The sequence below is a fragment of the Coffea eugenioides genome, chromosome 5 (assembly GCF_003713205.1).
Source record: "Coffea eugenioides isolate CCC68of chromosome 5, Ceug_1.0, whole genome shotgun sequence".
NCBI classification, from domain to species: domain Eukaryota; kingdom Viridiplantae; phylum Streptophyta; class Magnoliopsida; order Gentianales; family Rubiaceae; genus Coffea; species Coffea eugenioides.
The window spans coordinates 10,697,419-10,769,507 of record NC_040039.1 but is presented as its reverse complement, the minus strand read 5'-3'; the positions used below and the strand labels follow the sequence as shown (position 1 = coordinate 10,769,507).

General features: G+C 36.5%; 2 protein-coding genes across 2 annotated transcripts; both read left to right on the top strand.

Moving 5' to 3' along the window:
- Nucleotides 1-34,785: 34,785 nt before the first annotated feature.
- On the top strand, nt 34,786-36,410 carry LOC113770850 (1-aminocyclopropane-1-carboxylate oxidase homolog 1-like). The gene is made up of 3 exons (XM_027315456.1): nt 34,786-35,426; nt 35,543-35,864; nt 35,968-36,410. Exons 1-3 carry the CDS (start codon nt 34,885-34,887, stop codon nt 36,211-36,213), a joined length of 1,110 nt encoding a protein of 369 aa, XP_027171257.1. The 5' UTR covers nt 34,786-34,884; the 3' UTR covers nt 36,214-36,410.
- Nucleotides 36,411-57,214: 20,804 nt separating this feature from the next.
- LOC113771158 (probable glycosyltransferase At5g03795) lies at nt 57,215-59,196 on the top strand. Its single transcript, XM_027315773.1, has 4 exons — nt 57,215-57,538; nt 57,633-57,856; nt 57,957-58,305; nt 58,399-59,196. Exons 1-4 carry the CDS (start codon nt 57,215-57,217, stop codon nt 59,059-59,061), a joined length of 1,560 nt encoding a protein of 519 aa, XP_027171574.1. The 3' UTR covers nt 59,062-59,196.
- Nucleotides 59,197-72,089: the final 12,893 nt, after the last annotated feature.

The following is a 72,089-nucleotide window of genomic DNA, read 5'->3' as shown; positions in this document are numbered from 1 at the left end:
TTTCATTCTTTATTCTTACTCATTGGAGATTTCATGATGAATTTTGAGAAATAAGACCCAATTTGAGATTTTTCAACCTCCAGCCTGAAAATTCACAAGTATATGCTTTTTAAAATCCTTACACTCGATTGGTGTTCCAACCTGTACAATAAGAGTGCTCAGAATTAAAAGAGGTCACTCAAAAGGCCCTATGAGATTCCTTTTCTCCTTCAATTAATCCCAAAATAAAGTCAGTCACATTGATTGATAAATTGGAGCAACTTTTGCTTGAAAATGTTCAAGGTGTCTAATCTGGTTCAATCACATCTAAGTGAAAGCAAAAGTGTGCATTATTCTTGTTTGTTTTGGAAATTTGGAATGACACTTCGAGCATTCGTTTCACTACCTATACAGATTTTTATCATTTGCTCTCCCATTTGAGCCTATAAAAGAATAATTTCGTTTCAAATAAGTGCCTTGATGATCACTACCCTACATTGAAAATTTTCAAATATCAAAAAGGGGAATGGATTTTCAATAACCATTTCGTTACTTTGGTTGTCATGAGGTGTAAGAATGATGCTTTGGCCGTCGTTTCTACAACCTAAACACTGATCATCCCTTGCATCCTCATTTGAGCTAAAATTGGTGGTTCTTTTCGAGTGCACATATGATCGCACCCCACATTGGGGGGGAGATTGGGAGATTGGGAAAAAAAAGAAAAAGAAAAGGGGAAAAGCAAAAATGCTAGAATAAGGAGGGAACTGCAATTGGGGAAATTTGATTCCACCTGGGTTCCAATTTTGAAAAAAAGAAAAGGAAGGGTTTTGTCCGCGTGAATCGCCTATGTTTCACAAATATGGATGAACAAGGGTCTTTCCTCAGTCAATTAATTCAGATACACGCAAAAATTTCGCATTAACGAAAGTTTCCTTTCAGAGTTATTGTAAGGAACGGAATACAAGTCAGGCCATCTTCTTTTCCAATCGAACATTCTATCCCTAGTTATCCCTTTTGAGCCTTCAGAATAAAATACTTCGTTTGACAACCCCTGAGGATCGCAAACCCCACACTGGGACAAGTTTGAGTTGAAAAAGGGAAATTTCAAGAAGTGAAAGAGTGAAAAGCCACAAAATCAAAAAATAAAAGAAGAAAAGAGAACCTCAGTTCAAAAATAAACTGGGGCAAATTTCAAAGAAGGGTAAAAGGCCGAAAAGTCAAATGAAAAAAAATGAAAGAGAAAAGCCTCAAGTGAGCATAAACTGGGGCAAATTCTGATTTAACCCTAAAATAGGGTTGGCGTAACAATGCGATCTCAGATTCTTCAAAACTTTTTGAAATCCGTTTTCAAGCCTTAACTTTTCTAAGCACCCAACCTGACCCCATTACAAAGCCAAAAGTCCTGACTTCTGTTTTTTGCACTGGCCTTGTCAAGGAAATCTCTTATGCCGAAATTTTTAGCTGTATTTCTGAATTGATCAGATGTGAGGTTGACACTGCTCTTCATGTGAAAACCCGCGAGGGCACTTTTGAAAAGGGGAAAAGGAAAAAAGGAAAAAGAGAGCGAATGCAAAAGAAAAATGCAAAAGATTTGATGAGAAAAATGCAAACAAAGTCTGAGATCTTTGAGTTCAGAATAGGGGTAATTTTGGGAAAATGCGATTTTCGGTGCAATGTCCTTGAAAGACTTATCTTTTAACTATCGTTTTCAAGCCACATTACAAGCTCACAAAGTCCATCGTTGACTTATTCCTTCATGACAATCCAAAGTGAGGATTATGCTCATAAGAAATCCATCGATCACTCATGATCATAAGGGTACAACCAGTTTTTGCATGCTTAGCTATCGTTTCCATCCATATTATTGCAAGCCTATAAAGCTCATATGTGGACTATGTTTTCCTAAGAAATAAGGATGATAAACTCTTTGCTTTCACTAAGATGTGGTATTGAAAGGATTACATACATTTTTGGGCACAAAAAATAAGGCAAATTCTGACCTCCCATTTCCTTAGCCATTTCAAAAATAAAGTCACTTGGTTGGTCCTGAAAGATGAGCCAACTAGAAGTGGTGACCCGTTACCCTAAGCACCAATGCTAAAAGTGAGGAAGAAATCTTCTTGAATTTGGTGTTACTTCGAGGAATTCATCATGAAATTTCTGCATGAACTCAACATTCAAATTTCTTCACGTCATATATATGATTACTTTCTAAATTTTGGAAAGTGCGATTTCTCTTGGTTCAAATAAATGGAAAGGCATCCAAATCAATTTTTGCAATCAAATGGGCCCACACTGGGGCAAAATTTTTATTTGCAAGATTTCACAAAATAAACCCGCACTGGGGCAAATTTTTATAGTCCATTTGAGGATTTCGTCAAAGACTCAAGCAAGACTTTCAAATCAATCACGCTGCCTTTTTCTTGAAAATTTGAGTGCATGTAAGCCCCCTGTGCAGGTATTCACAGTTGAAATCGACGAAAAGCATCTGGCGATGTGGAAGGCCGATGCCGAAGAAAGAGAAGAAAGAAGGGAAAAGGGCCCTACACTGGGGCAAATTATTTTTGAAAAAAAGATTCTCTCGAAAAATCAGAAAAATTCAAAAAATCAAAAAAAAATCAAGTTCAAAATTTTGTTTCTTGGAAAATCATATTTAATTTCTTGTATCTTGACAAATCAAATCCAATTTCTTGACCAATTGGATGGCAGAGTTGGTTTCTATCCCACTGACCATTCACTTCATCATGTTGGGTCTGGATTTCGTGCCGCCAACTTCACAAGGATCACGTTGGGCCTGGACTTGGTGCCGCCAACATCACAAAGTGCACGTTGGGACCGGGTTTTATCCCGCCAATCTCGGCAGGACCGGGTATGATCCCGCTGACCGCTTTTATCAAATTGGGACCGGGTTTCATCCCGCCAATCTCGGCAGGACCGGGTATGATCCCGCTGACCGCTTTTATCAAATTGGGACCGGGTTTCATCCCGCCAATCTCGGCAGGACCGGGTATGATCCCGCTGACCGCTTTTATCAAATTGGGACCGGGTTTCATCCCGCCAATCTCGGCAGGACCGGGTAATCCCGCTGACCGCTTTTATCAAATTGGGACTGGGTTTTATCCCGCCAATCTCGGCAGGACCGGGTTTAATCCCGCTGACCGCTTTTTCATTGGGACCGGGTTTTATCCCGCCAATCTCGGCAGGACCGGGTTTTATCCCGCTGACCGCTTACTTCATTGGGACCGGGTTTTATCCCGCCAATCGGCAGGACCGGATTTTATCCCGCTGACCGCTTACCTCGGCAGGACCGGGTTTTATCCCGCTGACCGCGTACTTCGTTGGGACCGGGTTTCATCCCGCCAACCTCGGCAGGACCGGGTTTTATCCCGCTGACCGTCCACACTCCGTCAGGCTCAGATGTTGTCTCACTGACCAATTCATCATACTGGGGCCAAAAAAATCCAAAAAAAATCCAAAAATCAGGAAAAATCAATCAAAAAGTCAAATCAAGTTCATCACGGCAGGCTCGGGTTTGATCCCACTGTCCGATTGTCAAGACATTTTCACAGCCACTGGAGCAGAGGTTAGTCCCGCCAGTGTGCATTTCATTCACAGCCATTGGAGCAGAGGTTAGTCCCGCCAGTGTGTGTTTCATTTTCACAGCCACTGGAGCGTGAGGTGAGTCCCGCCAGTGAGCATTTCATTTTGTACTGCCGCTCGCCGTGGGTTAGTCCTACTAGCGGGCATCCCATGATTAAAAGTTTATTCGGGTCTATCCCATTTTAAATTTTCTGTTCGGGTCTATCCCATTTAAATTTCTGTCCGGGTCTATCCCGTTTACAATTCTGTTCGGGCCAGTCCCATGTTTGAAATTCCTTGTTAGGTCAGTCCTCCGAATAGGGGCAACCGAATGGTACAGGTAAGCATTTGGTGTCTACTTCTTTGTCTCAAGTTTTTCCAAAACTCAGACAAAGAGGGGCAAACTGTAGACACCAAAATTTTAGTGTCATTTGCATTTACTATTTTTGTTTTAATTTTTATTTCCCGTGTTAGTTTTATTCACCTTTTAGTTTTTAGTTTTTTAGTTTTTATTTTATTATTTTTATTTTTAAGTTTTTAACATAGAAATTCTTGAAAAGAAAAGAAAAGCATTCAAAAAATATGTTTAGTTATTTTTGATCTAAAGAAGGAAAAAAAATGATGAAAAACGAAAAATGAAGAAAAGAAAAATTAATTAGCATTTCATTTTTTTTATCTCTTATTCCTAGTTTTTTATATGGTTGTCGTTACTTAATATTAATTTTGTTATTTTATTTTATTATTGTATTGCTCTTAAAAAAAAAAAAAAAAAAAGGGAAAAATTTCATGCAAGCTGCGTTCGTCCGCAGCTTGCAAGTAAGGGCTCAGGAGCCCTTTGGCTGCAAATACAGAAGAGGGCTGGGAGTGTTTAGGGTTGTGAGGTTTCCATATAAATAGAAGGAGAGCCAGCAGCCGCAGGAGGGAGGGGTTCTCGGATGAGGTGAAAGAAAAACAGCGTAGGAAAGAGGGAGATTCTGGGACGGCAAAAACCAGCAAAGGGAAGAGAAAAATCTGGAAAGCAAGAGAGGGTGGCGGCTGGGAAACTAAGTGAGGGAGAGATTGGAGAGAGAAGGGGACGGCAAAAAAAAAAGAAGAAAGAAACGAAGGGAGGACTTGAAGGCTGATTGAGAGAGGAGAGAGCTGGAGTAACGGCGGCAAAGCTAAAAGGAAAAAGAAAAGAAAGACCAGAGAGTGTGAGTTAAGAACCAGAGATTTTAGACGGCTGAACAGAAAGAGGCAAGAGTTTTGGAGGGGAAAACAGTGAGAGTAGCAAAGCCTTGTGGCGGAGCAAAAGAAAACTGCAAAGAGGAGCGAAAAGAACCAGGGTTGCCGGATCTCTGGGATTTCACTTGCGATCTCCTACAAAGAGGTTGCAGTCGTTTTCGTTGGTCTACTCAGAAGCTCAATCATTTCTCAAGGTAGCCTCTTCTTTTATCCTTTTCCGCAACCAAGAGTTCTGCTACTTGTGTTTGTTCCCATAGCCTATGTTTCTATTTTCGGTCCTAGATAAAAACCAGCAATAAAAATGCAAGCTTTGACCCGGCTGTTTTGTTTCTGTTATTAAATGATTATGGCCATGATTTGCTAAGTTCAATCTGCACTTTGTTGCAAATGAGAAGACCAGATATGAAGTGCGATTAGATTCAGGCTCTTTAGTTATGCTTGTTTGTCATCCTTGTTGTTTTCACTTCTGTTTTGTCATGATCATTGGTTTGTCCGAGAATCTGTTGTCTTCAAATTGAGGTCATGGGTTGTCATTGATATTTTGGATGATTTTGCTATGAGCCTTGATTGAATCTTGACTTGTTTGCTTTGGTTTTTCTCACGGTGATAAATTTTCAATTGGTTGGCTGGTTGAATGAAATGTTTTAGGGAACCAGAAAAAGTTTTTCAAAGCACAACGAATTTGCAGAAATGAAACCAGTTATGAGGAAAGGTAGATGAGGGCATTTTGGTGAGGATAATGACATTGGTTTGTTAATTAGTGAAGTTGGTTTGAGTTCTCATGCCCAAACATATCTAGGCCCAAGTAGAAAAAGGCTGCTGCATTCGGTCTTACTCTTTGCTGTTTTCTTTCCTGCAAATTGTTCACCAATTTTTCGGCCATCCAACTTGATGTCTGATCTTATGTGGAGAGAAGAATTGGCTGAGTGAAGATTGGTTTGAGTTGACATATTTGAGTTTCTTAAAACCTTTGAATCATGTTCCAATGCTTTGCTACAAAATGAACGACCAAATTGCTGAACCGCTCTTGTATATTTTCCAGCCTTTGCATGATTTTCCTTCTATGTTTTTGTTTTGTTTGAATATTGAAATGGTTGTTATGATGTTTAGATTGGTTTTGGGTGCTTGGGTCTAAACATACTTGAGTTGGAATTGAATGTTTGCTGGCCACATAGACAATAGGTAGCTGGATCATTTTGCATGAAAGTTTCCAAGAAAACTTGCATCAGTTTTTGTTATGTTTTTGCTTGTTTGCTGTCAAAGTTTCGGTCCTTGTGTTTTAGTTCCACGCTATGATTTTGGTTAACATTTTTGTTTTGAACTAAGCTATCCTTTGGGTCTGAAATCTGTATTTGGAAATGAAAGTCACAACTAGTTTTTGTTGTCCAAAGACTCCACCCTTTGCCAAAGCTGCCAAATTGCAGCAATCTTCTTTCATCTTGCATCAATGTTTCATAAGCTTTTGTATAATTTCTTTCCATGTTTTGATTGTTAGATGTGGAATTTGTTTGTTTTGTTGCTTAATCCAAAGTTTGGATAGGTGAAAGGGTTAGTCAAAGCTGCTTAGAATTTGTGCATAAGATGGAAATGCAGCCAGCGTTTGTTCATTGCAGAAGATGTTCATTGCAGAAATTTTGTTTCCTACGTATGCATGCATGCAAATACTTCTGAATTTTGCTCTTTAACCCCCCAAGTCCCCTCTTGACTCACTATGGCCCAAGTAATTGGAACACTTAATCAATTCGATCCCTCAAGTTTCTCCATGTTCCACTAGGACCCAAGTAATTGAATAATGTCCTCAATTTGGTCCTTGGCGGCTTCAATTTTTGCAATTTTGTCGCTTGCTTTGCTTCAATTAACTACCATGCTTTATCAATTGCACTTAAGTCATAACTTTAGGGGCTTTATGATCAAGTGAGCTTTGTTTTGCACATTTCTTTTAATTTTGCCAAATAAATTGGTGCCTTGACCTTTTCTTTGTATTTTGGAGGGTAATTGAATAATTTCACTTCATTGGGGCCCAATTGCAAGGGAGGTAACCTCTATCTCCTTGATTTTCATTTCTCCTATGTGATCCAACGTGCTAAGTGTGAATTGCATGTCTACTTCGCTCTCCTTGCCATCCTTTAATTCCTTTCATTTATTTCATTTACTTTTGCTTTTGTTTAAATTATTCATTAATGGGGTATGTGTACACCTCTTGGCTTGTAATAGATAGGGCTTGGAGGAGCATTCGATGAAGACCTGTTGAAGACATGTGCCTAGCTAGCAAATGTAATAGTTAGGGCTTTAATTGCTTTATGTGTCTTGCATGCTTAGTTACTATGTGTTAATTTGCTTTATTAGGCTCTTGCATCTAGTCGAGCATGCTAAGTGTTATGTGCTACGTGTTTATAAGTGTTGGACATGTCTACTCGCTTTCCATAGCTATGAATGAATGTGATGGATGAATGTACGTTTCCACTAGTCCAACGCTAGTAGGAATTTATAGAATGGGCTAGTCCAACGCTAGACCCTTAGGGATTTCTCCCGTGAGTCCATACTTGCATGTGTTCACTACATATCATGCATTTTCCCTTAGTTTTATCATCTGGCATGCTCCTCGATTCCCCTTTCCCCTCACTTTAGGCCTTGCATCTCATGCTAGTTAGGGTACATTTGCCTGAGGAGTCCCCTTCTGATAAGGGAAACGAGCGAGTGTGGCTACTCGATAGCCTTAGCACGCTAGTTTTGCTTTCTAGTCAAAGGGAAAATCGAAGTCGAAAAAGTTAGGAGTCATTCCCATACCCGACCTGATGCATTCCTTTAGGTTCATTCATTCTCATTTATCACTTACTCATTTTTTTTCAATTCACATTTCCTCATCACTTTTCCTTTCCTTATTGTTCATTTTGATTTCTACTTCACAAAATTGCACTTAATTACACCTACATGCACTTATCACTATATTTCACACACTTGCACACAAACACTTGGATTTTTCATACAATTTCACACATGCACCTTTTCATACACTTGCACACAAGCACTTGGATTTTTCATACAATTTCACACGTGCACCTTTTTATACACTTGCACACTTGCACTTTAGCCATCATTTGCATTAATCGACATCTATAAGATTTTCCTTTATTGGCCGCCACAACTCATGTGGTTGGGACCAAAAACCTTACAAGAGACATTTTAGAATTTAGGTTTGCATTTTTGCATTCATCTAGTCAAATCCAATATGCGATACATACCTTGGGTAGAAAAATTAGGAAAAATTGGTTTAATTCACGCAACTAGCCTTGGCTAGGTCGAAGAGGTGCCTTGGATTTCTATCCTTGCCTTCCCCTTCGTCAAATGTGACCCCCGATCCCTCTTTTGGTTACGTAGACCCAAAAGTTCTCTAAAAGGGTTTATTTACTTTTTCATTCAAAAACAAAAATCATTTTTGGGTGACTTGGTACACCCTAACTCTATACCAAGTGGCGACTCCATTTTTGATACAAAAACCCTTTTGAACTTTATATGGCCAAACCGTCGCATTATCAAGTCCCATGGCCTTTTACTTTTTCATTTTACACACGTTCACATTTCACTACTCACACACTCTCACACATCACTACACACACCATCACATCACACATCGAAAAGTGGGGCGCAACAACAACATTATAACAAAATAGACGCGTAATCATCAAATTTCATACTCATAATATAAGTCACATTGCACACCAACTTCATACAACTTCAAGAGCCAAACAATTCACGAATACATTCAATATTTTCATACATAACTCAAACTTCAATCTTTATAAGCATGAAAGAAAACAATACCACAATGAACAAATTATTATAACCACATAGCTAGTAGCTCAACCCTTAGTTTAGATTCAACTTAACCTTCATTAGTTTAGTCCTGGACAATCCCACTAGTCCCCCTTAGTAACACTAATCAAATTTCCTTAGTAAATTGTAGATCTACTACGTCTAATATCAAATCAAATAATATGATCATTATTTAAGTACATCAATGGCTCTTAAGTATTCTAAATGATTTCAAACATTTCATACATTGGCTTTTCTAATAACCTAACAACTAGTTATTTTTATCCTTTTGGACATTAGCCCCAAATAATCCTCCAATAAAACTTAAGGAGCCACAATGTCATCGAGAACTCACCTCACATGGCAAATTCATCTCAAAACAGTATTGGCACTAATCTTCAAGGTCTCACTATTGGCTCTTCACCTTTAACTTTCAAAAGCTAGACTTGGTCCTTTCAATTCATTTTTCCAAAATTAATCATGCTTTCTAGTCACATCATAATGCAATATACTAAATTCTTCCCGATTTGCAAATATACCATTGAATGAAATATCTGGTACTCGAGTACAGGAATCTATCAATAGGATATTTCACAGCTCAGGCTGGTCAGTCCCAAGAGTAACTCACCTATGTTTGAAATTTCTACCCGACGTACATATCTAATTCCCTTAACAATAGTAATTACTTCAACTCTAAATAGGCCATTTCCCACAGTCTGAGAACCCTCTCCCGGCACGAGCTCGATAGGAGCTCTGATACTACCTGTGGCGACCCCACTTCCCCCTAAGGCGAACCAGAGGGTTGGCGGGCCGTCTGCCTAACTCTCGCCAAGACTCAAGCAAGCAATCTAACCTAAAACCTTTCCAAGAATAACCTAAACTATTACAATAACGAATCTCCCAAAATAAACCAATTGCTAACACAACATTAACTTCAGAAATAACAGCATTTGAAGATAGCCAAATATCAGAATTAGGGTTTACACTTTTCCAACTTCAAGTGGCAACCCCAAAACAAAACTATATCGTTTAATTCAAATACATTACAAACCGCAAAACGAAGTAATAAAGTTCAAATACATTCTTAAGAAAATATAAGTAGCTCAGATTTCTCAAACTTCAAGACCTGTCAAGGAAAACAAATAAACGTGGGGTGAGCTAAAACTCAGTGGTGCCCCAAAACATGCAATCAAATAAACAAATAGCAAGTATTGATTTCGGCTAAAGTAAACAAATAGGAAAGCGAATAACAGCACAAGGTAGGATACATGGGCTCTCAGGAGCCATTCTCCTCGCTTGATCAAAAGTCATCGTAGTTGACCCTCCGTCAACTCTCACTACTTACGGTCCATGTAGATTTTTTTCTTTTTATTAACCCGTCACCAATCATACCCCTGTCCCGGGCCCGCACACCAAATATGAAAGCGGTAATACTCGAGTATACCCTTTGGATAAACTAGTCGAGGGATTAAATAAGAAAGCAGTAATACTCGAGTATACCCTTTGGATAACTAGTCGAGGGATTCACCCAACGACGTCACAGACTAGTCGAGGGATTTACCAACGACGTCACAAACTAGTCGAGGGATTTACCCAACGACGTCACAACACTTGAGATATTCACGAAAACATTTCACACAAGTCACCACTCGAACGGCTAGTGTGATAAAGTACACACTGCTCACTTCGATGGATCAAACACCACTTTGCAATTATCATATATCGAGTCAAGAAAGCACTTTAACCAAATAGCCATAAAGCAAGCATGGACACTCACCAAGAGTGAAGTTCAAATGACAAGTTGGGAGTCGAAATCCGCGTCCTCGCTAAATCCTAGAAAACCAAGTTTTTAAAACTATAAGTTTTCTATTCAAGTTCTAAATATAAAAGGTTATCTAGTATATTACTAGTTTATTTTCTCAAAATAATTCGACCATCCACTTAGGATTAAAATTTAGTAAAAGTAGGAAATGTTTTATATGGCTTTCCTTAAAATACTTTTCTTTATAAGAGTGCGGCTAGTAATATTTTATTTAAAGTAAATTTTCTGGCCGAGTAAGTTTTCTGCTATTTTTAGTTAAAGTCACTAAAATCTTGTATTTTGGAAATTTTCATCTAGACAACTAGCCAAGGACAATTTTAAGGAAAGAAAAGGAAATAGATCAAGAATTAGGGTTTTAGAAACTAGTGAAATCATTTTCTAAAAGTAATAAGGCTAGTTTAAGTTTAAAGGAAGAAATATCGAGTCGGCAAGGTTTAGAAAATTCCTACACAAAATTTCTAACTTTAACATACCGTACTAAGTTTTATCGTACCATGCTAGAGTGAAGATATATTTAAATAGCTTGCTTAAAACTTTCTCAGGTTCATAGGACCAAAACGGATTCCTTACGATTCCGTTTCACAAGCACGTAATATTTCAGATTCGTCAATATAGCCAACTCACATTTCAAATAGAAATCTCACTAGAGTTTCGTCAATCATTAGCCCTAGGTTTTAACAGATTCATTGCTGATCAAGAATTAAACAAAAGACCAAGGATTCGTCAATCATTAGCTCTTGGTATCCAACATACTCATATCAGATCACAATTGAACAAAATAAATGCAAGGCCTCCAAACAATTCCATCAACTAAATCACAAGGGTTTTATCAAACAAGTAGAAATAATAACAAGTAACTCCAGCAGTTAAATTCCATCAAAACTGAAATGCTTGTAAAAGTTATTCAAATAGCCAAAGCTTCATCAATCATTAGCCCTTAGCATCCAACAAACATTTCTGACAACGAATAAACAATAAGTTGGTGTTTTACAGCCCCAAAATTCATGAAAGTTTAATAAATAGTTTCTTTATCCAAACTCGGCTAGGAATGGAAAATTTTCCAGCAACTACATTTCAACATTTCTGGTTTAAATCCTCCAGCACATCAGATGTTTCACTACTAAGTATCTTACAAAACTTATGACAACATTTTTCAAGCATATCCAATCATTATCCTCCAAGAAAACAAATTCAAAAACCACTACAAGGTTCAGTTTCATTCCCGCGGCAATTTGCAAGTTTTTCCAGCACTTTGCTTCACCATTTTCAACCAAATTATCAATCGTATCAAAAGTTTCACATCTATGCAGCTTACTAGGCTTAAAACACGCCTTTCTCATGCATTTCTAAACCATTTGATTCCAAGGAAAAAATTCCAGAAACAAGTTAAATTTCCGGTTCAACCTCTCAGTTTCCAAAATTTTCCAGCTACTCAATAGTCGTATGTCCAAATTTTCCATCGGCTAAAACAAGGTATTAGGTACTCAAATTCGACGTGTAAACTCTTAACTAGCCAATTAACATTTCCAGTTCAAAATCATATGCAAACAACAACTATAATCGTCTAAATTTTCCAGCTCCAGTCTCTCAGATTACCAAAGAAAATTTCCAGCAGCTCGTTAGTCTTAAATCAAATTTTTCCTCGGCTCATTCAGTGATTTAAGTACTCAAATTCAACATGCAATTACTTAACTAACTGATTAACATTTCTAGTTCAAAACTCAGATTCGATCAACAACGAAAATCATCCAAATCTCCAGAAATTGGTTCAGCTAGCCTCGGATGAAGTTGCGTGCGACAGTTTGCATTTTATTCTTATTTTTTTCTTGCTTTACCGAGCTAATGAGTTGCATGCAGAGCTTAATCATCTTATTATTAACCAGCTAATCACAGTTACAAGCTCCGATTGTCAAGAAATAAACCAAGTAAAACTGCATTATTCCTAATCAAGCTCAACCGAGCTCGGATAAAATTGCATGCAACAAATTCTTTTGTTTCATCTTAATTTCTTGCTTAGCCGATTGATTATCCTCATGCAATACTTAATCATCTGATTCTTAGTGATATAATCACGTTTGTCAGCTCAAATTACTCCAAATAAGCAAGATTAATGCTGCATTTTCATTTCAGCTCTCGGCCGAACCATCTCTGTCAAAACCATCTCTGTCAAAAATCAAATTTCTTATCCTTTGATTTCATCATCCAAGTGCTTAACTATTACATGCAAGCTTATAACCAGCATCATCTACCTATAGTTAGTTAGTCTAGGACCGGATTTTACCTCGGCTTGGGAGTTCAAGTTGTGCGACTAGCAACTACCAAATTTAATTTTTTCTCGGCTCACTGGTGAGCTTGGTATGGTTGGTTCGGGTTCAGCTATTGCAGACCGTGGCGTTGATTGTTGGATTGATCCCAGCTGGGTGTAGATGAGGAGGGAAAATGGATAGCTCGGCAGTGATGAAGGGGATGGTGGTGGGTAACTCGCACAACTCACCTTTCTCTCTCTCTTTCCCTCGGACAGAACAGAAGTGAAATTCACAGTCTCACTCTTTTCTTGCTCAGGCTTGCGGATGTAAGAAGTGATGGCTTTCGGTCCTCTTCTCCAGCTCACAGATGAGGTGAAGAAGGACTGCAGGTCTCTCTCCTTTTTCCTTCTAGCTTGCGGACAGAACGAGGTAAGCTCGCGGTTCTTTCTTTCTTTTCGCTCTCGGTTCGTGGCAAAGGAGAAAAATGGTGATTACAAGTGCTGGGATGATTTAAAATTGGGGTAGTGTAGTATTTGTAGTGATTTGAGGTTGATAAAATGGAATGGCCGACCGTGGATACAGCTGGATTGTTTGGAGTGGAGAGTGAAGCCGGTGGAAAGGATTAGAAATGCTGAAATTTTGAGCTTGTCCGTGGAGTGGCTGCATGGTTAATAGTGGAGGGGTGTTTCGGTCTTTTCACATCTCTTCCTAATATCCACTTACGTCCTTAGTTCTATTCTAATTTGTAAAATTTTACCCCAAATGTAATTTAAACACTTAATGCTATACTAAGTTTGCACAAAAAAAAACTTAATTGTCGAAGTTTTTATGTCCCAAGCTTCCCACTTAATCTATAGCCTATTGGTCGTATAATGGATTGGTTAATATGATGGATTAGTTTAGCCTTTCGACATTAATACATCCGAGTTACCAATCTGAAATTTTCTCCTTAACCTCACAAATTCTTACACCTTCGAATTTTTAGGAAATTGATTGAACGATTAACGTAGCACTAAAATATGTTTAGTTAATCTATGAATTGGTATGTAATAATTTCCAATGGCGGGAATGGAGATAATACGGGCATGGTAAATTTTGAAATGGAGGAGGGCTGATTTAGTCTTTTAGCATCTTATTCGACCTTCCACTTAAGTCCTCATTCGTAAGCTAATTCCAAAATTTTTACTTCAAATGAAATTTGTTAGCCTACTAGTATTTTATTCTTGCAAAAGTTCAATTATCGAGATTTTAATGTTCTAAATGTAACTGTAAAGGATTTCCGCTGACACTTAATATTATTAACGCTTAGACTTGGCTATCGGAACTCAAAGAATTATCCTCAAGGCATTAAAATAATTTACGCCAAGAAGTATTAATTTATATTGGCAAGAATCAAATAATTTTAATATTTTGCACAATTAAGTTGTTTGTAACATAAAAACTACTTTTACGTACTTATTTAAAAACAAGTAGGAATAGAGATAGGATTTATTTAAGAATCAATATGCAATTGGAATATACCTAGATGAATATATATATATGTATGTAAGCACTTTTTTTCGAGGTTCTCACAAGACCACTCTAAAATTACACTTCTAATATGTTCTATTATGCCAAAAATAGGAATGAATACTCAATTTCAACCCACAGGTACAAAATGGACTAAGTTATACCATATTGCCCGATAGTAACACTATTCTCTCGTCATCTTATTTCAAAGAATAAAAAAAATCCTTGTAAGTCTCAACACACAAGCAAAAATGGTCAAAGTCATACATTTGCCTACTTTTACGCCTGTCTAATGTCTGGTTATATGAAACTAAAAGTAAGATGCTAAGTCTCTCCAAACGAGCCACTTAAGCATAATAGTACATGAGATTGCACATACCATTATTGGAAAAAGCATAGGCTCATATCACTATTGCAAACAATATAGTTTCATCATAATTTAATGTGATACTATTTAAAAAATATAGACATACTTAATGGAAATCTCAGTCAATCAATAGAAACAATGCAAGTCCAAGTACGAATATATGTACATCACTATGTACTTACATCTGCAAAATTCAAAATAAGTTTTGGTAAGATTACTTTGCCGATTTGATAAAAACATACTCAATCTCCCCTATTAGGCATGACTCGGTTCGATTTACATTGCATAGGCATAAAATAACCTTAGTTACACCAAATCACTAGAAAGTAACACTGCCCTTTCATTATCTTACACAAAAGAAAAAAAATCTGTACAGGTATCAATCCATGGGCACGAAATTATTGATGATCCACTATATTATGCCAATTTCACATCTAAATAATGTCTGGTTATGCCAAAATGAAAGTAAGACACTCAGTCTCTCCAAATGAGCCATTTAGATGTAAAAAAAAAAAAAAGTAGAAATTGGCTGCTACCATAATAGAGAACAACATAAGTTCATCATACTATCAGTATTATAAACAACATAGATCTATTGTACTATTATGTGACATTATTGGAAAAACCATAGGCTCATTGTTCTACTGCAAACAATATAGATCCAATGTATTATCATGTGACCCTATTGGATAAAACATAAACTCAAATTACTTCCTAACAATCTCAATTAGTTGAGAGGAACGCTGCCACCCCAAGCACATACATATATACATCACTGTGTATTTGTATCTACAAAATACAAGAGATTATGGTAAAGTTCCTTTGTAAACTTAACAAAAATATAATAAGTCCCTACTATTAGACATAACTCGATCAAAATTACATTGGACCACTCCAAAGTCACATATCTAATTGTTTTATTATGCCAAAAATTAAAAGAATACCAAATGTCTATCCACAGACAAAAAATAGTATGACTTAAATCAAATTACTCTACAGTAACATCACCTTCTCGTCATCTTACACTAAAGAATTAAAAATCCTTGCACATTATAATTCATGAGAAGAAAATGGTCTGAATTACACTAAACTAATCCAATGGTACACGTAATCAATTTTCGATTATGCAAACTAAAAGCAAGATATCCATTCCAAAGGTGCCATTTTAACATAATCAAGTGCATAGAATAGTTGCTACTAGTATTAGAAATAGCATAAATTCACCTACTATGACAAACAACATAAGTCTATCATGCTATCATGTGACACTATCAATATATATGTGTGTGTGTACGTATGTATGTATATAAATAACATACATCCATTGTACTACATGATATTACTTAGGGGTGGAGCCAAATGGAGTTGAGAATGGGCATTTGCCTGTCCCCTCAATTTTGAAAAAAATTTTATTTTAGCTATAGAACTTTTGAAAAATCTTAATTTATTCCTTTAGTTGCACCCATGAAATATTTGAAATTTTTATTTTTATCAAATTTCCCCCCCCCCCAATATTTTTGAAATTCTCTTTCTTATCCATGTTATCCCCTCTAAAATTTTTTAAAGTCTCTTTCTTATTTACGTTGACTTCCCTTAATAAATTTAAAATTTTTAATTCTTATGCTCCACAAGAGTGTTGGATCTAATCAAGGTTAATTATTAATGTAAATCAAAGAACAAACTCTTTTGATGTTTCCAAACTACCATTACATAATAGCACAACTTAGATTTCAAAGTATAATTTACCTAATGGAAAAAAGTATGTTTTAACATAAGCATCTTTTGGTTATAAATTTATTATGATTATATTTGATGTGGTGTTAAAAATTGAACCCTTGATCCTAAGATTCGGGCTCCGCCACTGACACTACTAGAAAACCATAAGTTTATTGTACTTTTTGACAATTTTAGCCAATTGATAGAAATGATGCCTCCTCGAACACAAACATATGTCCATTATTATGAATCAATGTTTGCAATACACAAGAGGTTTTGGTAGGGTTTTTATGTCAATTTGATAAATACATACTTAGTCTCTTTTAATTAATATAATTTTGTTAGAGTTATACTGAACTATCCTAAAATCACACCTCTAATGTATTTAGCTACACCAAAAGAGAAATTATACTCAACCTCAATGTATATGCATAAAATGGTTTGGTTTGTACCAAATCGCCTAACAATAATACTGCCATCTTGTCTTCTTATGTCGAGTAATAAAAAATCTCCGTAGGTCTCAATTTATAAGCATAAATTCATTAGTGATGTACCAAATTGCTCCACTTTTATACCTAATCAATGTTTAGTTATATCAAATTAAAAGCAAAAAAATTTGTCTCTCTAAAAGAGATACTTACATGTAATTTAATGCACAAAGAGCCTGCCAGTATTATTAAAAAATATAGTTTTGTCGTATTACTACTATTACAAACAACACATGTCCATCTTATTATAATGTGACACCATTGAAAAAATCATAAACTCGTCATACTATCAGTATTGCGATTAACAAAAGTCAGGCTATCTCAACATCACACCTACAATGTATGGGTTTTATGCTAAAAAAAACTGGAAAAAAATCTCAACTTACAAGTACAAAATGGTCTAAATTACACCAAACTAGTCAATAGTAACATCGCATTCTTGTCATCTTATGCCAAAGAATATAAAATTCTTGCAACTCGCAACCCATTGGATTAAATAATGCACTAAACTTCTCCATAATAATATTGACTTTTTGTCGTCTTATACCAAAGAATAAATAATCCCATAGTTCTCGACTCAGATATAAATTGGTCCACTTTCATACCTAAATAATGTTCAATTATATCAATCTAAAAACAAGATATAGTCTCTCTAAATAAGTCATTTAGATGTAATTAATTATACAGGATGGCTGACACTAGAATTGAAATTGAAATAGGTTTATCATACTATCACTATTGCAAGCAACATAGATCTATTGTACTATCATGTGACTCTATTGAAAAAATTCTAGACTCATTGTGCCACCACTATTGCAAATAACATAAGTGAATTTTACTACCATGTGACACTATTGCAAAAAACATAGGCCAATCATACTTTTCATAAATCTCAGTCAACCAATAGAAATAACATCACTCTAAGGATGAACATAAGTACATATTTATTGTACCCATGTCTATAAAATGTGAAAGAAGTTTTAGTAGGGTTCACTAGTAAACTTATAAAAATATATTCAATCCCCTGTATAAGGCATCACTCAGTCAGAGTTACACCATACTGTCTCAAAATCACACCTCTAATGTGTTTGCTATGCCAAAAATAAAAAAGAATACTTAGTCTCAATCTATAGGTATAAGATGGTCTAAATTACATTAAATGACCTAACAGCAACACCTCCATCTCGTCATATTATGTCAAAGAATAAAAAAAAATCTCTGCAAGTGCCAATCAACAGGCACAAATTCATTTGTGATATATTAAATTAGTTTACTTTTCCACCTTATTAATGTCGAGTTATGCCAAATCCAAAGTAAAAACTTTTTCTCCAAATGAGCCACTTAGATGTAATTAAATACATGTGGTGGCTATGATCAGTGTAAGACACAATATAAATTTATCATAATATCAATATTGTAAACAACATTGACTCATCATACTACCATATGGAACTATAAAAGAATACATAGGCTCATCATACTTTTAGGCAATCTTATTCATCTGATAGGAAAAACTCACCCCAAACATGAACATATGTACAACACTGTGTACCCGCGATTATAAAAGAGGTTTCGATGGTGTTCCTTTGCCAACTTGACAAAAGCTGATACAAACGGCGCCAACCGTGTGACGTAACCCGTACAAAAAGGCTAGGATCTAGAAGGCCATACTCACGTTGTTGACTCGAAGAATGCAGCGGAATCACCTAAACCCATTGATCACGTGGTCAACGAACCTCGATTTTTGGTAGAAGACGCCACAATCTAACACGGTCCTAGATTGATAAGTCAATTGAATACCAAAGAAATGATTCTAAGATATTCAAAGTTGCTTCAATAAAACTTTTGAGAGAACTCTCAAAGTGTTTTTATTAATCATCAAAATTTGTTTATCCAACCGAAATTTCCTTCTTAAATACTAACACAAGTAATTATGACTAATGGGCTAAACTACTCACTAAGGTGGCCCACGTGGCCTACCCAATTAACCCAATGACTAGATGTTGACTAAGGTCCGAACCACAAATCAGTTGGACCTTTTTATTACACTCTACTAGGCTAACAATGGACCATAGACCCCCAGTTGATCCATGGTGAGCTAATCCTCACGAAGGGCCGCAATTAAGATAACATGCTTAGACTCGTTGAGGCCCTCGATAGCTTTTGGCTCTCCACTAGACTCTCGGGCCGCACGAACCAAGGTTTGTAATGCTTCATTCAATCTCTTCACGCGAGCTCGTGTCATAGGTCCCAATGGCACCTTCACTTGCTCCACTCAGATAGTGCTATCGACCTCCTCCTCATCATTCCCCTTCTCTTGCGAAAGATTTGTCCTCAAATCGACCTCGTCATCTGCAAGATAGGGACTCAGATCAGCCACATTAAAGGTAGCCGACACATTGTACTCACTAGGAAGATCGAGCTTGTAAGCGTTGTCATTGATGTGCGCAACAACTTGGAATGACCCATCTCCACGGGGTAGCAATTTGTTGCGACGCTGCACAGGGAAACGTTCCTTACGCAAATGTAACCAGACCCAGTCGCCTGGTTCAAACACCACGCGACGTCTACCCTTGTTTGCATGTTTGAGGTATCGCTGGGTGCGAGTTTCAATGTTGGCCCTCACCTGCTGGTGCAAAGTCTGGACAAAGTCGGCCTTCTTCTTGCCATCAAGGTTAGCACGCTCAGACATAGGCAAAGGCATCAAATCCAAGGGAGTCAGAGGGTTAAAATCGTAAACAATTTCAAAAAGAGAAAACTATGTAGCACTATGAACTGTACCTTTATAAGCAAACTCGACATGTGGTAAACACTCTTCCCAAGATTTGAGATTCTTTTTAATGCTGGCCCTAAGTAGGTAAGATAATGTGCGATTAACGACCTCTGTTTGGCCATCGATTTATGGGTGACTGGATGTAGAAAATAACAAATTAGTTCATAACTTCCCCCACAAAGTCTTCCAAAAATAAGACAGGAATTTGACGTCCCTATCAGATACAATAGTCTTAGTTACACCATACAAACGGACAACTTCCCTAAAAAAGAGATCAGCTATGTGAGTGGCATCGTCCGTCTTATGACATGGAATGAAATGAGTCATTTTAGAAAATCTATCAACAATGACATAAATGCTATCATTACCCCTTTTACTCCTAGGCAGACCAAGCACAAAATCCATTGAAATGTCAACCCATGGTTTCGAGGGAATAGGTAGAGGTGTATACAAACCGAAAGGTTGGAACTTGGACTTGGTACGGTGACAGGTAATGCAGCGTGACATCACTCGCACCACGTCCCGCCTCATGCGTGGCCAATTAAAATGCTTCTGTAAAGTACTCAAAGTCTTGGTGACACCAAAGTGTCCCATCAACCCATCTCCGTGAACTTCATGAGTTAGCAACGGACGAATAGAACATGACAAAATGCATAATTTATCATTACAATACAGAAATCCATCATGTATGAAGAACTTACCCTGACCCGACTTAGCACAAGACTTATAGATATCAGAGAAATCAGAGTCGGTGTCATATAGGTCTTTGATGAGATCAAATCCAAGGAGTTTAGCATCAAGTAGAGTAATCAAGGCATACCTCCTGAATAGTGCATCGGTAACGACATTGATCTTGCCAGCTTTGTACTTGATCACATAGAAAAATGTCTCCATAAAGTTGGCCCATCGTACATGTCTCTTACTCAACTTATGTTGAGACTTGAGATGCTTCAACGCCTCGTGGTATGTGTGGATGACAAACTCCTTTGGTTGAAGGTAGTGTTGCCACATCACCAGTGCACGAATCAAAGCATAGAACTCCTTATTGTAGGTGGAGTAGTTCAAGGCAGCACCATTCAGTTTCTCGCTAAAGTACGCGATCAGCCTTCCCTCTTAGATCAACACGGTTCCAATTCCTACGCCAGAAGCGTCACACTCAACCTCAAAAATTTTATCGAAACTAGGTAAAGACAATAAAGGTGCATGTGTGACCTTGTATTTAAGGAGGTGGAATGCCTTCTCCTGAGATTCCCCCCATTCGAACTTCACATCTTTCTTGATAATGGCAGTCAAAGGGACTACAATAGTACTGAAATCCTTCACGAACCGGTGATAGAAACTTGCAAGACCGTGGAAACTCCGAACTTTACTCATAGTTTTGGGTACGGGCCACTTATTGATGGCCTGGACTTTGCTCTCGTCCACCCGTATGCCCTGTGCACTAACCTTATAATCAAGGAAAATAATCTCATTAGTGTAGAAAGTACATTTGTTAAGGTTAGCGAATAACCTCTTCTTGCGCAATACATCAAGCACAGCTCTCAAATGTACCACATATTCCTCAGAACTCTTGTTGTATATAAGAATGCCATCAAAATAAATAACAACAAATTTGTCTAAGAAAGGTCGAAGCACATGATTCATAAGGCGCATAAATGTACTTGGAGCGTTAGTCAAACCAAACGGCATAACTAACCACTCATAGAGACTATACTTGGTTTTGAATGCCATTTTCCATTCGTCACCCTTCCTTCATGCGGATTTGGTGGTAGCCACTTTTAAGATCAATTTTGGTGAAAATGACTGCATCATACAGTTCGTCAAGCATATCATCTAAACGAGGTATAGGGTGACGATACTTAACTGTGATGGCGTTGACAACGCGACAGTCTACACAAATTCTCCAAGTGTCCTCTTTCTTTGGAACGAGGATGACTGGGACTGCACAGGGACTCATGCTCACTCAAGCCCAACCCTTATTCAAGAGCTCATCTACTTGCCGTTGGATCTCATTAGTCTCCTCAGGACCCATCTTGTAGGCCAGTCTATTTGGCAAAGATGCTCCAGTGATGAAATCTATCTGGTGCTCGATCCCTCGGAGTGGTGGTAGTCCACTTGGGATCTCATCTGGGAAAACGTCCTCAAACTCCTGCAACAAAGAAGAGATTTCAGTAGGTAAGTCATTGAGTGTCTCATGAGAGAGTAAAATCACTTCTTTGTAATATAAGACATAAACAACTTGCTTAGACAACAATAGTTTGTGAATTTTCCTGTTCTTTGCAAGCAAGTTAGGGCATTTTTCCATTCGACCAGATGTTCTAGGGGCGGATGTCCTCTCAGCAGATGCATTCATGATTGCCTTAGGTTCGGTTGGCTTTTTAACCAACTCTCGTTCATGCTCCTGTCGCAATCGCAATTGGTCTTCATACACTTGCTAAGGTGTGAGAGGAACAAGCGTCATCTTCTTATTATGGTGCAAGAAGGAATATTTGTTGGTAAAAGTATCATGGGTAGTTTTCTTGTCATACTGCCATGGCCTTCCCAATAACATGTGAGAAGCTTGCATAGGGACGATGTCGCAAAGGATTTCGTCTTCATGCTTTTCGATCCGAAAAGGTACCACCACTTGCTTAGTGACCTTGATATCACCACTCTCATTGAGCCACTGCAAGCGGTACGGACTGGGATGTCTCAACGTTGGCAAGGATAGATGGTCAACCATAAGAGTACTCGCCACGTTGGTACAACTTTCCGCATCAATGATGAGGCTACACACTCTTCCCTTAACGTGACATTGGGTATAGAAAATGTTGTCACGTTGGGACTCATCCACCTTCTTGATTTAAGTTGCAAGAGCTTGGCGAGCTACTAGGGCAATGCCTACTTGCTCGCTAGTGGCCTCAACCTCGACCTCAGAGTCTTCACCTTCATCAATTAATGGCGGCATCTCGGCGAACTCGTCTTCATCATCAGAGAAAACGTCTCCACTTGGAAGGACAATCATGGTACGCCTATTGGGACACTGGGAAGCAATGTGCCCAAATCCTTGGCATTTGAAGCACTTGTCATGACTTCGTGGCTTAGTGGAGTCGAATGAAGGTTTTGGGGTAGCCTTTGGTACTTGCTTGGGCGGCTCGAACTTAGGAGTGAAGTTAGATACCCCTGCACTAGGCCGTTCCCGCTCAAAGGTCGGATTGCCTCTCCAAAGAGGCGTGGCAGAGAAACTAGGATTGCGGTGATTACCCCTCCTCTTAAGTCTCCTCTCAATCTTGGATGCCTTATCAATCAACTCGGACATATTCATGTAGTTTTGTAATTCCACCAACTCAGCGATTTCAGGTCTCAAGCCATTAAGGAATCTCGCCATGGTCGCCTCGCGATCTTCTACAATGTCTGCTCGAAACATGGTGATCTCCATCTCCTTATAGTATTCTCCACACTGCGGCTTCCTTGAACTAAGGTCTGGAGCCTCTGGTACAGATCACGGTAGTAATGGTTGGGTACGAACCGTTTTCTCATAGTGGTTCGTAACTCCTCCCATGTGCTAATAGGCCGTTCTCTATTGGGCGTCTGCTAGTGCGCTCCTACTCCCACCAGACTATGGCGTAGTCGGTGAATTTGAGGGTTGCCAGTTTGACTTGCTATTCATCGGTGTAGTCCTGACACTCGAATACTATCTCAATACGCTGTTCCTATTCGAGGTAAGCCTCTGGACTGGACTTACCCTGGAATGAGGGAATCTTAATCTTGACTCCCTTTAATCCGTCGTCTGTCCTCCGGTAGTCCTGCTTTGGCCGATGGATAAAGTCATCTTCCTTGCTATTAGAAGCAAGCTCCTCGCGATGTGGGGCATCTCGCTGCGCAGTGCTGGATCGAGTTTGAGAAAGCTCAATTGGTCCATCCATTGGTAAAGGGACTCCATAGACTCCCTAAGCATGCGTTTAAACTCCGCCATCAATGCTAGGTTATTCAATTTGGGGTCAAATTTGGATGTGTCACCTCCGTCTGACATGATGTATGTAACCTGCAAGAGATTAGTAGAGAAAGAAAGAGGATTTTTTCTTACTCACTCCCTTGCGTTTTTACACTCAACTCTCGTGTTTTGCCGCTCAAGTGACACTCTAATAATCTTACCCAATGCTCACAAAGTCTCTTGATATCTTACTTTGAAGAAATTAGAACTCCTTCAAGTAAACAATCAACTTACCAGTGTTGGTCACGAGAATGTGGCAATCCTCAATAATGCCTCCGAGGTGATTAGAATGTGGAAATAATATTGACTCGAGAGACGATGAAATGGACAGACTCAAATGGAAGCAAAGGAATGACTACGACAAGGACAGTGATGAAGACAAAGACACGACGAAATGGAAAGGAAAATACTCTTTTTTTTAACACAAGCTGCCTTTGCTTGCTTAGGAGGTCCGAAAGGTCTTCTAAAAAGAGGAATGGATAGTGGCTAGCTTCCTAAAATTTAGGAAGAGGTGGCCGAAAAGAAAGGTGAAAGAATGGACTAAGGCAACTCCTAAAAAGTAGGCAAGGTAATGGCTAGAATGTAGGAATGGAAATCCCTCAAAAGTAGGAGAAGTGATAGCTAAAATGTAGGGATGTGTCTTGATTGGAAGTCAATCAACTTTGGCAACCAAACAAGATTACAAAACCAATTAAGAATTGGAAACTAATCAAGATTTTTGGAAACCAACCGCAAATAGGAAATCCAATCAAGTTTCGGACCTTACTCAAAGCTTTGACCGCCAATTCACAATTGGAAACCTGACACAAGGTCACGGCTGGACTTATTAAAGCACAAGGCTCGTGACTTAACTCGCAAGGCAAGAGTGAAGGTCGAATTTTCTGGTCACAACAACTTGGCAGTGTCGGATTTGCTCAAGACAAAATTCAACAAGATGGACAAACAACAAGGTGACACACTCAACCCTTCTCAGGCTCCCCCCCAACGGGTTACCCAAGATATCCCAAAGAAAGACTCAAAGACTCCAAGAAAACCTTTCATCACCGCTCGAGAGTACAAGAAATTTCAAGAAGTAGTGGACCAAAACTTTTGATTTATTTTGTTTTGTAGTTTCGGACCCACTTATTTAAGCTTCGAATAAATTGGCAATAAAATTTCGAAAGGTCTTCCTTGGCTTGGCCGAAAACAATTTCTTTGCTTGCTGTTTTTGATTTTTATTTTTTGACAATGAAGCAAGAAAGTCGGCTGCTAGGGTTGTACTTGGTTGGCCGCAACTAATTTTTTTTTTATATGGCCGAAAAGAAACCAAGTCAGATTACCCTCCTTGCCAAATTTATTCAAGACACACTTGGTTTGTTTTAAGAATTTAAGATTTGTCAAGATCCAACTCTAGTGTTTCAAGAAATTCAAGATTGGTGCTAGAATCAATCAAGAACTTCAAGATTCACCAAGACTTGTTGTAAAACTCCTAACTAACGAATTACACCCCAAAACAGCCCACATCGACTCATGAATCAGCAAACAACAATTCGGACAGCCCCTCAATTACTCCCAACACAAGAAAGACAAACCTTAATTCAAGCAACAAGAGTAGAGGGACGGCAGCCGCTTTCTTTGTTTCTTCTTTTTTTTTTTATTTTTCGAGACTCAAGAAACCCTAGATAAACCCTAAAGACTCACGGCCACGCACCACAAGGTCACGGCAGCCACACACACACGACAAACAATAAGACACAAGATGAAGAGACACGACGACCAATCAAACAAAAGAAAACAAAAGCGGACAGAATATGATTCAAGCGACACAAGTATGACCAATGACGCAACAATTGAGCCACAAATCAGAATTTTCGACGCAAGAACAATAGTAAACAGAATCGGCAATACTTGGACAGATTGGAAACACTTGGATAGAAATTTTGACAAGCAAGCAAGAAGATGAACGACACAAAAAAAGGAACAAAAACACAAGGGATATACGTGATACCTTCAACTAGTTCTAATGCCAGCTGATACGAACGGCGCCAACCATGTAACGCAACCCGTACAGAAAGGCTAGGATCTAGAAGGCGATACTCACGTTGTTGGCTCGAAGAACGCAGTGAAATCACCTAAACCCGTTGATCATGTGGTCAACGAAACTCGATATTTGGTAGAAGACGCCACAATCTAGCGCGGTTCTAGATTGATAAGTCAATTGAATACCAAAGAAATGATTCTAAGATATTCAAAGTTACTTCAATGAAGCTTTTAAGAGAACTCTCAAAGTGTTTTTATTAATCATCAAAATCTGTTCATCCAACCGAAATTTCCTTCTTAAATACTAACACAAGTAATTATGACTAATGGGCTAAGCTACTCACTAAGGTGGCCCACATAGCCTACCCAATTGACCCAATGACTAGATATTGACTAAGGTCCAAACCACAAACCAGTTGGAGACCTTTTTATTACACTCTACTAAGCTAACAATGGACCATGGACCCCCAGCCGATCCATGGTGAGCTAATCCTCATGAAGGGCCGCAATTAAGATAACATGTCTAGACTCGTTGAGGCTCTCGATGGCCTTTGGCTCTCCACTAGACTCTCGGGCCGCACGAACCAAGGTTTGTAATGCTTCATTCAATCTTTTCACGCAAACTCGTGTCATAGGCTCCAATGGCACCTTCACTTGCTCCACTCGGATAGCGCTATTGACCTCCTCCTTATCAAAAGCAAACTTGATCCTCCGTATCAGGCATAATTCGATTAGAGTTGCATTGAACCTCTCCAACATTACACTTCTAGTGTGTTTTTATTATACCAAAAATAAAAAATAATATGCACTCTCAATATGTAGACACAATAGTTTGAGTTACACCAAATCACTTGATATGGCCTTCTTGTCATCTTATGTCAAAGAATATAAAATTCTGACATGACCGAACCTACACACAAAAAATAGTTTGAGATATAGCAAATTGCTCCACTTTCACATTTAAAATTGTTCAATTGTGCCAAACCAAAGCAAAAAATACAAAACTTCTAAAGGAGTCACTCATATGTAATTAACTACATGGGCGGCTACCACTACTATTAGAAATAACATAGTTTCATCGTATTATCACTATTACAAACCATATATAGCACTATTGAGAAAACAATATGCTCATTGTACTACCAATACTACAAATAACATAGATCCATCTTATTAATATGTAGCACTATTAAAAAAATATAGACTCATTGTACATTCCAACAATTTCAATTAGCAGGTGATAAGAATGATGTCACCCTAAGTACGAAAATATGTACATCACTACGTATTCGTATTTATAAAGTACAAAGAGATATTAGCAGGATTTTCACTATCAAGCATTACTTGGTTAGAGTTACACTAGATCGTCTCAAAGTAATGCCTATAATGTGTTCCCTTATGCCATAAATAAGAAACAATATTCAATTTATATCCACAGACACAAAATAGTATGTGTTACACTAGACCCTGCACTATTAGCACTGCCCTTTTGCCATTTTATGCCAAAGAATAAAAAACTTTCACACTTAATGAATGTCCAATTATAAACTAAAAGGAAGACATTCAGACCTCCAAAGGAGTCAATCAAACATAAATAAGTGCATGAGGTAGTTGGTACTATATTATAATAACATAGGTTCATCGTACTATCGTTATTACAAACAACATAGGTCCATCGTACTAACACGTGACACTATCAAAAAAATAATATGCTCATACTACTATCACTATTGCAAACACCATAAATCTATCTTATTAATATATAACACTATTAGAAAAAACATAGACTCATTATACTTCTAAGTTATCTCAGTCAGTAACTAATAAGAATGATGCTGCTCTAAGCACGCATATATGTACATGACTATGTACCCCTGTCTACAAAATATAAAGCGATATTAATGGGGTTTCTTCTATTAGGCATCCCTCGATCAAAGTTCACCTAGATCGCCCCCAAATTATGCCTCTAATGTGTTCCACTATACTATAAACAAAAGACAATATTCAGTCTAAATCCACAAACACAAAATAGTACGAGTTACACTAACCATCCACCATTAATATCGCCCTCTCGTCATCTTATACCAAAGAATAAAAATTCCTTGTAAGCTTCAATCCAAAGGCACAAAATCGTTGTTGATACATGAAATTGCTCCACTTTCATACTAAACTGAAAGTAAAATGCTTAGTCTCTTTAAAGATATTTCTCTTATTGTATGGAAATTTGAACATTATAGTTTTTACGCTAAGGCAGTGCAAACTAGCTACCTTTAGTGAAAAAATAGCCTTGTAAAGTTTCATTAGTGGATTAATTGGCCAGTAGGGTATTATCTTCTCAATGATGTAAGAGTTTATATATCTCGCTTAAAGTTATCTCAAGTTTTTCGTTGGAACATTCAATGCGCAATCATGTATATATTTTTTAAATTATAAATCAAATGAACCGTTAACTATGTTAGATAAATTATTACACTCATCGCAATATTCAAATTGTTGCTTTATACTTTTACATTGAAGCAATGTAAATTGATTAATGTGAGTGAAGACAAAGCTATAAGCTAGCCTAATTAAATCAGTGGCTACAACAATAATGCTTTCATTATTGTAAGAATTTACCCCAACTCACAATTTAAGTACTTCACTTTTTTTTATAAGGAAATAGCCCAATTTACTTTATTAGTTATGTACTAATCATTCTAATTTGCATTTGATATGTACCTGTAGCTATATAAGTTAACTACAATATGTTCATGTGTATATATATATCATTTGCTGATTCACTTGGTTAATTCCAATAGCATTGGTAAATGGCCGTAGTGTAATTTTTTGAGTTACATTCGATTTCTACTCCGGGTTATTCCGGGTGAGGTTCTCATATCTTTCAAGAAGCAAAATGCAGTAGCCAATGGGATTGCATCTCTATCCTTACATTCAAATCTCTACTTTGATGGGTTAGCTCGTCTTCCTTCGCGTACTAAAGCATTAGTCAATCATGATAGTTATCAAATGGCATATGTGAGAGCTTATTTTATAACAGAGTAGTACTCCTTATTTATCTGCTTTCTTTATGTACTAGAGGTCACGTTTAAGTCCTCCTCCATAATTGTTTTTATTCTAATAATATAATAGGGTTAGCATCCCTCCCTTGTATAAGGGGTTCTACCATATACATACACACACACACTCATACACGTACATATACATACATACATATATATACACATATATGTGTGTGTATAGACACACACAGACCAAAATGTGACACAATTAAATTAGCGGGTCATGACGACATTATCCTCATATTAATGTAAAATTTATTCTGTGCTTCATTTCTTTTTGGGGGAAACATCCACACCTACCATAAATTAGTCACTACCTATGTATCATTCTAAATTCTAAATGAAACGAGTCTGTACCTATTTTAGTTAAGTTCCACTATCGTCTTAACATTTACATTCTACATGTGTATTTTCTATACCAAAGTAGTGAATGTTGGCTAATATATATAAGTAAAGACGAAGCCTTAAATTGATAACTGAATCAGGAACTTCATGCTCACTTGATCAATGTCTGTATCAGCCTTTCTGTTTAAAGGATAGCATTTTAAACTTGGATAGTTAGATTGAGAATTAGTTGTACATGTTACATTTCTTGACTGGAGGATTGGTCAGATTCTCTCGAATGACGAGTGCAGAGCACAGAGTGCTAGCAAACCGTATTGGACCTAGAATATCAGTGGCATGTTTTTTTACTGATATTATCGTACCTGCAAAGATCTATAGTCAAATCAAAGAACTGATTTCAGAAGAAGTCCAGCACTATACAAAGAATTCAAAGTTGGATAGTATCTCAAAGACTTCTAACTCAAGGTCACTTGATAACTTCCGCCTTCAGAAACTGAAAATCTGATCTGCCAGGAAATCCATGGCTCTGTCCAATACTCTATACGGAACACATTACACCAATAAGGACCATGTTATGTGTATTTGTACTTGTTTTTTCACTCCTAAAGCTCTGTTTTGCAAGATAGCAGCGCCGTTCGTGTTGCAGAATCGTTTATCTAAGTTGAACTTTATTAATAGCAATCATGATTTGCAAAGTATTCTGATCTGATAGTTGTACACTCAAAGATCATGCATGTGACGGCCCCACCTCCCCTAGGGCGTACCCCAGAGTTCGGCGGGTCGCTTGCCCAACTCTCGCCAGGACTCACTCACTCGTAGCTTGAAAACATAACTTACATCTATAGAAAAGTAAAAAACACAACAATTCAAACTTAATATATACATTGATGCTCAGATACAAAGTTTCTATACACCCAAAATACTTTAAAGTGTTTACAATTCAAATACAAACAACCCTAGTCCGGTGCTAGCTAGTCTGTACACGTTTCACACCTCGCTCGTACCCCCTGTAAGGAAAACAAATGGCGTGGAATGAGCTAAAAGCCCAGTGAGGTTCCAAATAGCAAATCGACCATTGCTTATAAGTACAAGTTTCAATGTAGCAAAGTAATGAGTATGAAAAGTTCATAAAAGTGAGCAATAACACTTCAAGTAGCAAATCTCAAAATGAGCGAGTGTAAAGTTTTTCTTTTAAAACGAAATAATAACACGGTAAGTACGAATCATTCCAAAGTATAAGGATACGGATGGCTCTCAGGAGCCAAATTTCCATTGCATTACCAGAGCTTGATCAAGTAATAGTTGACACTCCGTCAACTTTCAAGTAAGTAACCAATCCAGTAGAGTACCACTTAAACTACTCTCCGTCCACCATTCAAACCCTCTATTGGGTCCAAAATTCTCAATAAACACTGGTGGTAATACTCGAGTATACCGATTAGTCGAGGAGATAACACTCCACTCGACAACACTAGATACCCATAGTTCGTTATCTAATCGACCAAGCCTTTACCGGCTCAACTCGATTAATTAGTGGGGTTTGGGTCCTCAAGAAGTCGATGAGACATCATCTCCAATCGACTGAATCAAAATAAAAGTACGGAGACGGGAATGAGAAGCACTTCCTACTCATATTAAGTGTGGTACATGCTGCCGCTCAGCACTTACAAGTCAAGTACAAGTATATCAAGTCAATTGCAACAATAAACAAGTATATATCATATTAGAGCAAGTGTGATAAAGTACACTCTTGCCCGATGAAACAAATTACATATCATTAAATCACATTGGTCAAGTATTGAAACAAGTGTTCAGTTCAATCAGGTATTTGGAAGCACTCACCAAAGGTCTAGTGCCTCTTAAAAGTCACGTTCAGGTCCAACTCCTTTGTTGGAGTCCAAATCTGCGATAAAATATCATTTACGAATGTAAAACTCTCTAGAGTTCGAAACATAGGAGTTTCGCTTCAAGAAAATCAAGTACATGCAATTCATTTAAGTAGTATTTAAGATACTTATCAAATCTCGAAAAATTCATGCTCGCTCGTTTAGTTGTGACCAAGAAGTAGTTTCGACTTTAGAAGTTGCACTTGGTATCAAAGACCGGAAAAATCATATTTTGAAAGAGTCACTACGTTCACTTTTCAAGGGTACGAGTTCCGGTAACTTTCAGTTTATATATCTTGACCACAAAAACTCGAATACCATAGATGATGCAAGTCTTTCGACCTCAATTCTTTGCTCAAGTCGCGAGTACATAACCCTAATCCTCGAGTGAAAATTTGGGCAGTACGCCCTTTATGTTTACCTATTTTCCAACCATTTATGGCTTCATTATTTTTCTCAAATCAGTCCCAATGTCACACATAGGCAATGATACCAATATAGCCCTTCAATTAGGCTCCACAATCATTCATTTATAACACAAGTCTAATAAAACAACCAAAAATCAGGTTTTGAAGACAAAAGCTAAAGATCAGATTTGACATCTTATAGCATTTTAGCCACAACTGGAGCTATGTTTATCGGATTGGGGTGCACTTTATACTGTTTCGAAACTAAGACAAAGGGTTACAACTTTAATGAAGACAACTCAACCCAGTTCACAGCTGATTTAGGTCAAATTTGTGGATTACAGAACCAGAATTTCATTGTCAGGCTGGTTGTCAGCACTGAATTCAAATGACAATAACTCAGGCTACGAAAGTCCGATTGGAGTGTTCTCAGATGCGTTGGAAAGTTAAAACATAGGAATACAACTTTTGTGTTTTGGTCAAATACTGATACGGATCAAGGTAAAAAGACAAAGCCAGAATGGTGAAATTTCAAAACTGTCCGCAAAACTATACCTATGGCAGTCAAGGGTATTTTTGTCATTTCACATGTTACAGTGCTCGGATTGAGCTGAAATTTTAGAAGCAGCTATAAAACATTATTTCCTACAACTTTCATGTTTTAATCTAAGCCCAATTCGGCCTCCATCATGACCGAATACAACTAGTCAGAACAGGGCAAAATTAGCACTAAGTGCTGGAAAGTTAAACCCTAAGCTGGAAATTTAGAACTAAAACTGGAAAATCCTTATTTGGAAGCTAAAATTCATATTAAAGTTAGAAATCTTCATATCATCCCTCTCAAGTCCATAACAAAGGTAGGTATAATCATCTCATGGCTGGAAAATATGAATCAAAGCTAGAAAAGTTCCACCAACGTCACAACCCATAAAATCTTTCATAAAACTTCCATATTCAAGTAATATAGCAACTTAAATGCAAGATTAAAAGGAAAAAGTAGTTCCTTGCCAAGAATATCTTGAATCCCCAACATGAACAAAAAAATACAGCTTGCTTTCTCCCAAAATAGCTCCACTCCAGCCCATCTTTCTTCCTTGTGGTAACTTCTTATGAATTGGTTTTTGGATTAGAGAGTGATTTCCTACTAGTAATAGCTTGGAATCAAGGTGAAATTGGAGCAGTTTTTCTTTCTTTTGTTGTCTTGAAGGTTCGGCCAAGAGAGAAATTAAAATGAGGGATGGTTGGTGAAATTTTGCAAGATAAGGACTAGAAGTTTCATTGGTCAAAGAATGCCTTGACAATGCCAACACTTGGCTTTCCCTCAATTGTCCTTTATTTTGGCTTCTTTTCCCTTCTTTTCTAGTCAAGGATTTCGGCCACCCATAGCTAAAATGGAATCAGAATTTCGGCCATCCTTAGCTGAAATGAAATCAAGAATTTTGGTTGAAATGGAAACTTACTCCAAATACTCCAAAGTAAAGACAAGACTAATGTTAGTCAAGGTCTTGGTCCAAAGTTAGCTAGTTGATTGAGACTTGTGAAGGCAAGAAATAATGTCTATTTATTGACCAAAATATCTCTCCTTTTCTCCTTCAAGAATCGGCCAAGACAAGGAAGAAGTGAAGGAAATATGGTGATGAAAATGATAGCTTAGTCTTAGTCAAGTTTTAGTCAAACTTTGTAGGCTTGTTGACCATTGGTACTAAAATGAGAAATGTCTATCCCTTTGTCTCCCTTATTTTTTTTTAGTACTTCTAATCACACACATTCTCTTATTTAAAACTCACTCTTAACTACCAAATTTAGTACACACCCCGTACCGCTTACTCACACTACGAAAAGATGTAAAAATCTTAGTTTACCCTAATGATGAATGAAAATGAAAACTCTTAATTCTATTCTTTTCCAACCATTGGGGAGGTAAATGAGTAGTATAGCTATTATAAAATAATTTAATCAAAATAAAAGGGTATTTTAAGAAAAATATGATGGATTTTACAATTCATAAGTAAAATCTGAGGGATTTTTTAAAAAAAAAACTTATTAGTCACAAGTAAAACTAGGGTTTTGAGTACAAGTAGGGTTTCTAGTTTTTAAACCAAAACAATGTCTTAAAACAAAAATAAAATAAAGAAACCGTAATGTCCTTGTTGAGCCTAAAAAAATATTATCCTAAAAGTCGGGGTATCACAATGCACCTGGTTGAAAAATGAGACGTCCATGAAGTACGAGTTAATGGTGGCTTAAAACATTTAAAAGCAAGGTTGCTTGTGGCTGTAAAGGCTTGCAGAACATACCAAACAAAGCGATATCTAGCATTTTCCAGAAATAATTATCAAAAATGCAGAACAATTAACCGATTAGCCTGTACAAACACTGAAGTGCAAGAGTTGATGATATATCTGTTAGTCCTGTTCACTAACCAAATTCAAAATCAAAACACTAGTCAACTTAATTGACTTAATTAATCTAGACAGTAACTCTCGTTTACGTTTGGACCAGTCAAATCACTTGAATTGGCTTAAATTTAGCTACAGCACTTGAGACAGTAACTCCACCTTAGCAAGGAAGGGAAAGATAACGCAAGACAGAAAGATAATCTCTTTTTTTTTTCATTTAATTTTTTCAACTGCTTGAAAGACATAAATATTTTTTTGATTCGAGGGCTTCCTATTAAAGAATTTCTTTCTTTATCCATTTGATATTAATTATGGTCCAATAGTCTCAGAGACAAACGCAATTACTATTACAAGTTGTGTCATTTTTTCTAGTGTAAGTGGAAGGGTCCGAATCCAATATCTCTCACTTTACTTGCTTCTCTGAATTACCCAACATATTCCTCCCCCAAAGTTGTGTCATCTAATAGCGCATTGTACAGTCAACAGCCACCACACTGGGCATTAGCAAACCGTCAGAAGAGTTATATAATTAAGGGTAAATTACACTTTAGCTCCTTGTAGTTTAGCACTCTTTCAAATAATGCCTCTATAATTTCAAAAATTATACATAATCCCCTCATGATTTAAACTAAAATAGATAGAGTTTGCATTCTATAATGGAGTAAACTAAAATGTTTAAAATACCCTTATATAAACTTGGAAATTATTTATTAATCATAAGAGGGTTATGTCTATATTTTGAAACCTATAAGGGAGTCATGTATTAAAGCATTAAATCATATGGGGATTACATGGTAAAACACAAATCATAAGGGGTTAAAGTGTCATACATTTATGTTAATATATTTTAGTTACATAAGCCATTTGAGTTTTTTAACAAGAGTAATATCGACATTGTTCTGTTATAGAGGATCATTTCTATTATTTTAACACTTTAATCCAAATTATGAGAGGATTTTGTATAATTTTTAAAATCATAAGGGACTTATATGAAAATTTGCTAAAGTATAATTTGCCCTTTAATTAATAGATTTTCTTTAAAAAAAACTTAAAATATTTGAAAGTCAATGGAAATTTTAGAGGCTTCTAGAGGAGGTGCTTCCTTGGACAATAATGGCTCCATAAAATACAGTAATCGATGCATTAATTATTCTGGCAACTTGTTTCTTCTGCTTTAAAGTAATTGACTCGGTGTGTATTGCTTTAAAACGTGTGAGCTTATCACACAAGCTCAGATTGGACACTTTGCAAGTAAGAATACACAGTTTGCAGTCTAAACTATGGATGAGTCAGTTGTCAAAGGGACTGCAACTCAATCAGGCGTAGATGATGCTAGGATAAAAGATCTGAAGGCCTTTGATGACACAAAAGCAGGGGTTAAAGGGCTTATTGATGCTGGAGTTGCTAGTCTTCCCAGAATTTTCATTCGGCCACCGGATGAGCTTGTTGAAGAGTTAAACCTGGGCTATTCCCAGGCAGAAGTTCCAGTGATAGATCTCAGTGGCATAGAAACCGATGATCAGCGCAAGAATATCGTCGATGAATTAAGGCAAGTGTCAGAGGAATGGGGATTTTTCCGAGTAGTCAATCATGGAATTCCATCCAGCGTGTTGGATGGAATGATAGATGGAACTTGTAAGTTTCATGAACAAGATGCAGAGCTGAAGAAAGAGTACTATTCTCGCGATCAGTTCCAAAAGGTGAGATATGAAAGCAACATCGATCTGTACCGTTCAAGAGTTGCTAATTGGAGGGACACTATGACCATCAATTTGCTATACTCTAATGAAGTTGTACCTGATGAACTGCCTGAGATTTGCAGGTAAACCATTTTAATCACCAATTTACTCGAGACATTTCACTAGCTGATTTTGATTCCAAGTCAATCAAGATTCCATCTATAACAAATCTCCTTTGTACTTGTTTACCAAATTGTAGAAGTTCAGCAATGGATTACATAAATCATGTAACCAAGCTGGCAGAAACCTTATTTGAGTTACTATCAGAAGCCCTTGGCATTAAAGTGGACAACCTAAGAGCCATGGAGTGTGCAAGGGGCCGGACATTTGTGTGCCACTACTATCCCGCATGCCCTGAGCCAGACCTAACTCTCGGTGTTAGCAGGCATACAGATCCTGCTTTTCTTACCATTCTTCTACAAGATCATATTGGTGGCCTTCAATTCTTGCATGATAACAACTGGACAGATGTGCCTCCAATCCCAGGAGGTTTGGTAGTCAATATTGCAGATCTTCTTCAGGTATGTCTCCAAAGATATTTTAGCATCTACATTAATTAACCCCCCAAACTCTGAAATGAATCTGATATGGCTACTAATACATTTCAATCCAAATATTGGTCAGATTGTTTCGAATGACAAGTTTAAGAGCAGGGAGCACAGAGTGATTGCAAACAGAATAGGCCCTAGGATTTCAGTGGCGTGCTTTTTCATAGGTGTTGCTGTGCCTGAAAAGATCTATTATCCTGCCAAAGAGTTGATATCAGATGAAACGCCTCCAGTTTATAGGGAGTTTACGGTTGGAGAATATATGAGTAACTTCTTCTCAAGGCCAATTGACAAGTCAGGTCTTGACCATTTTAAGATCTGAGCCAGCTGTGTCCGCAACACCAAATAATAATCCACAGGAAACACATCATCCAAGATGGCATTTGTAATTTGCACTTCTCTATCTCCTAGAACATTTTGTTTTGGAAGAGAACATCGCATTCCTGTTGCTAATACGCTGTTTCTTGTTTGGTATCATCAATGTGAATAAATAAGTTGCAAACTTGCAATTAACGGGTAGTCCATACTGGATTGAAAACTTGGCATTAGCAAAAGATGTAGTAGTTTAGAACTTGTACGGTAGTACCTTTAGCCTAACCCAAAGATGATCTACTACGTTAACTAATGAAATTGGCATATCTCAGCATCTTCTTGAAAAACGTATGAAATAACATATACTTGAAATTGAACTCCTAAAAGTGGTGTCTAAGTATCTTAGCTGAGTAACCTTTTACCTGCATTTACAGTTTCGACTAGATAGAAGGAAGCTTATGACGAATGAAGAGCTAATCAACAATCTTAAATTATCCTGGAAGCATCAAACGTGAAATGATAAATTTTGCACTGCTCATGAAGGGAAAAATCTTACCACCCAAAAGAAAATTACTAGTGGGAGATGCTAGGTTTACTAGTGGGCTATACTTGTTCTCTGCAGCTCTATTGCAGAAAATTTGCTTGAGGCTTGTTTCACTAGTAATCCTGTAACAAGTACTAAGGAGGAAAGTTTATGAATCCCATATAATATCATGTATTTCACTGACAAGGAGCTTATTTACTTGGTAGTGATTTATTTGTTTTCAATCCCCCCCCCCCCCCCACACCCTGCTCACAATAGGATAAAATTTGCTTAGTAGTTTTCATATTTTCAGTAAGCGGGAAGGATCAAATCTGGGGTCTTTCACTTATTCTTCTTTTTTTTTCGAATCATACAATCCATCCCTCCCTCATATTTGGTAGGTTATTTCACCATTAACTATGAAAAATAGGATCAAATAAGAGACCTATTTCAGTAGGAGTATATGAAGCCACTACCCCGTTCAATTCAATAACTTAAAGAAAATACAAAAGATGTGCCTATATATATATCTTTAGCATACATAGATGTCTTTAACTCCTTATATAAATCAATTAGATTCCCCCTTCCTCTTGGAATATTATACTGTAAGTGTTCCCATCAGTTAAAATAGAAAAAGAAAAATACACGAGGGCTCACAAGTTCTAGTGCACTCTCTTTTTCATGAATCGGGCTCAGGTAAGTTCCAGGACCACCCTAGTAATCCCACATCTAGGCCCAATGAAAATCCTCTCACAAAGATGCTAGTAAAGGTATCTGATATATGGGCATTGTACCCAATTCGTCTTCGCCCAATACTGTCCTGAGTTTTACCAGCACCGTTAATATTTGCTGCCAGGCCAATGGCCCCGAACGGTTTCCACTCCTTGCTGTGGAAGACGAAGATGATAGAGTACCATGGGTGCGCTTTATAACCAAAGAAGGTTACCGAATGATTAGTTGTACTATTGTGCAGGCTGGGAATCCAGTGCTAATTGAGTGAGTTATGTTGGTTTGAAATGTAGTTTTCTAATAAAAATTTTTTTTATGTTTTTCTTAAATACATCTTTTTATCTCATATACATCAAATTATTATGGTACATTTTTCTATAAAAACTTCAAAAAATAGTAATTCAAATGGAAGGTCCTGTTCAATTTGATTATCACGAACATATTCCGGATCTCATGACAAAAAGTTATTCCTAACCTTTTCAGTTGTCCGTGATCATTGCACTTTAATAGATAAAGCTTGCTTATGTCTCATTACAAAAATCGTTGCAGTCGGGGGGTAGTTCAGTTTAGTTTCACGACAGTCGCAGTTCTTGAAAGATGATGGTAACTACCTACACTACAGGTTGTTGAACTCTTTTACATCATAGCTGTAAGGCCAACGCATAGAAAAGAAGATTTAGCAGATTTGATAGGTGACTAATGAAGTATAGTCAGAGGTTAATTTTGATTAACGTGAATATTTGACTCTAATCATTAGGCATTGTTGAATTTTTATTAATTATCAAATTTTTATTTTTATTTATTTGGATTAAGTTTTTATTCACTGTCAATATGGTGAATTTTTTATACTAACAGGTGTAGATGTATGTCATTTATGCAAAAAGTGAATTTGAAAATTGAAATTGAATTCCGTGGCATGTATCTACATATACTCGCATACATGCTAACAGTGTATAAAAAAAAATTACTCAATTTATTTTGGTCAAAATATTTAGGACCAAGTTTCTCATATGGCAAAATTCAGGAGACCAGAACTATTTGTCACCATTTTTGCAAGCACATAAACTTCTTCTGAGGAAATGTATGCATACCAGGTCAATGATAATAGCTCATGATGGACCCATCCCATTATTTCATGTGCATGTTGTGCAACCACAGGTCACAAATAGAATACCCTAGTAATAAAGAAATTCGTTCTTTAGGATACTGCTTGCATTCTCAACTTCGGCTTTCTACCCATACCGTTTTAAATAATTTCTAGTTTTGTATCCTCAACATTAATCAATTATTTTCATATTATCACTTGAAATTTTATTTTTGGATACCTTACACCATAACGTTATTAATGAAATTCAAGTTACAATGATCTGACAACCACCAACTTTTGGCCCAATGACCACCACCAAATTATTAAAAGATTGGTGGGGTGGGAGGCAAGATTCAGCAATTGCCACATTAAATGGCTTTGCTTAAAAAAAAATTCAAGCGGGTGCGTAGTACACCAATTTGATCCAGTGGTTCAGTCCCCTCCGAATTATCCTTAGACCTCTTCAGGTCCGTCCTCTTCCCCTAGTGTAGGATAGAATAGATTTATCGTCTCCGTAAAATAAAAAAGTTACAATGATTTGACAACCTATTATTGAAAGTTTAGCCTATTAATGATACATGATTGACAGGATTCTGATGTTGCAGGATGACCATGCATGGTGCTACTATTACTGAGTATGAGCAATGGCCCTTAGTTTCTACACACAACTATGCAGTAGACATGGGGATTAATGAGGTGACATGGGATCCCGATTGAGTCTTGTCTTCACTCACACACTTACTGATGAGCAAAAAACAATGCTGGAAGCTATTGTGACTGATGAAGAGATTAAGCAGGTAATTTTTAACATGAAGGATGGGAGAGCTCATGGACCAAATGGGTTTACTACAGAGTTTTTTAAAGCTAAAAGGAGTGTGGTAGGAGAGGATGTGATACTGGCTTTAAGGTTCTCTTTTGAGCAGAATTATATGTATATGCCTATAAATAGCACTGCTGTAACCCTGAACCCAAAGATTGAAAATGCTATAAAATGAAGGATTTCCGGCCCATTTCTTGTTGCAATACTTTGTATAAGTCCTTCTCTGGAATTTTGGCAGCTAGATTGAAACGTGTCCTACCTACTATTATCAGTGATACTCAAAATGCCTTTGTTAAGGGCAGGCATATTATTGATAATGTCCTGGTAATGCATGAATTGGTGAGAGGATATCAAAGGACTAAGGGTAAGCCCAGATCTATTTTGAAAAATGATGTTCTGAAAGCGTATGATTCTCTATGTTGGGAGTATCTCTTTGCTGATCTAGAAGTGCTGGGATTCCCTATTCAATTTACAAGATGGGTGGTTTTATGTGTCACTATTGCAAAATTCTCACTCAATTTCAATGGATCACTTATTGGATATTTCTCCAGTGAAAGAGGTTTGAGGCGGGAGGATCCCATTTCCCCTTACCTCTTTGTGATTTCAATGGAAGGATTCAGTGCTTTGTTTAATTGGCTAGTTAAGCAAACTGATTCTGGTTTTCATCCTCACTGGAAGAAGATTGGGCTAACACATTTGACTTTGCGGATGAGCTCTTTATAGTTTCTGGTGTTACAGAGAGATCCTTTACACTTATTGCTGCTGCTATGGAGGAATTTGGAGAAATGTCAGGGTTGGAACCAAATCTTCAGAAATGTCTGATTTCTTTGCTGGGGTGGCTGATCAAAAAGCTGATAAGCTCAGTAAATAAGTCAAAATGCCTAGAGGATTACTACCAGTGAAGTATCTAGGATTGCCATTAATTACATCCAGATTATCCTATAAGGATTGTCAACCAATTTGCACCAAGCTGCATCAGAAAATACAAGGATAGGCTACTAAAATTTGAGTTATGGTGGTAGAATATAGCTTATACAATCTGTCTTGAATAGCATACTTTTGTATTGGTCAAGTGTGTTTATTCTTCCAAAACTTCTTGTTAAAATGATTGATAGTATCATTGCATCATACCTATGGGCAGGGGAAGTTAGAACTGAGCGAGAGTAAGTTGGAAGGATATATGTATACCAAAACAAGAAGGTGAACTTGGTCTTGTGGATTTGTTCTTGTGGAATAAATGTCTAGTGATGAAACTCATTTGGAATATACGCAGCAAGAAAGACTCTTTATGGGTGAAATGGGTTCATGAAGTCATGTTGAAAAGGAAGTCCTTCTGGAGTATTAAGATCCCAATGGATTTTTCTTGGATATGGAGAAAATTATTCAAACTAAGGCCCGTAGCTCAATCGTTTATTCATAATGTAACTGAGAATGGTCTTCAAACAAATTTTTGGTATGATGCATGGCATCCTGTGGGACCGTTATTCTTGCAGTTGTCACAAAATCTACTACACTCCTTTGGGTGCAACTCATGATAAAGTGGCCTTTGCCTTTATCATGAAGACGAAAAATGGAAGTGGCCTCAAGATAGGAAAATGTCAAAGGAAGGAAAAAGGCTGAAGCAATTAACTCCCGAAAGTTTTGTTCCTATGCCAGATTATGAAGATCAAGCTAGATGGACTGCAAGTGGTAATGGTGTTTTTTCTGTTACATCAGCTTTGAAGGCAATTAGAGGTAGAAAACCAGCTGCAGAATGCTACAAACTGGTTTGGGGTAAAAATCATGTACCAAGGTGCTCCTTTATCTTATGGCTACTTTGTAAAAGAAGATTGGCAATAGCGGATAGACTGAGGAAGTGGGGGTCGAAGGTGGAATCAACAAACTATGTTTTCTGTGCAACAGCTGAGGAAAGTATGGATCACCTATTTTTTAATTGCTCGGTTACACAAAGAATTTGGCAAAAGGTGCAAAACATGTGCGGTGTATTTAGAAGTAAACTCTCTTGGGATTGTGAAATCTCTTGGCGTGCTCATCACTAGTCAGAGGACTCATTTTGCAATCAATTCAATTCAAGAGGATGGCTTTAGCGGTGACTGCATACCATCTGAAGAGTTCGAAATGAAATTAGATTCCATTCAAAGTAGAGATCAGACGTGGATATCCTTGATGTCATTGTTAACATAGTCCATTATGCAGCTATTTCTTGGGATAAAATTGCTCAGACTAAGGAGAATTGGAGGAAGTTGGTCGAGTGGCGAATTCCAACCAAAATTTTGATATAGCATGTATTTGTAGAGTTCCAAGAATGTACTATAGGGAGGAGTGTACGTAATAGTGATATTAAGAGGATCTGTGTGTAACCTGATTTCCTAATATTAATAAAATTTGCCATTTTTGTTAAAAAAAGTAATACATGATTGTTACATATATACATACATATATATATATATATGACAAACTCTATATGCGAGAAAGGATGTCACCCTGGATCTTATTAAATGAATTTAAAAAAGGAGGAGAACATAAAGAAAAAGGGCATCACCCCTAGATTTTATTAAATGAATTTAAAAAGGAAGGAGAATATGAACTTCACCCATATATATATATATATATATATATATATACATACACACATATAACAAACTTGCAAGAAAGGCCGTCACCCCTAGATTTTATTAAATGAATTTCAAAAGAGAGGAGAACATGAACTTCACCTCCGAATAGATATTTAAATTTGTTCGCGAGGAGTATTGTTTCCGATACTCCATCCAGTCAACCCAAGCAATCGTCACCTTTAATTAGGTGCGTCCAGGGATCTACTCTAGTGAGATTGACAGAAAAGATACAATGTTGGAGTGCACAGAACTTAAAAAATGGAAAAGGGCAGGACAGGATTCCTTGAAGTTCAGTCTTAGTGAAATATAATTGTACAATGCACCAAAAACAAAAGTATTGCAAACCGCAAATGCATAGATCACTCTCTTTATTATCAAATGGGATGTTTGAAAATTGTCCAGAGTAAGGCTTCAATGTAGGAAAACTACAAAATGAAGTTAAGAATGAAAAGGTAGGTGACCTTAAGTAAATATTGGTTACGCATCAAGATTTAGAAACACTCCCAAATCACGTAAAAAAAAAATCCAATAATGGCCCAATAATATGATTACTACCAAATTTAGCCTTATCAAGGAGTACGAAACCATCATTTAATTAAGTTAAATCTCAAAAGTCACAAAATAATGCCATTGTATAGTATTATTCAGCAACTAATCACGGAAGGTGCTCAAGAATCTCATTTAACAAAAGTGAAGAGCAATTAGTTTTTGTTTAAATGTACGTTATTTTCCGTTTTGGTGTTGGTAACATTCTAAGAATATAGCTTACCTAAAGAAAAAGTAATAATTTCACATGCTAACCTTAAAGTGACAGATAGTAATCTTAATACCTTGCCTCCAAGTATTTGGCTAATTTCTCCATGTAGGGACACAAACTGCATGTGTTATTTTAATCCAAATTCAGTCCTAACAAATGTCATTGATTAACTAGGCTAGTTGAGTTCTGACTAGGTACTACTTTTTTACACAGATAATTATGGCCTAAATTACAAGATTATTTAACGTTAATAAATGTGTTTTTGTACAGTCACTTGCTATTGTGCAACCAACCTGAGTTATCTTATGATTTATGCTTGGTAACTAACCGCATAGTAATTATTTTGTAATATATAACAGGGATATTTCTAACATTATTTGGTTAAAATCCCGACATGATAAGACACGACTCTGAGTATTTCTAACATTATTGAGGATACCGTTTACACTACCTCTTTGCAAAGTATTGCAAATTGATCAAGTCTTTCTTTCCTTTTAAGGCGAGGAGGCGCTTCCTTTGGTATACAATAACATTTTAACTGCTAAATCCTTTAACTAATTGCTATATCCAACTTCTGGAGGTGCAATGATATGGTGCTTGTGAATGGCAATGTTTGGATGAAGTAAAACTGCACATTTAGTACTTGTTGGGGCAGTTCATGTGACAAACTAGAGCACTAATAGTACTCATGATTACGTGGTCCCTAAGCAATTTCTAATGATCTTGCATCATAGGATAAGTAGTTCTGTTGCATGTAGTGGCGGAGCCACATGTAAGTAATTTTGAGAAAATTAGTTTTTGACCTTAAAAAATTTAGAAAATTTTTGAATTGCATCCTATTTGCCCACACTAAATTTTAACAAATTTTCTTTTCTATCTACATTGATCTCAAATAATTTAAGTTTTCATAATTTTTACCATGTACAAGAAATTTAGATCAACTTAAAGTTAATTGTGGAAGTTATTTCAAAAATAAAGGGCAAATCGCCAATTTCATCCCGAAACAACTCTTGACGGTGTTTCTGGCATCATTCTTCTTGCTGCTGGTCTTCAAGTCAGCGAAGAGTTCGTCGTCGTCGTCAGTCAAGAACTGAGGGAGCAAACAGTGCTCGCAATCGTCCGAGTCCAAGTCCTTGGCCATCTTTTCCTAGATAAAAGAAAAATAACAACGGAGAAAGAGAGGTTTCTTAAATTTTGATCCTTATGAAACCCAGCTTCTCTCTCAATTCTTAGAGGTTTCTTTTCCTTCATCGTGTCAAAGTTGCTATTATAATCACTATAATTAGACAGTTAAACCTGTCATTCCAATTATACTCTTGGTCCGCCTGGGAAATACATAAAATGTGGTGGCGCTACCCAATAAGTTCTACATTGAACCAGATAAAATTGTTTAAGGACTAAATTGGTGAAAAAAAACCGTAAAGGATGAAATTGGTTTAAGTGAAAAAGTTCAAGGACCAAATTGGCAATTTTTCCAAAAATAAATTCTTTCAAAGTCTCTAAATTCAAATGGAGAGAATGATTTTCACTACTAAATTTAAGGATATTATGAACTTCAAAATTTATTAAGGGTGCGTTTGACAAAACTGAAGTTTGAAATATGATGTCTGAAATCTGAGTCTATTAAGCTACTGAATTATTAAGTACTAAAATTCATTTGAGTGTATTCTGCATTAAGTTATAAGTGAACAGCTTATCATTTATTGTTTGGAGTGAGTTTTCCCTAAGCAATTTGAACCACTTAATTACTTAAGACATTCTATTTTTAGTTATTAGACACATGTTAATATATTAAAATCTAAACCCATTAAGATTAATTGTTGAATTGGGTTATCAAACATGACCTAAATTTGATTAAAATATTTAACATAAATATCCATTGATTTTAACTATATTATTAATTCATTTAGGGTTGTAAATGAGCAAAAATCAAGGCAAACACCTTAATATTCATGATTGTTTGATTATTTTAATAAATTTGAAATTTTGTTCAAGTTTGATTTTTTTTTTATTTACCAACCCAAGCTCAAACAAGTTTTTAGCGAATCAACTTTGAGTTGAGATCAAGTAGTTTGAGTATTTTTACCTATAAGTTCCATTTTTTGTTAATTAATCCAAACTTGAGTCAATTTTAAAAGTTTATTGAATATAAAATTTTGTTCAAATTTAATTTGATTAGTTCACAAACCAAGCTTGAATGGCCTTTTGTCAAATCAAGTATCAAGTAGTTTGGATGGTTTTTTAGTCCTAACTTTATTTTGTATGCTATTGGAAATTGACTCCCTCTACCTTAGGGTCCTGTCTCTACCAATGATTGCATAAAATTGAGACGTCCTTATTTGATTTTGGATTTTTCTTGGTTTTGTTGTACAGGCTTTGGATCAACTTTTGGACTGCTTTTGGCTTATAATCAAGCACTTCTCTATTTGGATATCATCCATCTCTAGTATTTTGGCACTATTGACCATGGAATTGAAGTCCATCTGATGCGGACATCAAAACTTGTGCTAAATGGTTTAAGGAGCCTTTTCAAACTTCCATTTATTTAATTCAACTGCAAGGATTTAGGCAAGAAGCTTGAAAGACGTTGGCTTAGCTCGAGAAAGAAAATTAAGTTACTGTCCACAAAAACATTGTGACCAGAAGACTTGTGTCAGATAATACGCAAGCACGTCAGCGCTATTTGCTAGTCCATAGATTATTGTGATTTTTAGGATTTTTCCTATTTTATCTATTTTAATTAATTATTGTTTGACTTTAAACTAAATTGTTCATTTTGTTATTTTTAGTCAATAAAACGGCCAATCTTGTATTAAGCCTTAAGATTAATGGGCCATTAATTTAGTTGAATCCAATAATTTAGTTATTAAATAAGTGAAGTCAATCCGAGTCCAGTTTGGATTTTGGTTTAGGTTAGGGTTTTTGCCTATACAAGGGTTAACTTCATTGTAATAGAAAGTTGAGAGTTTAAGACATTGAGCCTTTGAGATTTTCCCTAAACTTGAGTGCATTCTCTTACTTAACTCCAAATCTTCATTCACTTTGAGCGTGTTCTTGAGTGGATTAAGTGTCATATTAATTTGATATTCACCCAAATTGTGGTCGGCCTACCCAAATTCCATTCAAATTTTGTTCGAACCTGTCTCCTTACGAACTGGGATTTTCTTGTGGGATTGCATATTTCTCTCATTCTAGGGAAATTCATATCAGTTGGCATCTAAGTTTCAGCTCAAGGTGGCAGATTATATCCCTTTTAATTTCTTGTTTTTCCTTTTAGTCTTTTTTTTTAAAAAAAAATTCGTGAATTAGGGTTTATCTGCTTTTAGGGTTTTAAATTTCCATTCGTATTGTTCTTGTGTGTTTTTTCGTTGATTCTTGTGTTCTTCATTATTGTGATTGTGTTAATTTCATGGCTACCTTTTCTTGTTGATTTTTTTTTTAAAAAAGGGTAATGTACCGATACTGTATCATACTGTAGCGATTACTGTTGCATTACTGTTCATGCATACTGTTCATCAAGAGTTATTGTCCATTCATAAACAAAAAATTCTATTTGTTGCTTTATTTGTGTCAATACTAATTCTAGTCGAATCTTACAAATTTTGTGACTACTTTTGTTTCTTTCATAATCCTAATCATATTAATCTTTCTTGTATTGGATTGTTTCCAAATCGAATTAGGGAAATATAGTCTTATTTTTTAGCAATATTTAGACGTCTAATTCCTAATCTAATTAGGAAATTGATGTCTAAAATTTCCAGTATTAAATTACCTCATTCTTTAGAAAATTCCATCGTTAGTTCTTGAAATTTTCTTGTTGTATTGCTGTTCAAATTTTCAGTTTTATTTTTTCACTTTCTAGGCCATAACTGAGGTGTTTATTGGTTAGTATATTCACTAAATCCTTAGGGAACCAAATCTTGAGTGAATTCAAGACACCAAGGCACTGAAGGAGTGTGAGATCATAAAAAATGAGTGTAAACACGAGTGCTTAAGGGTATACCTGTGAGGTTGAGTGTATAACATGTTCTTTGTTCGATTAACCTTTTGTGCAGGTTAAAGATGTGTGCCAGAGGGAGTTCATGAAAAGTTGATCTTCATCTCATGATGGATATACTAAAAGGAGAACTTAAATAGATCATTGCTAAAGCCTTTGAACCGCTCCATAGACAAGTTGATCGAATGGCGAACAAGGATGTCAAGAGGAGGGATTCCATGCACTCTATATTTTCAAGGCCGACCTATTCAAGGAAAGAGAAGAATGTTCATTCGGCAATTTCTTCCCAATCTAACTCTGGAGTTGAATCGATCACAGAGGAGTTAGTATGGAAAACATATCTACGCCTTATAGAACGTAAGCAAAAGAAGAATTCAGATAACTTCAAACACAATCAAACTGCTCAAAAGGACACTAATCCCATCCCACTGCTAATTGATGAGAAGCCTAAAGAGGTCGATCATGAGTCCTTGTTAATGTCGATTGATGAACAATCTGGGGAGGAATCGCTTATCAATGAACTAGAGAATTTGGTTGCCAAAGTGGAACATCCTTCAATGATCACATAGATTTTGTGGTTGATTTGTAGGGAAGTAGAGATGTGATTCTAGCAATTGATCAACCAAAATTGTTGTCTAAGAAGTTTACGCCGTTGCAAATTGTGGAACAACTTGATGGCATTGATTTGAAGATCTTTGCTACAGGTATCATCTTGGATTTGAGAACAAATCCTTTTTTAGAGAGAGGGAATGATACAAACATCAAAACTTGCGCTAAAATGGATTAAGGAGTCTTTTCAAACTTCCATTTATTTATTTCAAATGCAACGAGGTTCAAGCAAGAACCTTGGAAGACGTTGGCTCAGTTCGAAAAAGAAGATTAAGTTACTGTCCACAAAAACATTGTGATAAGAAGACTTTTGTTTAGGCACATCAGAGTAGCTATTTGCTAGTCCGTAGATTATCATGATTTTTGGGATTTTTCCTATTTTATCCTTTTTAATTAATTATTGTTTGGTTTTAAACCAAATTATTTATTTAGTTATTTTTAGTCAATAAAACGGCCAATCTTGTGTTAAGCTTTAAGCTTGATGGGCCGTTAATTTAATTGAATCCAATAGTTTAGTTATTAGATAAGTGAAGTCAATTCAAGTCCAGTTTGGATTTTTGTTAAAATTAGGGTTTCTGTCTACATAAGGGTTTAAACTTCATTATAATAGACAGTTGAAAGTTTAAGACATTGAACTTTTGAAGTTTTCCCTAAACGTGAGTAGATTCTCCTGTTTAACTCCAAATCTTGATTCACTTTGAGCATGCTCTTGAGTGGATTGAATGTCGTATCAATTTGATATTCATCAAATTGTGGTCGGCCTACCCAAATTTTGTCCAAACCTATCTCCTTACGAACTAGGATTTTCCTATGAGATTGCGGATTTCTCTTGTTCTAGGGGAATTCGTATCACCATCTTTCAGATTAAGCATAAGTTGGATATATGGTAGTTATCTAGGGAAAAATACCAATGTTTATATTGGTTTTGAATTGCGGAATTTGGTGATATGTGAATGTTTGACAACATTAACTGATATAGTTTGGCATATTAGGGTTGTCTATTAATGATCATTTGTAAAGTTTGGTTGATATTTTGCTCGTGTACTTTTATATTTTCTTTGGATTGAGTGCTGAACAGATAACATGGTGGGACTGCTGTCACTAAAATTGATAGGGTTAAAAAAGCCGAATGGTGAAATTGGAAATTAATCTATAACCATGAAGCAGCTATTGTTAGGAAAAGTGATCCGGTATTATCATTAAAGTTTTAGGCAAAGTTTACAATGCATGACTTTTCTTGACGACCGAAACTTTGGTGACATAGTCGAGAACCTTTACTGACAAAGGCTCTTCAAGAATGTGAAACCTTTCCCAACTCTGATGACCAAGTTATCACGATTACTTTTCCTAACAACGTATCACGGAAGAAAACACTTTTGGATATAATTCAAGTCAGATCTTACTTTTTTTAAGGCAAAAATAAATATGGATCGGATCATTTGTTTAACTATAAATAAGATCTAACCTTTTTTTCTTTAAAAGAAAATGTTCATATGTGGATTACTTGATGGATTCAGAGTAAAAAGTAATCAAAAATATAAATTGGGACTAAATTTTTTTGACTTAATTTTGTAAGAGATATAAAGTTGCTATTTTAAAAATAGAGGACAAAAAATTAATTTAACAAAATGTGAGAAATATTTTGAACAATTTTTCCTATAATAAAATAAGATAGTAAGATATGCAAATAAGCATCAAAACTGAGGTCTATATGGGGCATAAAACCTTTTTTTTTCTTTTAAAGTGCAGCGAAGGATTATATTAATATGAAATAGGTCTTACATCATTAGTAAAGAGCCTACTGCCCACATATGCTACAGGCCACATGCACAAGCACATAAAACTTCTCCTAACACTTGAAATCCCAAGACAAACTGATATGCTAGGTCGTAGCTGGGAACTTTCGGGCCATAAAACTTCTATTGCTGATGTTGGCTGCCTATGTTTCAATTCCACTAGTACATGTACGATGCTGTTTTCGCTTTTGATTTATTGCAAAGACTTAATGAACGATCATAATGAAAGTAGAGCATACATAAAGAGGATGCAAGCATACATAAACTGAGCAGGCAAGTGTACATACATGCATGAACTATTGGGAAGGCCATTGAAGGTGTGGTTTGAACCACTAAAGGCAAGTTTCCAAAAAGGACAGGGTTGGATCAATTTTTAGACAACAATTAGGACAAGAAACTTGGTTTATGTCATGTATGAATGCATTTAACCATAGGTTGAGTGCATACTGCCATGCCCATGCATGATGGGGAAACTACGCCGAATATGTCTCTCACGCTCGTGTTGACACGGGGTCAACTCTGGTGCCTATGGTGGAATATTTTGTCATTCTTCCTTTTGGATTTGTACAACACTAAATTAAGAGCCAATCTCACCAAACTCTGACAAATGAAAGGAAATGGAGGAATAGTTTTTTTGTGTGCGTGTTTGGATAAATTTTTGAGGAAAAAAAGGGAGGGATTGAGATGGAAAGGCAAGAATAAATCCAAGCTTAGGTCAGGTTACTTTCCTTTCAAAAGTGGCTGGAAGAGGAGATGATGCTTGCTGAAATCATTTAAAGTTGGCCACAAAGTCCTTTTTATATAAGTTTTTTTTTAATACAATCTCAACCACCACAAAAAAACTAAAAAGCCTACTAAAAAAGTTTTCTCTGGTGTGGTCCAATGAGGCCTAAGAGCAGGTATGATCATATCATCATATGTCGTTTCTCTGGTGAATCTACTATGGACCCATTGAGGCCCAATGGCCATTTATATGATACTACCATGATATGTCCTTTAAGCTTTGTGGTCTTGCTTATGCAAAAAGGGACCATCATATGCCGTTTCTCTTTGTGCTTTGACTTATCCAAAAGGGCCATCTTCCAATGACATGGCTATTTGGTCACTTGTACTCGGAAGAGGACAGAATGTCCTAGCAATCTATATATGTACCTTTTATCTAGGTTCATTTATCTCCTTAAAAACGTTAGCTACGCACAATCTTAATCTTCTAATGGCAAGCATTGCAACAACAAATTTCTTCTTTTCAATCAACCTACAATTTCGGGATAGTACCATTCTTTTTACAAGAAATGAGTACCATTTTCCGCAAACTCATGATTTGTTATCCTCTCGCCATGCCATATTTGTGTTCATCATCACAGTGTTGCTTAACTATGTCCAGGTGAAATATCAAGGAAAAGATAAATCACCATTCGAAAGTAGCCCAAAGACCATGGTTGTCGCCGTGGTGAGCATTTTCGTTTATTGCTTGTCATATGGTGTTGGGTTAAGAATTTCTCCCCATCATCAACGTCCATTTTCTACTACTTCAAAATACAAGCTTTTTCTCAACAGTTGCATGCTTATTTTTGGTCCCCTGTCATTGGCAACCATAACCGCTGTTCTTTTCCCTGAAAGGGAATCACTTGGTCCAGTCCTGTTTTCTTTCTCCATTTTGTTCTCCACGTACAATTTACTTCGTTGCCCAATTCGGTCAATCTGGGAGTGGCTAAAGCCCAAATTGTCACCCATGATGTTGATGGCCATATTCTATGATCAGTCACACCAGCAAGTCAGGAGGAGGAGAGGACTTGTTTCAGTTCAACTGCCTCAGATTGCAGAACACGACTTTCCAGATCACGTCGTCAGACAGCTTCCAGTTTAGCCGAAAAGAATGATGCTGGTGTTGTTTTCCAAGTCGGTCATTGAGGCTTATCTCTCAGATTCTAGGATAAAGAAGTCTTTCACTTTGAATATCCTACTTCACTTATCAAAAGGGCCCAACAAACATATATGTATAATAGGTGTTTCTTCCCCAGTTGTTTATGATTGTCTTGGTTTCAACTAAATAAATAAATATATATAGAGGTATTGTAATTAATTGTGATTGTTTTGTCCTGAGAAGACATCACGTATTGTAAAAATATATATATATATAGAGGTATTGTAATTAATTGTGATTGTTTTGTCTTGAGAAGACATCACGTATTGTAAAAATATATATATATATAGGTACTGAATTACTAATGATTGTTTTGTCTTGAGAAGACATCACGTATTGTGTGTGCATGTATTTCTATATACATATATACATACATACATACACACACACATACATGCATACATGTGTGGCTAGAGGAGGTTGGTCCAGTGGACTTTTAGCTCTTAGAATTCTCTCTTTACTGTCAGGTTTAAGATTCAAATCCTGGACCTACTAGTTGAGATGGAAAAAAGGTCAATCCAGTGGTGAACTTTTAGAATTTCCCCTAGCCAGTTGGGGGTGGGAAAGGTGTTAGTCCAATACTCAAAGGATGGCTCACGGTTCGATTCCTAGACCTACTAGTTGGAAGCGAAAAGGATCTGGGAAGGGACAGGGAGGTAGATCATATACATATACATATATACATACATATACCTATTTTTTCCCTAGACTATACCTTTTTTCTCCGGACTATACCATTTTCTTTCCCTAGATTATACCTTGACTCCCACTTGAGATTCTCAATTTTGTTTCTAAAATTCCTTTCTTCTATCTAATTTTGAGATTTTTTGCCTAATTGTTTGATTTTTTTGCTGCTCGCTTAACTAGTATTAGGTTAGTTTTGGGATTCCATTAACAATTGTCCTTAAGCGGGATGGATTTTATAGTTTTGGAACTAAAGTGTCATCATTTAAAGTTTAGGGAGCAAATTCAGAATTATGCTATAGTTGATAAGTAAAGTTTAAAGTGTCATAACTAAAGTACAAAATGATCGTCTCCTCAAAAGTTAAAATTCTGTTTCGATATAAAGCTGTTCTTAAAACAGCTTAGTAGTTAGTACTAAAGTTGCTGAAGTTCCATAATTACTCGTTTTCTTTCTGTTGTCTTTTCAAAACATGTTTATTATCCTATAGTAGAATCTGCTTTATGAAAGATCAATTGTTCTTCGCTTTCTCGTTGACTAACGATTAAAAAGAAAACTATTAAATGAATTCAGAAGACCAATTGATTAAATCAAGTGGATGATTAACATTTTTCAATCAAGTAGAGCTTCAATGAAACGTGCGTCTATTAAGGCCAGTTTGGAGTTGTGGTAAGTTTACCAAAAAAAAAAAAAAAGCACTTTCAAGCATTAAAATTACATTTGTGGTATTTGATAATTAATTTCCCGTAACTTAACTTAAGAAATCTAGTTCTTGGTAACTTGCAAGCTCTTTTGTTAAAAATACTTGTATCAGAAGTGCTTCTTCATAAGATACCGCCACCCCAAATGGGGCTCAAATATGTAGGATGATTAACAAATCATGTTGTGAACTAATTAAGTATTTCTTTTTGTATTTCCAACCCACAAGAGTTTAGTGCTGGGAAAGATTTTGTAAGACATGATTCAAATGGGATATTCATCAAAGACATTCTTAAGAATACGTTTAAGTTCAAATACAGAATGCTTGGTTACACTTAGCCCTCCTGTATTTAAGTAGTAAATTGTCCTCTGTCTCCTAAATTCTTGCTGTAAGCACCTTACCCCCATGAATAATGTTCAAGTCTCTATAATGGTTTTTCCATCCATAAATCTGACCTGGTAAGATACATGCCCTTGACTATTCCATGGCAAGTTAAAGTGACCTATCTTCTTCTTCTGCTTCTTTTTTTTTGACTTTTTTTTTTCTCGATTCTCTCTTGTTGTAACAGTTTACTCACTTTATAGTTTTCAAAGTTGTATCTTGGTCGAAATATCTGGATCAGAACAAAATATATATTGATTATATTACAAGCATATTTGATATAGCAATTAAATAAGTTTGCAACGTACTAAAATGAAATAAAGGTTATGCTTAAAGGATTATTAATTATAAGAAATAACCAAAAATAGATCAGAAAAATCAAAGGAATGTATAAAGAAAACTTGTAATGCATTCAAATACACAAATAGTAATAGCAACGAGAAAGTGCTGGCATCACAAAACGGAGATGAGAAAGGAAGAAAACACAGAGAAAGAAGAGAAGGAAAAACAGCTTAATCTACTCGCTCAATTCAATGGCATTGATGTAATAAAAGGATAATGAAAAGGAAATACATGTATCGAAAATCTGCCTCTTTGGCCCAACAAGATTCTGCCTCTTTGAAACAATTATAACATTATAATTATTATTGTTATTGTTATAATCATTCTCTCAAACAATATATTTCTTTTTTTTTTTAGCATATTCATTATAATTATAGTCTAAACCTTCCGAAAATTTTGATCTCCAATTTACACACAACATTTTTTTTTTGTGGAAACGATAGAAATATTTATTTCTACTAATAGAGAATATTACAATATATGAGCAAGGGCTCAAACTTGTCCTTTACAAAAGTGTACTAAAACATTGAGGATCAAAGAACTCCTTATCAAAATAGATGTTCATTGCTTGCTTACTCAGTTTATGACTGAATGTATTAGTACTACCGTTGCCTGGCTGACTATCAAATGAGCATGTCCTAAACATTGATCTTAGATCTTTTATGTACTCTAGGTGGGCTGCTATACGCATGTTGCTTGGGACTTGACTTCGAAAATCTGTGTAACTTTTTTGTGTAAGACTGGATAAATTCCATTGGAGAGTTCCGCGAAATCTTATATACATTCAATCAATATCATATTAAAAAAATAGCACTTTTGGATGCATATATTGATAGTGTAAACAATAGCACACTTGGATGCATATTATATGTACAAAAAATAAAGTTCAAAATTCAAATTGAAATTAAGTGACATGCATCTAGAAAATGCTAGTTTATACAGTATCATATTATACAAGTGTTAGTTTATACAGTATAATAGTATACAAGGTTAAAAGCTTTATTAGAATCTGACCAACTTGGATGTATTAATGATACGAACCATTATTTGCAAGAAGAAACAGAGTGGGAAAAATTCTGTATTTCTATACTGTACAATGATATACATAATCTTTGCTAGAAATTGTTCATCGTGGCAAAATAATCTCCTAAAATTACCAAATTTACATGCACAGCCAACATTTAATGCCAAATACATAGTCATTAAATGAAAGTTGATGAGGCTTTACATGCATGGAACTTTATCAAAAATAAATAAAATAAGAAACTAATTTGAGACTAAATATGATTAAAAGCAAAAATTCACAACCATCAGCAATAGATAAATCACATATTTTTTAAATATCTTGGCAAGTAAATAAAAATGCTAACCAGAATATATAAGCAAAAATTTTTATTGGGATAGTCATATTGAACAAGCACCTAGTTATGCAATCTAGGCACTGATAACAAGAAGTGACTTTTATTATTTAGACTTAATTATGTCTCAGGAACTGGATACCAATTATTTAAGGTTCTTGATCCACAGGTGACCCTAACAGTGGTGGCGGTGGCGGTGGCGAATCCTTTGAAGGACCCTGATGGAGGGATAGGCACCCATTTTGGAAGCCTAGGGGTGGAGGTGGTGGAGGAACCTTTGCAAGACGTGATGGAGGGATAGGCACCCCTTTTGGAAGCTTGGGAAACACCTTATTCCGCGGACAGTGTATTGCTCAAAATTCAACCCTTATCTGCTTGCAACAAGGAGTTGAAAAGGGTGAAAACAAGAAAAGAGAGCAATGATACACAATATAAAAGATAGAGTAAATTTTATATACACTGTCATTATATACACTATCACGGTTGGATGGATGACACATTAGTAAATTTTGAATTTGAAATTCAAAATTTTACACATGTATCATATATCTAATGGTAATAGTATATATTCTAACAGTGTATATAAGATTAATCCTAAAATAAGATATACAGTAAAACCTCTATAAATTAATAATTTTGGAACTATACAAATTCTATTAAATTAGAGAGGTATTAATTAGTTGATAAATTAATAATTTATTAATTTATCAAGTATACTTACAATTCAAAGAAACGCGCTTATTTAATCAACTAAAGTTTTATTTTATTTTATAAAAATATAAATTATTCTTTTAATAAAAGGAGGCCAAAAGTCTCAAAAATATAAACCAATCCATATTTACTTGATTTGCAAGTATAATTTAATTCTGTTAATGTCTTCAACACACAGACATAACTGATATTATTTTTTTATTATCAAGAGGCCAAAAAGATTTAGGAATACTAAATGATAGATATCTACTTCTATTTTATTAAATGAATCCAATGAATCAGATTAACAATATCCATATAAATGACAAGAAAGTCTTCTTAATAAACAAATACAAAGTCTTCTTACATATCTTATTATTAAATTATGGCTTTCCATCTAAAAGGTATTGATAAATCAACCATGATTGATCAAATGCATAAAGCATTATGTGAGTATAGTAGCTTTGGAGCTTGTTATGCGGAAGGAAGAACTCAAGGCATCAATAACTCTTTCTAATTTCTTATTTTAATATGAGAATTCAAGTCCAGAACTTTTAGATGCAACAAGAAAAATTAGAGATGTAGATTTAAATTTTTGAAAAAAAACAATAATAGATTCATATTTTATGAAAATATGGCATGTAATTTAAGTAAATCATTAATTTATGACACTAATGAGACCAAAGGGTTATATAAAGTTTTTAAAAAATTATTATGTTATTATTTTATTAAAATTATTCATTTAGCTTATTAGTCTAAATGGGGATCGAGAGAAATTATTATTTAACAGAGGTTATTAATTTATCGAGTATTAATTTACAAAGACTTACTGTAAATATGTTTAACAAAAACATCCGTTGGTGTGGGTGGCTTTTACTAGTTCCAATATACAATAATTGTTTCACCTAATTGACCTCTGCGAAAGATCATTCTGAGTTTCCAATGTTGACATTCAGGCTTAGTTTCTAGTCAAACGGAAAAATGATCCATTCTAATGGTACGAGAAGGAAAGAAAGTGGAAAAGTTAAAAGTTAATATTTTAATGAACTTTTATATTCTTTACTTGTAGCATCGAAAGTTCAAAGCCATAGACGGATCTTAGAGTAGCATCCAAGAAATACCTAAAGAGGCAAAATCCATTACTCTCAAACTTAAAATTTGCACAAGCAAATTAAACCAAGCCTTCCTAATTAATTTCTAGTTGTCCTTTTATAGTCAAGTTTTTGGTAGTTTCCTTTTTCTTTTTTTCTTTCACAGATGGTAATTTCCTACGATATAGTTGAGTGTTTTGCGTAAAGTTTTGGGGGCTATAAATAGGTTACTTGCTAAGGTATATTTCTAAGAGTTGTTAGAACTCTATTTTTGTGATTCATTAATTCGAGACATAAATAATATTGTCAGTTGAGTATTTTGTTCTTCCTCCCACATATTATTGTGAAAGATTTTTATGTTCCTTCAATTCTATAATCCACATTGATATTCCTAGAATTTCAAATTTTGAGTTCTACAAAGTTGCTAAAGTATTAAAAGCATAGATTTAGCCTTTTTCTGGTTTTCACGAGTACGACTGCTTGCATCTTCATCAAGGTATATACAAGTGGAAAGTGAGGCGGAATATTATGTTGACCTTAGAAATCAAGCAAAGGATTCTAGCTAAGAAAGATAAACAGGATACAGAGCTCAAAGATAAATTGGCTTAGGGACTTTCGGAGAGTCTAGATCACCTGCTATTTTTGGCATCTACAGTTTTCAACTTTACAGAAACTATGCATCATCACCGTTAAAGGCATAAAGCTTGCAGTTGCCAGTTGCCATCACCAACCTTTTCTGCCAGTTTTTTTAACTACAATCAGGAATAACGCCTGTGTGCAGCAAGGAATAAGTTGTGAGAAAGTAATGAATTAGGGATCTACAGAGCAAATATGAACTGATTCTATCAAACCTTTGTAGCCAAAGTATTAAGAGGAATTTTCGAGAGGCCACAACAGAGGTGCTTTGAGGATGTTGTCGCCTCAGAGAAAGCTGCATCTTTTCTCACCTTTGCTCTCCTTTTCTTCAACTGTTGTTCTCTTGTTTTTCATCCCTTTGGCTCTGATCTCCATAATTGCTTGCATATTAGGTCCTGAAAAGTCTTTTTTGCCAATTTCTGCTCAATTTGCTTGGAGTTATGCTGGATTCTACAGTTCCTATTCTCATAAATCCTTCAATGAAGAGTTCAAATATGATTATTTGGATAGAGAGGCTGAAGTTCCATCTAATCTATCAATTATAAACAGTGCATTTCATCAGAAGGTTGTGCTTGAAGATCAAATTCAACCTTTACATGTAAGCGCATCTTTTCTCTTTTTATTGAATTTTCGTATTTTTATGATTGTAATGTATGATCAATTGGAGACACTGTTGTTTACTATCCACGTAGAAACAAATACGAGAGGCTAGCTTGCCAGAACCGAGCATCTCAAAAGTCTCTAGCAGTGCATTCAATAAGAGGTACAGCAAGTTAGAGAGGCTTGAAACAATGTTATCAAAGGCCCGGTATTCAATAAGAGAAGCAGCTAAAAATGGAAGCATGATATCAACACATGAAGATGCTGATTATGTCCCTCACGGCCCTATGTACATAAACGCCAATGGATTCCACCGGTATATTCCAATTTGACAAACTTCCTAATCTTCTCTTTTATTTGGATATATTTAATTCAATCTATCATTAACTTCAGTATCTGATACCTGAAAACTTCAGAAGCTATTTAGAAATGGAGAAGAGTTTCAAAGTTTATGTATATGAAGAAGGAGAACCTCCAATGTTCCACGATGGACCGTGCAAGAGTATATACTCCACTGAAGGAAGGTTCATCCATGAAATGGAAAAGGGAAACTTTTATCGAACAAAGAATCCTGATGATGCCCTTGTATATTTCCTGCCATTTAGCGTGGTTGCTATGGTACAATATTTGTATGAACCTGGTGGCCATGATAGACAAGCCATTGGCCACACCCTTGCTGACTATATAGGCCTAATTTCTGGTAAACATCCTTTCTGGAATCGAAGTCTTGGTGCAGATCACTTTATGTTATCTTGCCATGATTGGGTGAGTAAAATCAACGAAAAGGATTCATGTTTTTAATATGTTTCACATTGATCTTTTCATGCTTAACCTGCTCAAAATTTCTCTGATTTTCAGGGGCCTTACTCAACAAGCTATGTTCCACAACTGTTTAACAATTCAATCAGAGTTTTGTGCAATGCAAATACATCTGAAGGCTTTAATCCTCTGAAAGATGTTTCGCTACCTGAAATTCATCTCAGAACAGGGGAAATTACAGGACTTATAGGAGGTCCCTCACCTTCAAGAAGACCAATTCTTGCATTCTTTGCCGGCCGACTGCACGGCCACATCAGGTACCTTCTGTTAGAGCAATGGAAAGAAAAAGATCAAGACATACAAGTATATGACAGTCTTCCTGCAGGAGTTTCTTATGAATCAATGCTGAGGAAAAGCAAATTTTGTTTGTGTCCTAGTGGATATGAAGTTGCTAGTCCCAGAGTGGTCGAAGCAATTTATGCAGAATGCATTCCTGTTTTGATTTCTGATAGCTATGCGCCACCTTTCAGTGATGTACTAAACTGGAAGTCATTCTCTGTTGAAGTTGCAGTGAAAGACATTCCGAATATCAAGAAAATATTGACTAGTATATCTCAGACTCAGTACATAAGGATGCATAGAAGATTGAAGCAAGTGCAAAGGCATTTTGTGATAAATGGACCTCCTAAAAGATTTGATTTGTTTCACATGATTTTGCATTCCATCTGGTTACGAAGATTGAACATTCAGATTAAGGACTGATTTTGGGATTCAATGAATTTGGACCCACAAAAATTTCATGCTTAGTAAGTCATGCAAGATCCTGACTTCTAGCTTAGGTGTCATCTTTGATGAATTACGGAGCTTTTCTTGGATTATCACCCTACAGAATGCTAGGAAAGGATACTGGTGCGATGGTGATATTTTGGATACAGATTCAACATACATTTTTTGTCACCCTAGATTTTCTACCATCTTGAATTTTTTGACCTGTATAGAGGAGTAATTTTTCCACATAAACTATAGTCTTTCTTTCCCTCTTTTTTTTTGGGGTCTTAGCTTCTCAATTCCGGTGCAAGGCAAACTGTGATTATACTCCTACCAAATGTTTCTGTGTGTGTGTGTGGGTGTCTATATATATATATATATATAATATTCTATTTTTCCCTGGATACCCAGCTTCAAATACCCATGGACAAGTATATAATCGAGTCGAGTTGAGCTCGAGTATCACCATACTCGAGCTCGACTCGACTTGTAGGAAGGATATTTAGTTCAAGCTCGAGTTCGAGCGAGTAACATTACTTAAACTCGAGTTTGAGCAAGTAGCATTACCGGAGCTCAAGCTCAAACTCAGATTCATTGCTCATAGAACTCCAACTCGACTCACATGGGTTCAAGTCAAAGCGAGGTTTATCGAGCTCAAGTCAGGAGGATTTGAGAATTTCAGTTTTTTTTTTTATAATTTTTGAGCAAAAAGACATTATCACCCTTCAAAAAAATTCATACAACCTAAAACATTTCATAAATTCAACCACTTTTGTGGGCACAAGGGTAATTTCATAATAATAATATATTAAAAAATTAAAATTAAAAAACTCAATAAGGCTCGACGAGCGTTCGAGTCTTGCTACTGGATACTCGAATTTGACTCGTTAGGGTCTATCCAGCTACTCGAACTCAGTTGACCGAGTTCGAGTCGAGTTTTTGATGAGACTCGCGAGCAACTTGGTTTGATTACAACCCTACCGATGGATTCACTGTTTGCTTACTAGCTTGATTTCCTATTCAAGAGTTCTCCTCCCTTGGGTGTCATCAATGTTGGCAGATCAGATAATGCACTAAAAAACTCCTTTCCTTTATTCCATATGCTTCAAAAAACTTAAAAAATAAAAAATAAAAAAAACTTGAGAGCATAGTCATCCCAATCCGGTATAGAAGTTTAAACAGGGATGGGCAGTGGGAATTTCCCCCATCCCCACCCTGCCCTTGTATTTTCCTTGCTCCTATTGCCATATCCTATGGACATCTTAAATTTTTTGTTAGAATAAATTATAAGACATACAAGAGACAAATTTGTTTAGGATCTCTACATCTAAGCAATAGATTATAAATGCCCTAAAAATTTAATTATTTGATAAAAAATTTTAAGAAAAGGAAATTGATACATAGAGAAATCTTTTATTTGCTGAAAAACAAAATTTTGAGAAAAAAGAAAAAGGGGAAAAATCAGCGTAATGCAAGGTTAATTTTGTCCAATAAGGAGTTGAGGCGTCAAGTGATAATCTCTCCATTCCACTTTGATAGTTTTGTTTTCGGTTTTCATCCATCTCAATTTATAGTCCACTTTTCAATTAAAAAATATGGTTAATTTTTAACTTTTCTAAAATATCCTTATTTAATTTAATGTACGTTGTTACTAGTAAGTATAAAATACCCTTTTTTAGGTAAGTATAATATACATTATTTAATACAGTTAACATTTTCATCAATAATTACTTTGATTTGTACTTTGAATGGTGTAACTTTTCATCAATATTTTGTTGTAATCTATGTTTTAAAACTTAGATGGAACAGTGACTCGGTCAAACTCAAGGGTCAAGAATATATTTGAATCAAAACGGTCTAAGAATCGGGTGACATCATCATAATGTCATAAATACATATTAATTTTATACAAGTAAATAGTAACATAGAAAAATGATTATAAATGTAGTAGTTATTCATTTTCACCATCATATTCCTTACCCATCAAATTCTAAACTCAACAAATGATAAATCAATATCAACTACTTAGTAAGGATTTTAAATAAATCATGAAAATAAAATTTTTAATTGGTTAACGCTTTTAAAATTCAACTATAGATTGTAAATTTTTTCAAGAGGATAAGTCTAGAAGTTTGGGAGTGTATGTATGATTATTTAAAACACCAGGGTCAAAGCCAAATATAACTTCAGACATGGGTTCTAGGCATCATTAACTTTAGACGACGGTATCCAAGCTTCCAACCATCCCTAGCGTTTTTTTTTTTCTTTTTCAAGGCGATTTCTGTTTTCAATTCCTTGATGAAGACCTTCTCCTTTGTTCTCTTTTGCTCTTTTTCTTTTGTCTTCTATTTTATATCTTGAAAGATTACTACAATACCCGAGATGATCTCCTTTCCTGGACCCTTTTCGATCCAAGGAATGATCTTGTAATTGAGGTCTTGTCAGTAGAGTACCCATACGCTAAGAAATGATTAATATGACACTTCATGGGTTGTTACAAGGCTATGCTCATACAACAGTAGACATAGGCCCGACCTATTGCAACATCTTATCCTATTAATGCATCCCGGCTCCCTTCTACTATAAATACTCCATTTTCTTCAATCTCAAAGGTAACTACTTCTTAACTCTCTCCTTTGGCAATTCATTCTGGAAATGTCAACCCTTACTAATTTAAGCATCAGAGTCAAACTGGGGGTTTAGCCCCGACTTTGTTTCTAATATCATGCAAGAAATCCGGACTAGAGTTTATAGATCTCTCGTTATCTCGGGAATCTTGATCGTGACTATACAATTGGCGCCGTCTGTGGGAACCTGAACAATTAAATACAGTTGCTTTGCTCATGGATAAGACTCGTTCCAATCATGGAAACCAGAATTCACGAGCTTCTGAGGGTCGTACGGCTGATCCAAGGGATCAGGAGATCCTAGAGAACTCACAGCCTCAAGGCAATGCCATAGCTCGAGTGGCCAAATTCATGGCCTCTAATCTAGGTCTCTTTGAAGAGATTGTTAGGCATATGAAAGGTAAGGATAGGGCTGAATCTTCTCCAAAACAGCCCGAAGAGCCTCCTTCGTCTTCTTCCGAGGATGACTCTGATGACCATCACTCTAGGAGGAAGAAAGAAAAGAACCTTTCTAAATTGAAAGGCAAAGTGCACTCTAAAGTGCCCTCAGTTTTGAAGTGCTGCTCAAGAACCCCTTCAAGAGGAAGGACACGGGCGAAGGGTCTAAGTATGACTCGGCTCTTTATGGAGATTACATGAGAACTTCTCCTTTCACTCCTGACATTATTGAAGAAGTTTTTTAGCAAACTTTAACCTTCCCAATGTTCCATTTTACAATGGAAAGGGAGATCTCGAGGACCATGTCTATGCCTTCTTATCGGCATTTAGTGTTGGCCTAATCAGCAACATCCCTCAGATCCCGGCTCGAAGGGACTAACCGCCCAGCCCGTGGCACCCAGGGGTGCAGCCCCTCATGCTGGCCGAGCGTGGTACGGTGCTTTGCGCTGCCATTGTGGTTAAGGAAATAAAGTTGCGCCTTCGCTAACAGCTATAGCTTTTAGTGCAATGGTAAGCGCTTGATCCTAACAATTGGTATCAGAGCTTGGTCTCTTTTGATCAAGCTTAACCGCTTAGAGTAAAGATCATGGCAACCATAAAAGTTTCTTTTTTAGAAGGGCAATCTATTGATAGACCACCTATGTTTAATGGTTCTCATTTTAGCATGTGGAAACAAAGAATGATGATTTTCTTACAATCTGTTTACATTGAATTATGGTATGTGGTAGAAGATGGTCCTTATGAAGCTAGAATAGTTGACTCTATCACCAATTTGAGTAGATTAAAGACTAGACAAGAATTGAATGAAAAAGACAAGAGATACCTTTCTTTGAATGCCAAGGCCATGTGTATATTGTACAATGCATTAGATGTAAATGAATCTAGTAGGATTAAAGGTTGTAAATCAGCTAAAGATATTTGGGATAAATTGTGTGTATTTCATGAAGGTAATCAAGATATTAAAGAACAAAAGAAATCTTTACTTGTTTCTCAATATGAATTTTTCAAAATGCATCCTCTTGAAAATGTTGATAAGATGTGTAGTAGATTTTGTGACATTATTGAAAATCTTAAATTGCTTGGAAAAGAATATTCTTTGGGTGAGAAAAATAGAAAGATTTTGAATGCCTTGCCAAAAGAATGGGAAAACAAAATAAATGCTATAGAAGAGGCAAAGGATTTAAATTCTATGTCCATTGAATCTCTTGTGGATACCCTAACCTCTTATGAATTAAAGCTGGAATTCAAAGTGCAAGAGGAAGAAAATGCAAGAATGTATAAGAGAGGCATAGCTTTTAAAGCATCTCAAGTGGGGGATAACCCATCCTTCATGGGTAATGAAATCATGGAAGTGGACAATGATATAACTCCTCACATCAAAAGTTTCAAGAAGATCTTCAACAAGAGATGTTCAAGAGGAGATTGCAAAATTACATGGGATGAATGCAATTCAAAAAGAGAAAAAGAAGAGTTGGCACAAATGGCACTAATGGCCTTTGGAGAAGATGAGGTAAATTCTTATCACTCTTCTTGTGATGAAGATAATGAAGATGATGATGTGAAAATTCTTATGATTAAAATGCATAAAAGTTTGAGAAAATCTTATGCTAAAAATAAAGATTTGAAAACAAAAATAAATGATTTGTTGGAAGAAAACTCCAAACTTTTTCAAGAAAACAAATGTTTGAGAATGAAAAATGATGATTTAAAAAATCAAAAAAGTGTTTTTGATTGCAAAAATAATTTGAAAAGGAAGTTGGAAGAGAAAACAAAGTTTTATGAAAAAATGTTGGAGGAACAAAATTTGTTAAAGAAAAGAATTAATGACTTGAACGAGTTTCTCCAAAATGAAAAACAAAAGTTTTCTCAAACAAAAGAAAGCAAATCTTTTCAAGGCACAAATAAGTTTGCTATGATAAGAAGTAAGAAAATTAGTTGCATTAAATCCACTTATGTGCAAAATACTTCTATCATGTGTCACTTTTGTTGCCAATTTGGACACATGCAAAATGATTGCTATGTAAAGAAAAATATGAGAAAAGGTATGAAATCCATGTGGATTGCTAGATCATGTTGTAATAACTCCCAAGGACCCTATTATGGTCTTGACTTGAAAAATAAAGGGGGAGTTTGCTTTTTGATTGATGCCAAAAGGGGGAGTAGGATTTATTGAAATTTCTTTGCATGTTGGCACTTTCTAAGGGGGAGCTTTATTTGAACTTATTTGATAAAAGAAATCTTCATTTTGTTTGTCATCATCTAAAAGGGGGAGATTGTTGACCTTGGTCGATCAATCCTTGGTTTTGATGATTAACAAACCAAAATGTAGATTTGGTCTAATGTTTTTATGTGAGAAATTTGTTAGAATCAGGTTCAATGGTGTCAAGGAAAGAAAACCAACCAAATGAAGAAGCAAAATCAGGTCACTCATGTCAGACGCCCAAAAGGAAACTATCGGACGTCCGAAAGAATGAAGAACATCAAGAAGGAAACTCTGTCGGACGCTCGTGAGGAAGCATCGGACGTCCGGAAGGATCGGACGCACGCCTCGGACGCACATCGATCGCATCGGACGTCCGAGAAATTTCGCAAAGATTTGATGACTCTCTGCCTACGTTCGGACGCAGGGTTCGGACGTCCGACAGGTGGTTCGGACGTCTGACAGGCACCTGTTGGACGTCCGACAGGCCAACGGCTAGTTTTGACAGCAATTAATATTTGACCGTTGGAGAGTCTTTTGGAGCCATTTCTCACCTTCTATAAAAACCCCAAAGCACAAGAAGACTAGAGACTTTTGCCAACACAAAATACAAGCTTACAAGTGAGATTTTTGAGTAGAAAGATTCTTTGTTGGTTGTATAAGGGGTTGGGGAAGTTGGGTTGTGAGGTTGCTCAAGTGAAGGTTATTCTCTAGGAGGAGTAAAACCTTGGTGAAGGTGAACCTATCACTTGAAGTGGTAAAACCTTGGTGAAGGTTGCCTCATTTGTATAAAATAGTTCTTAATTGGGTGAGTGATCTTTCAAGTGTAGGCTGTTGAGGGTTAACTAGAATTGTTGTAAAACTTCCTAGCTTGACTAAGTGAGGCTTAGGGCAAGGAGGAAGTGCTCCCTCCATTGTACATCTAGTTGATCTTCGTTCATCAAAGAGAAGTTGCTCTTCCTAGTGTTTGGTCTTCAAGTTTGGGTTAAGCTTGGTAGACACTTGGTTTGTCTCTCTATTTTACATTTCTGTTTAATAAAATATTCATTGCTTATCTATACTTGCTTCTCTGATCAATATTGCTATTGTCTTCTTATCTACTTGGTTGATCATTACTAAAAAAGGAAGGTAAATTTTCATTAACGAAAAAGTGCATAAACTTGGTTAAGATTTTAATCAAACCAATTCACCCCCCCCTCTTGGTTGTCTGTGGGACTAACAATTGGTATCAGAGCAAGCGCTTACCATTGTCAGGATCAAGCGCTTACCATTGCACTAAAAGCTATAGCTGTTAGCGAAGGCGCAACTTTATTTCCTTAACCACAATGGCAGCGCAAAGCACCGTACCACGCTCGGCCAGCATGAGGGGCTGCACCCCTGGGTGCCACGGGCTGGGCGGTTAGTCCCTTCGAGCCGGGATCTGAGGGATGTTGCTGATTAGGCCAACAATCCCTCCCCCAGCAACAGCCAGGGAGACTCGAACCCGCGACCTCGCTCTGATACCAATTGTAAGAGCCCGGTGCAACCCAATGAGTACAAACAAATTCACAATGATGCACAAAGATATATCAAATTTAAGCACAATAAAGAAAACTTAATTAAAGAGAAAAGATAAGAAATGCAAACCAAATATCAAACCAATAGCCTCTTCAATTGATGGCGATGCTAACCAAGATGTACAAGTGAAGGCTCACTCCTTCCTCACCCCAAACACGCTTTGGTTGAGCCAAGGAGTTTTACAACAATTCTAGTTAACCCTCAACAGCCTACACTTGAAAGATCACTCACCCAATTAAGAACTATTTTATACAAATGAGGCAACCTTCACCAAGGTTTTACCACTTCAAGTGATAGGTTCACCTTCACCAAGGTTTTACTCCTCCTAGAGAATAACCTTCACTTGAGCAACCTCACAACCCAACTTCCCCAACCCCTTATACAACCAACAAAGAATCTTTCTACTCAAAAATCTCACTTGTAAGCTTGTATTTTGTGTTGGCAAAAGTCTCTAGTCTTCTTGTGCTTTGGGGTTTTTATAGAAGGTGAGAAATGGCTCCAAAAGACTCTCCAACGGTCAAATATTAATTGCTGTCAAAACTAGCCGTTGGCCTGTCGGACGTCCGAACCACCTGTCGGACGTCCGAACCCTGCGTCCGAACGTAGGCAGAGAGTCATCAAATCTTTGCGAAATTTCTCGGACGTCCGATGCGATCGATGTGCGTCCGAGGCGTGCGTCCGATCCTTCCGGACGTCCGATGCTTCCTCACGAGCGTCCGACAGAGTTTCCTTCTTGATGTTCTTCATCCTTTCGGACGTCCGATAGTTTCCTTTTGGCCGTCCGACATGAGTGACCTGATTTTGCTTCTTCATTTGGTTGGTTTTCTTTCCTTGACACCATTGAACCTGATTCTAACAAATTTCTCACATAAAAACATTAGACCAAATCTACATTTTGGTTTGTTAATCATCAAAACCAAGGATTGATCGACCAAGGTCAACATTTAGATTGTACGGGATCTCGAATGCCGTGATGTGACGGCGTTTCCTCATTTTCTCCAAGGCAATGCTCGAAAATGGTTCTGAAAATTAGAACTGGAGAGCATTTCTTCATCAGAACAATTGGTGGACCAATTCGTCCACCATTTTATCTCTTCTCGGCCAATTATGAAGACGCCCACTTATCTTACGAATATAAAGTAGCAATCGGATGAGTCTCTCCGATCCGACTTGGGCTGCTTTAATGATGAGAGCCTTCAGATTCCCGATCTAGTGGATGAGGTCACTATGGCTACATTCATCCATGGGTTGAAATCGATAACCTTTAATTTGGACCTATATGAAGACTACCCTGCCACTTTAAAGAAGCTTTGGTTAAGAACTGATAAGAACATTCATGGGGGAGACTAATCAGATGAAAAGGGAAACTCAGTCTTCCCTATCAACCCAGGAGTGAAAGGGGCGACAGCCTCAAAACAAAAGTTCAGTGAACACCTCGACTAGCCTAAGTCGAGAAACATGCAGTGTGTTTCAGAGGATCTTGAAGGGAAAGTCCCCTATTGCTGATCAAAATCTTACTCCCCTCAATGCCTCCCGTGCTCATATTTTAGCTGTCATGGAACAATAGAATTCGGGTCGTCTTCCTCCGAGGATGTCAGGAAAAAGGGAGAAGAGAAACTCGAATCTCTATTACGCATTCCATAGAGATATCTGTCATAAGACCAAGAATTGTAACGATCTCAAGAAGGAGATTAAAAATTTACTCAAGCAAAGATACTTGAGACAATTTGTTGATAGGAAGAGGAGAACTGATCCCCGAGATAATAGAAGAGATGATCGGTGAGGAAATCATCGGGATGAGCACACAACAGTCATCAAGATGACCAATGGGAGTGCCGACCATACAATCGTCCCAATGATTGGTGAGAGGACATATCTTCCCGAGATTGATCTCTAAATCCTAGTCGACATGTAACCTGAGTGATTAATACCATCAATGGGGGGCCTACTGGAAAAGATAGCTAGCATTATAGGAAGCGGACATTCCGATAGACTAAACTCGATTCTATGGAGCCAATTTCCCGTCTCACTGATGTCATCTTTTATGGACCACAAGACTTCGTCCTTGTGGCCTCCCAAAATCACGAGGCGATTGTCACCGAAGTGATATTAAATAACTTCATCATTAAAAAGATGTACAGAAACCCAGGGGTTCTGTTGACATTCTCTATTATGAAACTTTTAAGCGAATGGGGATAGGAGACGAAACATTGGCACCCATCAGGACGTCTTTGGTCGGGCTTGGCAGACAGGTGCTTTATCCCGAGGGAATGATCACCTTTATTTTGACTATAGAATATGCTCCTAGATGTCGCAACCTACCTATCAATCTCGCAGTTGTAAGAGCAACCTCCCCATATAACATGATCATTGGCCATTCTACCTTAAATGCACTGTAGGCGGTCTATTCAACCTATCATTTGACTTTGAAGTTTCCGACCAGTCATGGCATTACTGAGATCCACAGTGATCTAAGAGCCGCACGAGAATGCTATATGACTATACTCTGCCAGACTGCTTCAGACGAACTGACAACTTTCTCGGCACAGGAAGGTCCATCGATTTTGTCCTTGAAAACACTGGAGTTGCAAGAGATCGAGAAGCCTCTTAGGCTAGAGACCGGAGATGAGACCCAGGTGGTGGTAATAGTTGAAAATCAACCGGAGAGGACAGTCCTTATTAGGACTTGCCTTCCTGAACTCATTAAATCTAACCTTATCGACTTCTTTGTAGTTATCAGAACATCTTTGCATGGTCTACTACAGATATGTCTGGAATCCCTAACGAGTTGATGGTCCACAAGTTAAATGTGAACCCTAAAGCACGTCTAGTTCGATAGAAAAAAAAAAAAGAAAAACCTGAGTGGTCTGCAGCCATTTCTTCTGAAGTTAACAAGCTTTTATATTCAGCTATTGTCAAAGAAGTCCAATATTTTACCTGGTTATCTAACCCGATTATGGTTAAGAAAGATAGTGGGGAATAGAGAATGTGTGTGGACTTTGCGGACTTAAACCGAGCTTGACCCAAAGATTGTTATCCTTTGCCCTGCATTGAGGCTCTTGTAGATTCCACTGTAGATCATGAGATTTTGTATTTTATGGATGCCTTTAAAAGTTATCACCAATCGGAATGGAGGAAAACCAGGAGAAAACAACCTTCATTACCGATCAGGGTGCCTATTGTTATATGACCATGCCTTTTGATCTTAAAAATGTCGGCACCATATAACAATGACTCGTTAATAAAATTTTTCACAGGCAGACTGATAGAAATGTAGAGGCTTACATTGACGATCTCCTTGTTAAAAGTCATCGTATCAGGAATATGTTGAACGACCTTCAAAAAGTCTTTGGTGTTCTAATGGAAAGTCGCATGCAACTGAACCCAAAAAAGTGCATTTTTGGAGTTTCATTGGGAAAATTTCTCGAGTTTAATGTCTCCAAGAGGGGCATTGAACCTAATCTGAATAAGGTTCAAGGCATTAGAGACACGCAACCACCAAAATTAATTTGAATAAGCTTCTCACAGGACGCATGACGGCCCTTAATCGTTTTCTTTCCCGGTTTGCAATCCATGGATCTCCTTTCCTATGACTTCTCAAGAAGGATGGGACTTTTGAGTAGACTCGAGAATCTCAAAACGCCTTTGAAGTAGGGCTACAAACGAGTTGAGTCGAGTCAAATTTTAGACTTATCGAGTTCAACATCGAGCTCCACTCAACCAAGGAAAAGCCAAACTCGAGGTTAAGTTGACAAGACTCGCGAATTGCAGCTAGATTTTTGGCTCACGAACAACTCGAACTGTCAGCTTGTAATATAGCTCAAATTTCTGTCTCATGAGCAGTTCGTCAGCTTCAATATCTGAAAATCAATCTAACAAAAACAACATTTTATTAACTTATTCCCAACCAAATTATGAGCATAATAATAGCCTACAATTCATGGCTACAATTGATCATAATTTTTCACATGATCATAATCAAAAAAGGCCTACAAATTTTTCACTAAATACAATCATAAATTTAGAAATATATGCCACATAAAAGTCTAGAATTTAAGTGTCCAGCACTTCATACAAGTTCAACATTCTCAATCACAAAGTCCGGCATCAGAAAAAAAAAGTAAATAACAGCCAAAAGCCAGCCAAGATTTCTCCACTTCTCCTTTCCAATTTCTAACAAGTGAGATGTCAAAAAATAGGCAAAAACCAGCCAATAGAATAAGTCAAAAAACCAGCCAATGTAACCAACATAGTAACAAATCACAATATCAAGTTTAAGAATGCCAATCTAGCTAAAATTATTGAGTTTGCATTTGCCTCCTAATGTTTCATCACAAAAAGTCATAGATAGATAATCACATACACATAAGCATACAAACTTGACACTTCAATTGTGGCAAAAGACATATGCCATTCACCCCATTTAGCCAAAGGAAAAGATAACTAGACCACAAATAAATCAAGGTCAATCATAAATCTTACTACAAACTAAGTACAATCATTGATTCATGATCACATTTATAATCCCTTAATTCATTGTCATGGGCCCATCCTTAAATTATAAATAGCCAAAAATAGCATAAAACTGCCAAAAAATTGCAAAAAAAAAAATCAGACAAGAAAAATGACAAAATCAGCTAGAAAACTTCTAAAAAACCGGCCTAAAACCTGCCCAGAATTCACCATATGAACAATCTAAAAAATCAATAAAACAATAGCTAAAAACAAAAAAAGGGAACAAAAGCAACCAAATAACTTCCATTTGAGCCACAATGAAACAACCAAGAAAACATCTCACACGTAGTATAAAAATCTTCTAAAACCAATTGCCAAATAGATAATATACACATAACCAGCAGCCAAATGGATGAAGAGACTAGTAGCTAAAAACTTGAAAAAACTACAATATAGAATATAGATTACCTAAAACATGAAATAGCTCAAGGAATAGACAATAAAATCTCTTGTGCTAACTTTATTTTCTGCAAAGTAAAAAGAAAATAAAGACCAAGATTAAACCAACTATAAAATATATTGCAATAGATGAAATAATAATTTGCAACATAATTACCTTCTCCCTTTTCTTCACCCTGTGTAGCCTATGACACCAATCCCCAACACACATCAATATTTCTACAGTCTATGGAGCTAAAGAAGCACGGTAAGAGTTAAACACTCTAGTTCTAGCACTAAATGTCGCTTCCGAAGCTACGGTGCTGATAGGAATGGCTAAAATATTAGTAGCCATCTTAGGCAAAATCTTATTTTTTGTTGTGCCTTTCCACCATTTTAAGGCACCTTTTCACCATTTTAAGGCATCTAAGTTGACAAATATATAGGCTTGAATTCTCTATAGCAGGAAGAAAACCATTTTCAAAGTAGGTATCCAGTTCATTCTTCTCTAGTTGAACAGGTTTCACAGTAGCAATATAAGATAGAAATTCACTCATTCTCGCAGTGTGTGCTATTGTAAAAGATGAATTACTGCTACTCTTGCTAAATAAATCATTTGTCACTGCTTGAGAGCTTGCTCTAGAATCTCTTAAACTTGAAACATGCATCTCCACATGCCCGGCATATAGATCATAAAATACTTGCCGAACCTTGTTTATATTCATTTGCACTTCATACAAAGGATATATCAACGGAAAGCAATAGTTGATGACTTGCATCTTGAGCTGGGATCCAAGATGGCTGCTATAGGCATCATCAAGTTACACCTCACCCCAATACTTGTCAAATTTCATCTTTATCTTCCAAACTATTGATTGAACAAAGTAGTCTTCATCATCTACTTTGCTATCTAGAAGTACTTTTATCTAACAAACTTTATATAGATATAAATTAGCTGTCGAGTAATCACTCACAAATATTATATGAGTGGCATTCCAAAAAACTTGTAAATATTGCACACTATTTCTACCTTTTCCGAATCTTCTGTGGAAGGACAAAAAGTATAACTTGGCTCTTTGTCTTTGAATCTCGGGAACACCTCTTGGAACTTGAGAGCACAAACTAGCATCTCATAGGTCAAATTTCACCTTATTTTGCAGTCATAAATCATCACTTTTCCAGGCAATCGCAGCCGTTGTACGATTTCACCAAAGATAAAACGCCTCCCTTCAATTTTGTTCACAAACTCTACACTCGCTCTTATGCTGTGAATTATTTCTTGGATTTCACTAAGGCCATCTTGAACC

What these genes read in the sequence shown, in the direction of transcription:
- LOC113770850 (XM_027315456.1), top strand. Translation starts at nt 34,885, where the DNA reads ATGGATGAGTCAGTTGTCAAAGGGACTGCAACTCAATCAGGCGTAGAT. An exon ending in GAACTGCCTGAGATTTGCAG is followed by an intron (nt 35,427 to 35,542) that starts GTAAACCATTTT and finishes ACCAAATTGTAG; the next exon opens with AAGTTCAGCAATGGATTACA. An exon ending in ATATTGCAGATCTTCTTCAG is followed by an intron (nt 35,865 to 35,967) that starts GTATGTCTCCAA and finishes AATATTGGTCAG; the next exon opens with ATTGTTTCGAATGACAAGTT.
- LOC113771158 (XM_027315773.1), top strand. Translation starts at nt 57,215, where the DNA reads ATGTTGTCGCCTCAGAGAAAGCTGCATCTTTTCTCACCTTTGCTCTCC. An exon ending in ATCAAATTCAACCTTTACAT is followed by an intron (nt 57,539 to 57,632) that starts GTAAGCGCATCT and finishes CTATCCACGTAG; the next exon opens with AAACAAATACGAGAGGCTAG. An exon ending in TGTTATCTTGCCATGATTGG is followed by an intron (nt 58,306 to 58,398) that starts GTGAGTAAAATC and finishes TCTGATTTTCAG; the next exon opens with GGGCCTTACTCAACAAGCTA.